Source organism: Convolutriloba macropyga, chromosome 4 (genome assembly GCF_964194025.1).
Source record: "Convolutriloba macropyga chromosome 4, txConMacr16.3, whole genome shotgun sequence".
NCBI lineage: Eukaryota > Metazoa > Xenacoelomorpha > Acoela > Convolutidae > Convolutriloba > Convolutriloba macropyga.
Genome location: NC_134471.1, coordinates 3,127,899 through 3,189,086, shown reverse-complemented (window position 1 = coordinate 3,189,086; position 61,188 = coordinate 3,127,899). Strand labels below are relative to the sequence as shown.

Sequence of the window (61,188 nt, the reverse complement as noted above, 5' to 3'; positions counted from 1 at the left end):
TAACTGGGGACACATAACGTTATAGATTGAAAACCTTGGAAAAAATGGCGCATTTCATCATTTATACTGATCAACATAACTTCAGTTGATATTTAGGATCTTATCCGTTTGTGCCCCCCCCCCCCCAGCTTAGTGGGCGCATATTATTTGCACCCCCCAGACGCACGTGCAATATTTTTACATAATGATTTACTATGTAGGCACGTGCTCTGTAACTGGGGGGCGCATAACGTACTGGGGGGCACAAACGGAAAAGATCCGATATTTAATTGCCAAATTTGTTCTATCAGGAAAGTGTCTAAGAATTCTCTGCAAAAGTAAAAAATTTTCTACAAAAGGGTTCTGATATTCTCTAGGAAAACGACCGGTGGAGTCAGTCATGAGAATTATAACTTTATGCTTTTTTCTATGTCAATTTTTTTTTCCGAATAAGAATGCAACAATGATAGAAACAATGTTGTCTCAGGGTCTTACAATGAAAACGATTTTTTAATGCGAGCTAAAAAGAGAACAAAAACATTACGGCTTTATTACCCTATATTAAACACATACAATAATTTATCAGAAGGATTGGTTCAAAGTAAGCAAATATACATATTTATTCAATATGAATCCTTGTTAAATTACCTGATGACAGTTTGGAATAATTAGCCGATGAAGATAATTTACCACTACCAACACCACCACTCGTAACTCTACTTGCACTATTGATATCTGAACTAGCATAATTACTGCCGCTATAACTATTGTTCAGTTTACTACTCGTCGAATTCTCAATGACTTTGTCGTAAAATTTACTCAGTGTAACCGCACATGAAGTTCCTGGCTGCACAGTACTTGGATTGAGACAATTTAATTTGATTGTATCACAGGCTCCGAGGTCTTTTCCGATTGTCGTCACTCGATCAAGTCTGGCAGGGCTCGGCATCATGTCTGCTTTAGTGCCCACTACTAGAACTGGAACTGAGAGGTACCTAAACACTGACGCGAATAATCGAAACAGCAGGATTATTTCTCGATTCACAGGGGTAGAGGTTGCGCACGGGGAGACTTGGTAATGTAACCAAAAAGTTAACATCATTAACGTTTTTAATGTTATTACATCGAGTAAAAAATAGTATTCGAAATACAAAAATTTTATCAATTTTTGTACCAATTCCCTTTTTCTTATTTGGTTCTGGCATCAAGTTTTAGTTTTTAATAGCCGCGTCAGCAATTCCAGGCGGCTATTATTGCGCTCCCAATTTTTTTTTACTCCGTCTAACAGATTTTTGTTTCATCTTACCCTGCGTCACGCGCTTTTGTTTTTTCACACATTCCCAATCAGGTTTTAACTTTTTACTAATTTTTCAGGCCTCTTCAAACTCGATGGGTATAGTTTGTTCAAATGTTGTTTCGTTCATTTACTCTTATCAACGTATTTGTTACACGCATTTCAACGCTTTGAATTCAACTGTGTTTTGAACAATGTTTTACTCAACTCTTTCTTACCAATTGCAAGCGTAATTTATGTTGCCACTGTCTGGGCTTTATTATTTATCCTTTTGTTCGGAGCCCTATTCTTTAAAAAACCATAAGTATACTAACTAGTCCAAAAACATGAGGGGGCAAATTATTAGCGATCAATTTAGCTTCGATTCAAGATTCGATAACAACGGAAATAACACCCTCCTTGTGGGAGATTCAATCTTGTTCAACATTGATCAAGCTGACGTACCTATTGACGTTCTTTCGATGAGAGGCGGGAGTACCCTGACCTAAATGTGTTGTATCCGTTAATGGAACTCATGATCGTTTTTTTCTACTTGGTGGGAACGATTGAGATGATTGGAGAAAACGCAAGATAAACGGACAGATGGTAAAAAGGCGTGGTCAAACCCCCCAGATTACTGCACAGCAGCTGGTTGAGAATTTATGGAACTATAGTGAAAACAGTGTATACACTTGCAGCATTCTTCCACGGTTAAAGCAAGTGAATGGACGCACTCAACTCGTGCAGGAAATCGGACAAATTAATGAAGAACTGTGTGTAATGGCTCAAGGTCCTTGTTGCCTGTTCAAATATTTTGGACTCTCCTGTTTTTTCCAAAAAATTAATCAAACTGTTGATGGAATACACTGCCGGGCAATAAGCTAGCGGGACTGCAATCTGCCATCAAATTCAAATTATTTAATTATCTAATGTATGCGATTCTTGCCTGGTTATTGTCGCTATTAATAGCCGCGAAGCGATTGCAGCTATTATTGGGGACATCGTGGTTTTTTTACGACTCGAAGAGGAGAAACCTATATTCTACAGGTTTTTTTTAGCAGAGAGCAAGTTTGTTCATGACTTGAATTTGACTTCTTTTTGTTCGAGCATTTACCTCCGTTTCTGATCGTTGACTTCTGTTTTTGAACATTGGACTTTAACAGTAGCTTCGCTTTTAATGTACAATAATTAGGAACTGCTGGTAATGTTAAAGGTGAAGAGGTCATTTTGAGATTTTTGTTCCTCTATAAGTCACCCCCCTAATTATGTAAACTCCACCACAAACTATCTACCCCCCCAACACCTACCTACCGCCCCCGCACCCCCCCCCCCCAACAACCCCAGCACTACCCACCTCCCCAACCTATCTACCCACCCACCCACCTACCTACCAACCACCTACCTACCCCCCACCGCCCCAGCTTACCCCCCCCCCGCCCCAACTTACCCCCCCCCCCCGCCCCAACTTACCCCCTACCCCCAAACTACCCCCCTCCCTTCACCTAACTACCCCCACCTACCCCCCCCACCACCTATCTACCCCCCCAACACCTACCTACCCCCCCCCCCCCCTCCCTTCACCTAGCTACCCCCAACTACACCAGCACTTCACCTAACTACCCCCCCCCCCCCACCAACTACCCCAGGACTGCCCACCTCCCCAACCTATCCACCCCACCCCACCTAGCTCCCCCCTCCCGCACCTGAAAAATTGTTGGCATTTTTAAAACACTTTAATGTGGTTTGTTTGGCAACTTTTGTTTTTTTTTCTGGTCTATTTTGATGTTCTGATATCGGTAAGGTTAGGTTAGAGATTACAATGCACGACGATTCGAGTCGTTTCCGGTATTATACCGGCTATGTTTTTTAATTCGTGGTCTCCATCGATGATTCTTACGACCTGACTTCTTGGAATTGACTTCTGGGAATTGACTTCAGGGACTTCTATTGCTTTGCAGTTTTAATTTGTGTATGTGACTTCATTTCTGCTTTTAGGTCAATTGCGTGACTTACCTCACTCAAAAAATTACTTCTGAATTCACTTATGGAACTTTAAATTTTATGAAAATTTTAGTTAAAGGTCAATAGTGTGCATCTAAGTATTGCCAACCTTATATGCCCTAGTTCTTGAGCATTTGTCTTGAGCTCTTGATTTCGAATATCAATTTTGAAAAAGCTCTCTTAGCGTTTTTTCCCTATAGACCGTATATGTCAAAAACTGACAGTCCGAATCTAACCCAAAAAGTGTAGTGGTCTATTAAAGGACTGGTGGTCGATCTGTCTATCTTATTTCTTTAGTTTTTCAATTCATGGAGGGCCACAAGCGTCTATCGCGGCTATTTTCCGGCAATCTGCCGGCTATGTTTATCATTTCGATTGACCTGTAACGAATAGGAAATTTTCTGTCCTTTTGGTTGGAATGAAGCTTGTCGAAGTACAGTTTAACTGTCTCTAATAACTTATCTCAAGGTTGTTTCTTATGGCTCTATTCGTCTTTGTTCAAGCTAGTCAAAGTACAGTAATCGGTCCTCATTCTTTGGTTTATATAATGAATATATGGGATGCCTAAGCTGCATAAATTTTTTCTGACCGACTGTCTAGCTCTTTTGCGTAATCGGTCCTCATTGTTTGGTTTATGCAATAAATATATAGGATGCCTTGGTTGTATATTTTTTGCGGCCAATTTTATGGCTTTTTTTGATAACCGGTCCACATTTATTGGTTTATATAATGATTATATAGGATGCCTAGAATGCATAAAATATCTTCTGACCATCTTTCCAGCTTTTCTGCGTAACCAGTTCACAATCATTGGTTCATATACTGAATATAGAGAATGCCAAGGTTGCACAAATTTTTCTCATCGGTCCCATTTGTTTAGTTTGCATAATTAACATAGAGAATGCCTACGCAACATAAATTTTTTTCTGACCAATTTTCTAGCTTTTCTGCGTTATCGGTCCACATTCTCTGGTTTATATACTGAATATATAGGATGACTAGGTTGAATAAACTTTTTTCTGACCACCTTTCTGGCTTTTCTGCGTAACTAGTCCACATTCATTGATTCATATACTGAATATATAGGATGCTTAGGTTGCATAGAAATTTTTTCCAACCAAATTTTTTAGTTCTTCTGCGTAATCAGTTCTCTGACCAACTTTTTAGCTTTTCTAGGTAATTGCTGCACATTTATTGGTTTATATAATGAATATATAGGAAGCCTAGGTTGCATAAAATTTCTTTATGACCAATCTTCTAGATTTTCTACGTAATCGGTCCACATTCATTAGTTTATATACCGAATAACTAGAATGCCTAGGTTGCATAAAATTTTCTACTGAGCAATTGTCTACCTTTTCTCCGTAATCATTGGTTTAAATAATGAATATATAGGATGCCTAGGTTGAATAAACTTTTTCTGACAACATTTCTGGCTTTTCTGCGTAACTAGTCCACATTCATTGATTCATATACTGAATATATAGGATGCTTAGGTTGCATAGAAAATTTTTCTGACCAAATTTTTTAGCTCTTCTGTGTAATCAGTTCTCTGACCAATTTTCTAGCTTCGCGTAATCGGACCACATTTACTGGTTTATATAACAAATATATGGGATGCTTACGCGGCATAAAATTTTCTGACCAATTTTCCAGCTTTTCTACGTAACCGGTCTACAATCATTGTTTATATACTGAATAAATAGGATGCCCAGGTTGCATAAAAATTTCTACTGAGCAATTGTCTATCTTTTCTCCGTAATCATTGGTTTAAATAATGAATATATAGGATGCCTACGCTGAATAAAATTTTTGACCAATTTTCTAGCTTTTCTGCGTAATCGGTCTACATTCACTGGTTTATATAATGAATAGATAGGATGCCTAGGTTACCTAAAAATTTTTTTCTGACCAATTTCTTTTTTAGCTTTTCTGCGAAATCGGTCCAAATTCTCGCGTTCATATAAAGAATATATAGGATGCCTAGGTTGCATAATTTTTTTTCTGACCAATTTTCTAGTTTTTCTGCCTAATTGGTCCACATTCCTTGGTTTATATACTAAAAATATAGGATGCCTAGGATGCATTCTTTTCTGACCATTTGTCTAGCTTTTCTTTGTAATCGGTCCACATACATTAGTTTATATAATGAATACATAAGATGCCTAGCTTGCATAAAATTTTTTCTGGCCTTTTTTCTAGCTTTTCTGCGCAATCGGTCCACATTCTCTGGTTTATATAATGAATATAAAAGATGCCTACTCTGCATAAAACTTTTTTCTGACCAATTTTCTAGCTCTTCTACGTAATCGTTCCGCATTCCTTGGTTTATTAATGAATATATGGGATGCCTACGCTGCATAAAATTTTATTGTGACCGATTTTCTAGCTCTTCTGCGTAATCGCTCTCATTCTCTGGTTTATATAATGAGTTTATAGGATGCCATCTTACTAGCTTTACTGCGTAATCAGTCCAACATTATTGGTTCATATACTGAATATATAGGATGCCTAAGTTGCAAAATTTTTTTGTGACCAATTTTCTAGCTTTTCTGCGTAATTGGTCCACATTCATTGGTTTATATACTAAATATACAGGATGCCTAGGATGGATAATTTTTTCTGGCCATTTTTCTAATTTTTCTCTGTAATCGGTCAACATTCATTGCTTTAAATAATGAATACATAGTATGCCTAGCTTGCATAAAACTTTTTTCTGGCCTTTTTTCTAGATTTTCTGCACAATCGCTCCACATTCTCTGGCTTATCTAATTAATATATAGGCGGCCTACGCTGCATAAAACTTTCCCTGACCAATTTTCTAGCTCTTCTGCGTAATCGGCCATCATTCTTTGGTTTATATAAGGAGTATATAGGAAGCCATCTTTCTAGCTTTTCTGCGTAATCAGTCCAACATTATTGGTTCATATACTGAATATATAGGATGCCTAGGTTGCATAAAACTTTTTTGTGACCAATTTTCTAGCTTTTCAGGCGTAATCGGTCCACATTTATTGGTTTATATAAAGAATATATAGGACGCCTAGGTTGTACAAAATTCTATCTGACCATCTTTCTAGCTTTTCTGCGTAATCAGTTCACAATCATTGGTTCAGATACCGAAAATATAGGATGCCTAGGATGCATAGAAATTTTTTTGACCGATTTTCTAGCTCTGCTGCGTAATCGGTCCTCATTCTTTGGTTTTTATAATGAGTATATAGCATGACATCTTTCTAGCTTTTCTGCGCAATCAGTACAACATTATTGGTTCATATACTGAAAATATAGGATGCCTAGGTTGCATAAAATTTTATCTGACCATCTTTCCAGCTTTTCTGCGTAATCAGTTCACAATCATTGGTTCATATACTGAAAATATAGGATGCCTAGGTTGCATAAAGTTTTTTCTGACCAATTTCTTTTAGCTTTTCTTCGTAATCGGTCATCATTTCTTGGTTTATATAACGAATATATAGGACGCTTAGGTGGCATAAATTTTTTTTATGACCAATTTTCTAGCTTTTCTGCTTAATAGGTCCACATGCTCGGGTTAACATAATGAATATATAGGATGCCTAGTTTGCATAAAATTTTTTTGCCCAATTTTCTAGATTTTCTGCGTAATCGGTCCACATTTATTGGTTTACATAATGAATATATAGGATGCCTAGTTTGCACAAAATATTTTCTGACCACTTTTATAGCTTTTCTGTGTAATCGGTCTACGATTGAATGGCCTCAATATACGGAAGTCAAAACTACTGTTGTACAAGGAAAATCAGCAACAATTGTTGAAATAGCCTATCTTTTGGCCGACTAACTTTGTTCGAGCATCAACCAGAAGAAAAGTTCTTCTCCGTGGTAATCTTTACAATACCTTTGCCAATAACACCCAATGCAAAAACTTTCTTCCGTTTCTTGGGTTCTAGCGAAGAAGGTGTAGTTCAATTCATCGTTTTCGACCTTGCTAATTACAATAACGTTGTTCAGATGTATAAGGATCAATCTAAAGGCCCTAAAAACAGTGTGCAATAAACCAGCCAGCCTCTATTGTTGCAAAAGGTAGTCGTGCCAAACTCTCTTGCAAACCCGAGGTTTTTTTTGTATGGGCAGAGGCTTTTTGGAACGTCATTGCCCTCAGCAAGCTTATTCAAAGAAATGGTGTCTTGTATTGCATTGGCAATTGAGAAAGCGACCTCTATACCGTCTGACAATGAACATGGTGTTCTTAGATTTCGTTTTTACAAGCCTTTCGAAAACGAAGACTTTGTTGTTAAAATTGATTCTGAATCTGTTTTCACGATCGAATCAGAGCAATACCTTCTTTTTGGATACAAAAAGAAATATCCGAAAAACTTCTTTTTGGTAATCATTTTTTAAGACTTCAAATTTTCTTTTCTCTGCAGTCGCTTTTTTATGAATTGCATTTGTTGCAGCCGTTCTCACTTGCAGCAGGAAGAAACCAATAAAATTCCGCCTTCACCTCTATTGTTTTGTATGATTAATTATAATTGAAATCAATAGGCATCGTTTTTGCTGAAGCACGTCGTTTTTGCTGTTTCTTAGCTGAAACTTGATTTGAAGAATAATTCGGCTGATTTGTCTGCTCAGGTCAAAACTGCGTCAAAGCATACAATGCTCAACATAACTCAATCATCTGGTGTCATCAATTTGTGCATCGGCTGAGGTGCGAAAACAGCCAACCTCTGTAGCTATGTGAACGAAACTGATAAACTGCAACATTCTGACACTGATGAGTAAATGAAGTGCTCAATGTTTCGCTATACTTCCGTAGTGCCTAAGGAGTCCTTGAAAAAAAGCCGGGCTGTGTTTGCTACAGTTGGCGGAGAGATTTGAAAAATTCCCGCAGAGTCCATTCCCGAAAATGACGATATTGTCAATTTTTTTCTGACGTCCAAGTTCTGCATCGTGCGAATAAATGCAGAAATTCAAGAACTGAGTTTTGTAGTTTTTGAATTGCAATTTTGCTTCATTAAGTTTTTTGGTAGCTTTGGATATTGGTTTCTGAAGAAATTGAAAATGGAGAGTTAATTGCGGTTCAATCAGATCAAATGATTAGATTTATTTTTACCTAAATGTGTTTTACCTTGGTGACACTGAATGTTTAATCTTTGTTTGTTTAATAGTTCACAAACGAAGCCTGTAGCTATAATTGTAGTCGTGTGAGTCTTTTTCAAGAAAAATTTTTGCTTCACCGTTTTGACATCTTTAAGATTATTTTAATATACACGTGACTTTTTGCTCTTCATTTTTTTTCAGTGCAGAGTGATCTGAATTGCTCACAGTTTCAAGCGCCTGAAATTAATTGGTGGCGGCAGTTCACTACTAAGTCAGTTAAAAAGTGCTCCTTTAAACTTAATTAGTACAGTACATTAAAATAAACTCTAATAACATATATTAGGGGCCCCCATAGAACTTATCACCCCCCCCCCCCAAAACCAACCACCGCGACTGCAGCAACAAATAATGGACGCATGTTTTTCGTTCGTGAGCTATTTTTTCTTTATTAGTCGGTTTATGTTGATGTCATTCTTGTGCAATAATTGATAAGCATAATGTTTGGATTTTTTGTACCAAATCTCTATTGAACGGGTCCCGGATAGAGATAATTGTATTCTCATTACTTTGTTTGTCTCAAGGGCAATTTTCAACTCAATGAATTCACTCATATTGTTTGTGAATGTCAAATTTCTTGCCCCAACCACCGATTACTCTTATCAGGTATTCTAAACTTTGTCTCCTATAGTTAATTGTTCTTTAATTTTTGTATAATAAATCTTTTCTTTCATTTAATGGTCCCAGTTAACGCTTTGTCTAAAGATTTGTTCAATTGGTTGATATAGGTCCGCTTTTTACTTCGCTCAATAAACATGTTTAAAATCGATTCATTTCCGATAGTTTTTTGGAAAAGACCGCCTTCACAAACCTTATCTCTCAACTGAACATTTCCCGGCAAAAAAAGACTTTTGCTCGAAATTTTTACTTGGTTGAGAAACCCGCAACTGCGTCTATTGAAATTTCAAGAATGTGGTAACCATTATCACAGTTTTTTCTGATATGTTTTAACAATTAAAAGCAGCCTCGTTTTTGTGCATTACAAAACACGCCGTGTGTGTTTCTTCGGGATTGCGCAGCTTGCCCATTTCTGTTTTGAGATTGAGCAGTTCTCGATTTATCAATTAGGATTCTGGTTGTTTCTCTCATGAAAAGCGCGTACCCTTCAACTCAAAGGTTCAGATATTTTTACCTCTGTTTTTGCAGGCTTTGATTCGGTCGCCAATCGAAATGCTTCAATTTCTTGTTCGATGAGGAAGTTGCTGCGGTACAGTAGTTTGTTCTGTGGTTTGTACCAAACTGAACTTAAATGTTTTGTCTTTAAATAGGTTATGGAGTTTCGTGCTGCTCTCTTGCTATATAACGTTTAAGAGCATTAAACAGTGTAATTATTTAATTAATCAATTTCATGAGGAAATGGGAATATCAGAAAAAATTGTGTATTAATTGCATTGCGGTTTTATCACTTCAATTTATAGAGTATTTCTCTTTGGTTTCGTTCTACTTGACAGTTTACGACAGAAATCTTTTATGAAAGACTAATCCTAATTTTTTTGTCTTAGTTATGCCAATAATTCCGTTTCATATTTGGTTTTCAACCTTACTCTATAGCTTATTTAATTGATGAACTGTATCTTTGGATGAATTCTAAAAACCAAGTTTTATACAGGTTGTTAAAGTATTGTGTGTTCGCTCAGTTTGTTCCAATTCATTAGTGTCTGTAAACAGCTGCATATTTCACTGGTTTTTCTCATGGTTTGAGCAACCTAGTTTCATACAGGGGTTCTCCAGCCTTTTCTTCCTGTTCTTTAAACAACTACACTTTTTACTTATGTGCTTTCACCATTCGTTATCTCTTCACCCCTATAAACCTGCAGCTACCAGCGCAGTTCTCAGGCTCCCTAGCACGGAGCAGCAGGCTGAGTTATGCACAGCCTTGGAGCTTACATTTCGATCACCTTTCAGACAATTTGATGAAATTGTCCTTTTATTTCAATTGCAGCCCGTGGCGTCGTATGTTCCGCATGATGGCAACTGCCTGTCTAGCAGCATCTGTCAGTTCGGACTGGATCACTGCATGTAACGGATCATTATATCGTAAGGGCAATTATATGTCAAGACTTTTACTCTTACCAAGCGTTTTTTATTCCCTTACGATGGTTGCAATAGTTCCACCGAGTATCTATCAAGCTCAATAATGTACACCAATGCCACATGGGGAGGTGATTTAGAAACTCTTACGTTTTGTTTTCTGACTGGCTGGCTGTCAGGTTTTTGTCCGTGACGCCTACCTAGGATGGATTGTCTACAGCAGTCCTTTTTTCAGAATGGGGTTTCAAATTAATTGCTCCTGTAGAATTATTATCAACCTATTGCTGGTCACAATATGAGCATTTTCAGTTATCCTTTGAAGCAAACTTTTTCCATTCAAGAGCAGTTAGTGTCGCATCACTCAAAAAAAATGCGAACACTCCAAGTTCTGCAATTGATCTCAGCCATCCTAGCCCATTGAGCTGAAACCAGTCCAGAATCGAACGCTCAAATCATACAAATATGAAAAAGCAGGACAAGTACTACCAGCAAAACAAAGACGAAATCAACCAACAGCGTCGTCAAAAGTATCGAAGAAACAAAGAAGCAGATAGATCTGATGGGAGTCAGTTGAACTACTATGAGAGAAACAAAGAATCCCTCCTACGACAAAAAAGATTAAAGTATTTTGAAGCAAGAAAAGGAAATAGGGAGAAAGAGAAATTGAACGATAAGAAAACCGACAACAGGAAAAGACAGCGGGACTGGTATAATATAAACAAATCGTCAAAGAATGCAAGGACACGCAAAAAAAAATCAGACTGTTGACGCTCACACGAAATCAGTAAAATTATGTGCTGAAGTCAAACACGAGAAGCAAAAACTTGCTCAAGATGAGGCAAGGGCTTTATAATAGTATCAGCAGAACCAAAAATTGTTTGCGTTCAATGCGAAGATTTCGAATAGAAGAATTTTTATAGAAGATTCTAAAAGCTGCTCTGAAACGCTTCCAGGATTAAGTTGCCAATAAGTACAAACTTCAAAGGGCAAAAAACGCTACTATAAGCAAAAAAGAAAAGATGGCAAGTTCAGGCTCTGCGCAATTGTTACAACGTTGAAAAACATTTCTGAACGATTCTCCTTTGCAATTCATATGTACCAGCTGCGAGCAGCTGTTTTCGTGCATGCAAGTCGTCTTTTTTCACCTTCCCTTGATTACCGTGTCAGCGCTGCAATCAAACTTTAAACCTCCTTTGATATGGAGCGTGGACGACAAGAGATGGATCTGAAAAATATTTGACAGATATTTACGCAATAAACGAATTCCTTTTCATTCTGTTTCGAATGGCGTTGGCTTGAACTTTGAACCTGAGGAGCTTTGTGAGCTCACTCTTATCGAAGAAACAAGCGTTGCTATGCGCTGCCCTTTCGTCAAAATCTATGAGAAACCCGGTGGACATGCCTGCTGCGCTAGTGGTGTTCTGAATGTCCCACATAATTGTGAGAAAACGGTTCAGGAGATTCCCAGAGACATCTCTGACGATTTGCTTCTGTTCAACTTCAAAAGAAAAATGAGTGACAAGAACCATACATTAGCATGTAAGGAAAGGCAAGCAAAGTGTTGAATGCCGCCAGAAAGTTAGTAGTGACAGAGCTAATGAAAATATACGACGTTTCCTTCAAGTAAAATTGGTGCCCTCCTCAAGTTTTGGCCCAGAACGGGTGTCAGGATGAAGAACCTGAAATGACTAGCATTTTTGCATAATATTGAGAAGATCCAATCTCAGTTGACGCTAATCCGGACGATAATGAATTGGCTCACCATGATACCCTTAGTTCTGAAAGAAAATCATAAACATGAAATCAACACGGCCTTTTCGTACGCTACCTGTGAAGAATTCGATCCGCTAACTCTCTACCAGGATGAACATTGCGAAGAAAATTCCTATCCATCGTTGTTTGGCGGTCAACCCAGGGTTTCTGATCATCTCGTTCCTTTAACGTAAGGAGATAACTGTGTTATTGAAATGCGCCATAGAAATCGAATGTTCGCTAGACACGTGGAAAACATTTGTTTCGCAGTTAAAAAGTTACAAAGCCAACAAGTTTTTTCAAAAGCAAATGCTGCCAAGAAGAGTGTTCAAGGCAAACCTCAATGCGCCGGGCAATTAAAAAATGGCGGGGTTTTTGAATTCATTCAAAACTAAAGGCTATGATTTTCTTAAGAATCAACGCCTCAAATCAAATCAAATCCCATTCCAGACAGAACAGCTACGATAGTACGTTTGATCGAATCTATGCGAGCAGATTGGTACGACTGGGACTCCATAATGGTCCTGTTTCTGATAGACATGTCCCACCGGAAAACACTGAACGCCCTCTCATCTCTTGGCTACGTACTCATTTGATAAATGCAGGGCAATCCAATGTGGTTAGGGCCCAATCGGAAGCTCGATTAGTCACCCCATTAATTAGAGCAGGCTTGTTACCATCCATTGCCCGTGAGGCAAATATGCTCACAGCAGTGTACCCTGACAACCACGCCAACTATATGGGTGTGTTTTCGGTGGGTCTCCCAATTACTTCATTCCCCAACTTGGCATTCGTAGCTCTTTACCGCAACTACCAAACTATTGAAGCCTCCAACGATCAGATGGCACGGCAAAGAGGGCTCCAAACCGTAAGAAGCCAATACTATAGGATAAGGGACAGAGTCGATATGGGTGAGGTGTTGATGGTCACGGCGGCGTACGCCAACACTGCTCTTGAGTCTGCAATAGCTGAGATGACAGAAGAATTGCATATTTTGCCCTTCCCGGTGCAGCCCGTTCTAGCGAACGATACCGACAGTTACACGGCAATATTAGACAGGTCTTAGTGACAGTTAGAGACACCAAAAGCCAGGATGGCTAACCCAGGTCCCCAAGCGAATGCGGCAGGCCCTGGCGCAGCAATTCTAGGAGGACGAATGCCCTAGAAACTTTACTATACTTCACTTTACTTCACACAACTTTTACTTTGTTATGTGTTGAGCCTCTCTCCACCGTATTTCGCTAACTTGAAAAAAAATTGTATGGCCTGGGCGCGACAGCTCGGAAAGGCGACGATTTTTCAAAATTTGTTAATGCCCGAAGCTCATTGGCCAGACATACGTCGGATTCTATATCGTCTATTGTATCCTGACATTTAATTCTCAGACGAAGAATTACTCAGCCTATCTTGAAGAAAAACTTAAGCATATTAGAAGTGATCCCGTTGATATTGTTCGTTTTTTGACCAGGAAGTAGGATGGTTTCTTACAGTTCTTCAAACAGAGAACAGCCCAATCGGCCTTGTAACTGATTACTTCGGCAGTATAGAGGCTCAGTAGTGGGGCTCACTACATCTTCACATACGGCTCTTTGTGAAAGATGCGCCTGATATACGCTACAACAATGATGAAGCAGTTGTTGAGTACATTGATAAATGTATTTCGACTTCTTTGACCGTGCCTGCTATCAGTGGTGTAAAATTGTCTCAGCAGGAGGAGAGAATGCCTCAAAAATTTCAACTGCACTCTCACAGACAGAATTGCACCGGGAAATCAAATGCTTATCGTTATGGCTTCCCCAAACATCCGATATCTCAAACTGCCTTTTAAGACCGCTCCCAAAGGAAACAGACTAGAAAACTTCGTGAGTTGCATCAACATATTATACAAGTTGTCAAAGCACTTCCGCGAGGTGCTGCCTGTAAGTACAATTTCAACGATTTCCTGAAACTTTGCGGTTTAACTAATGAACAATATCTCCTAGTATTGAGGAGTGCACTCGATAAACCAACAATCTTCTATGCTAGTAATCCAAATGAAGTTATGTTGAACGCGTACTGTACCTCAATTCTTTTGATGTGGAGGGCAAATATTGAAACAGTATATAATTGGCATTTATGCTGTCATAACATAATATATGTATATAACGGCCTACATGACAACCAAAAAAATATGAGTCAGTTGAGTGAAGAAATGAAACAGTCAAGCGCCGCAGATCCATCAAGTTGTTCGTTTCGCAACTTGCAGAAACTTGGAAAAGCATTTATACAGGGTAATGAGGTCGGAAATCAAGAATTCATTTGCCTGCTTCTTAGGCAAAGTTTTGTGTACACTTCACGTAATGTAGTTTTCATCAAACTGAAAGGAGAGTCGTAGTTTTCGGTTGAAGTCGATGGAATCAATTGAGAGGATGGATGATGGAAATAAAACATTTATGAAACAAATCAACAAATGCTGTAGGTTTTAAGTCCTGAAGCGTTAAAGAATTTGTGTCTATAACTGTCTTCAAGTCACAATATAGAATGCTCTACGGAGAAAAAAGTAAACGGCTCCCTCAAAGTTGAAATTCCTTGGAAGCAAGTGACAGAAAATCTAATAACGAAGATGATAGTGGTCACGTTATTCGACTGAGCGATGGATCAAAGGTTCAGAAAATTAAAAGTCCTAAAAGCTATTGAATTATTTGTTCTGTTGGTTTTGGAATTTTGAAAGATCGGTAGGGTTATTTTTGTGAGCAGTTGCTTCTTTATTACCGATATCGTTCTGATGAGGACTGATGTACTGCGAAATTGCGGCACATTAGAAGTGAGATATAATCAAGTAAAACGTGTAGTTGAGAGAAATCAGAAAAAACTTTGAACCCTTCCAATAAGATATTGAAAGGACACAGCAGTTTCTTCACAATCCGAGTAACGCATTGGAATTGGAAAACGTCGCTGCAACAAGTTTCAGATGTTTAGACGATATAGACGCCTGCTAAGATCTTGACCAAGAACGGAATTTCGCACTACAAAAAGATTCCCAATGTCATGGATGAAGAAAAATTCATTGAGCTTGCCTCACTTTTGAATGTTGAGCAAAAATCTTTTTTGCTTGAAAACATGAGCTATGAACGGAAGCCTCTCAACAAATTACCGGTCAAAAGAATTTACCCAATTCTGTCTGGTGGTGCTGGCACAGGTAAAACCTTTGTTGTTAAGTGTTCATCAATGCCTGTTAAGATTATTCAAATCAACCAAAATAGATCCTCTGAAGCCATGTGTTTGCCTTGGTGCGTTTACAGCTGCAGCAGAAAGAAATGTAGGAGGCGCTACCCTGCATATCCTTTTAGCCAAACCCACTAATTCTGAGCGTGCTCTGGCAATGGTTTTCGAGACCCAGTCCCGGTTGCGCAATCAATATTCACAACTCAGGGTCCTAATTATTGACGAAATATCTTTGGTTGGAAACTATTTTTTACACATAATTGATCAACACTTGAGAAGAATAAAAAATTGTGACGAACCATTTGATGGCGTGACAGAAATATGTTTTGGCGATATTTTTCAATTACACCCTCCCCCGTTAAGTATTCATACATCTTCTCTCAGTCGTCAAGCATCAAAGAACTGCCAGTTAATGATACTCTGTGTTCCGGGTTCAAACTACACGCGTTGACCAAATAATGAGACAGAATGAACAAGATTGGTGTGAAGTAACTAACAGAATGCAAGAAGAACAATTAACTGACGCACATTGGAAACTGTTAGGCAGTTTGAATACAGCACCAGAGGGTTCTTTGCTCCTCTGTTCAATCCAGAAAATGTTGAAGCATGTAATACTGATGCGACTAACTAGTTTCCAGAGCGAAAATAGGAGGCAATCGCCTCAAATCAAATCAAAACCTATTACAGACAGAACAGCTAGGATAGTACGTTTGATCGAGTCTATGCGAGCAGATTGGACACCATAATGGTCCTGTTTTCTGAGAGACGTGTCACACCGGAAAACACTGAACGCCCTCTCATCTCTTGGCTACGTACTCGTTTGTTAAATGCAGGGCAATCCAATGTGGTTAGGGCCCAATCGGAAGCTCGATTAGTCACCCCATTAATTAGAGCAGGCTTGTTACCATCCATTGCCCGTGAGGCAAATATGCTCACAGCAGTGTACCCTGACAACCACGCCAACTATATGGGTGTGTTTTCGGTGGGTCTCCCAATTACTTCATTCCCCAACTTGGCATTCGTAGCTCTTTACCGCAACTACCAAACTATTGAAGCCTCCAACGATCAGATGGCACGGGAAAGAGGGCTCCAAACCGTAAGAAGCCAATACCATAGGATAAGGTACAGAGTCGATATGGGTGAGGTGTTGATGGTCACGGCGGCGTGCGCGAACATTGCTTTTGAATCTGCAATAGCAGAGATGGCAGGGAGAATTGTAGATTTTGCCCTTCCCGGTGCAGCCCGTTCTAGCGAACAATACCAACAGTTACACGGCAGTATTAGACAGGTCTGAATGGCAGTTAGAGACACCATAACCAGGATGGCTAACCCAGGTCCCCAAGCGAATGCGGCAGGCCCTAGCGTAGCAATTCTAGGAGGACTAATGCCCTAGAAACTTCACTATACTTCACTTTACTTCACACTACTTTTACTTTGTTGTGTTGAGCCTCTCTCGACCGTATTTCGCTAATATGAAGAATCGTATGGCCTGGTCGCGACAGCTTGGAAAGGCGACGATTTTTCAAACTTTGTTAATGCCCGAAGCACATTGGCCAGACCTACGTCGGATTCTATATCATCTATTGTATCACGATATTTAATTCTCAGACGAAAAATTACTCAACCTATCTTATGAAGAAAAACTTAAGCATATTAGAAGTGATCCCGTTAATATCAATTGTTTTTTGACCAGTAAGTAGGATGGTTTCTCACAAAAGTTCTTCAATAATGAACAATATCTCCTAGTATTGAAGAGTGCACTCGATAAACCAACAATCTTCTATGCTCGTAATCCAAATGAAGTTATGTTGAACGCGTACTGTACCTCAATTCTTTTGATGTGGAGGGCAAATATTGAAACAGTATATATTTGGCATTTATGCTGTCATAATGTACATAACGGCCTACATGACAACCCAAAAAATGTATGAGTCAGTTGAGTGAAGAAATGAAACAGTCAAGCGCCGCAGATCCAAGTTGTTCGTTTCGCATCTTGCAGAAACTTGGAAACGCATTTGTCCAGGGTAATGAGGTCGGATTTCAAGAATGCATTTGCCTGCTTCTTAGGCAAAATTTTGTGTACACTTCACGTAATTTAGTTTTCATCAAAACCAGCTGAAAGGAGAGTCGTAGTGTTTTAATGAAAACAATTCAGAGGATGGATGATGGAAATAAAACATTTATGAAACAAATCAACAAATGCTGTACGTTTTAAGGCCTGAAGCTTTAAAGAATGTGTGTCTAGCTGTCTTCAAGTCACAATATAGAATGCTCTACAGAGAAAAAAAGTAAACGGCTCCCTCAAAGTTGAAATTCCTTGGAAGCAAGTGACAGAGAATCTAATAACAAAGATGATAGTGGTCACGTTATTCGACTGAGCGATGGATCAAAGGTTCAGAAAATTAAAAGTCCTGAAAGCTATTGAATTATTTGTCCTGTTGGTTTTGGAATTTTTAAAGGATCGGTAGGGTTATTTTTGCGAGCAGTTGCTTCTTTATTACCGAGATCGTTCTGATGGGGTTTGTGATGTACTGCAAAATTGCGGCACATTCGAAGAGAGATATAATCAGGAAAACGCTGTAGTTGAGAGAAATCGGAAAAACTTTGAATCCTTCCAACAAGATTTTGAAAGGACAAGGCAGTTTCTTGACAATCTGAGTAACGCTTTGGAATTGTTAAACGTAAGCATGTAAGGAAAGGCAAGCAAAGTGTTGAATGCCGCCAGAAAGTTAGTAGTGACAGAGCTAATGAAAATATACGACGTTTCCTTCAAGTAAAATTGGTGCCCTCCTCAAGTTTTGGCCCAGAACGGGTGTCAGGATGAAGAACCTGAAATGACTAGCATTATTGCATAATATTTAGAAGATCCAATCTCAGTTGACGCTAATCCGGACGATAATGAATTGGCTCACCATGATACCCTTAGTTCTGAAAGAAAATCATAAACCTGAAATCAACAAGGCCTTTTCGTACGCTACCTGTGAAGAATTCGATCCGCTAACTCTCTACCAGGATGAACATTGCGAAGAAAATTCCTATCCATCGTTGTTTGGCGGTCAACCCAGGGTTTCTGATCATCTCGTTCCTTTAACGTAAAGAGATAACTGTGTTATTGAAATGCGCCACAGAAATCGAATGTTCGCTAGACATGTGGAAAACATTTGTTTCGCAGTCAAAAAGTTGCATTTTCAAAAGCAAATGCTGCCAAGAAGATTGTTCAAGGCAAACCTCAATGCGCCGGGCAATTAAAAAATGGCGGGGTTTTTGAATTTATTCAAACCTAAAGGCTATGATTTTCTTAAGAATCAACGCCTCAAATCAAATCAAATCCCATTCCAGACAGAACAGCTACGATAGTACGTTTGATCGAATCTATGCGAGCAGATTGGTACGGCTGGGACCCCATAATGGTCCTGTTCCTGATAGACATGTCCCACCGGAAAACACTGAACGCCCTCTCATCTCTTGGCTACGTACTTATTTGATAAATGCAGGGCAATCCAATGTGGTTACGGCCCAATCGGAAGCTCGATTAGTCACCCCATTAATTAGAGCAGGCTTGTTACCATCCATTGCCCGTGAGGCAAATATGCTCACAGCAGTGTACCCTGACAACCACGCCAACTATATGGGTGTGTTTTCGGTGGGTCTCCCAATTACTTCATTCCCCAACTTGGCATTCGTAGCTCTTTACCGCAACTACCAAACTATTGAAGCCTCCAACGATCAGATGGCACGGCAAAGAGGGCTCCAAACCGTAAGAAGCCAATACTATAGGATAAGGGACAGAGTCGATATGGGTGAGGTGTTGATGGTCATGGCGGCGTACGCGAACACTGCTCTTGAGTCTGCAATAGCTGAGATGACAGAAGAATTGCATATTTTGCCCTTCCCGGTGCAGCCCGTTCTAGCGAACGATACCGACAGTTACACGGCAATATTAGACAGGTCTTAGTGACAGTTAGAGACACCAAAAGCCAGGATGGCTAACCCAGGTCCCCAAGCGAATGCGGCAGGCCCTGGCGCAGCAATTCTAGGAGGACGAATGCCCTAGAAACTTCACTATACTTCACTTTACTTCACACTACTTTTACTTTGTTATGTGTTGAGCCTCTCTCCACCGTATTTCGCTAACTTGAAAAAAAATTGTATGGCCTGGGCGCGACAGCTCGGAAAGGCGACGATTTTTCAAAATTTGTTAATGCCCGAAGCTCATTGGCCAGACATACGTCGGATTCTATATCGTCTATTGTATCCTGATATTTAATTCTCAGACGAAGAATTACTCTAGCATATTAGAAGTGATCCCGTTAATATTGTTCGTTTTTTGTCCAGGAAGTAGGATGGTTTCTTACGAAAGTTCTTCAAACAGAGAACAGCCCAATCGGCCTTGTAACTGATTACTTCGGCTGTATAGAGGCTCAGTAGTGGGGCTCACTACATCTTCACATACGGCTCTTTGTGAAAGATGCGCCTGATATACGCTACAATGATGAAGCAGTTGTTGAGTACATTGATAAATGTATTTCGACTTCTTTGACCACGCCTGCTATCAGTGGTGTAAAATTGTCTCAGCAGGAGGAGAGAATGCCTCAAATTTCAACTGCACTCTCACAGACAGAATTGCACCGGGAAATCAAATGCTTGTCGTTATGGCTTCCCCAAACCTCCGATATCTCAAACTGCCTTTTAAGACCGCTCCCAAAGAAAACAGACTAGAAAACTTCGTGAGTTGCATCAACATATTATACAAGTTGTCAAAGCACTTCCGCAAGGTGCTGCCTGTAAGTACAATTTCAACGATTTCCTGAAACTTTGCGGTTTAACTAATGAACAATATCTCCTAGTATTGAAGAGTGCACTCGATAAACCAACAATCTTCTATGCTCGTAATCCAAATGAAGTTATGTTGAACGCGTACTGTACCTCAATTCTTTTGATGTGGAGGGGAAATATTGAAACAGTATATATTTGGCATTTATGCTGTCATAATGTACATAACGGCCTACATGACAACCCAAAAAATATGAGTCAGTTGAGTGAAGAAATGAAACAGTCAAGCGCCGCAGATCCATCAAGTTGTTCGTTTCGCAACTTGCAGAAACTTGGAAAAGCATTTATACAGGGTAATGAGGTCGGAAATCAAGAATGCATTTGCCTGCTTCTTAGGCAAAGTTTTGTGTACACTTCACGTAATGTAGTTTTCATCAAACTGAAAGGAGAGTCGTAGTTTTCGGTTGAAATCGATGGAATCAATTGAGAGGATGGATGACGGAAATAAAACATTTATGAAACAAATCAACAAATGCTGTACGTTTTAAGTCCTGAAGCGTTAAAGAATGTGTGTCTATAACTGTCTTCAAGTCACAATATAGAATGCTCTACGGAGAAAAAAGTAAACGGCTCCCTCAAAGTTGAAATTCCTTGGAAGCAAGTGACAGAAAATCTAATAACGAAGATGATAGTGGTCACGTTATTGACTGAGCGATGGATCAAAGGTTCAGAAAATTAAAAGTCCTAAAAGCTATTGAATTATTTGTTCTGTTGGTTTTGGAATTTTGAAAGATCGGTAGGGTTATTTTTGTGAGCAGTTGCTTCTTTATTACCGATATCGTTCTGATGAGGACTGATGTACTGCGAAATTGCGGCACATTAGAAGTGAGATATAATCAAGTAAAACGTGTAGTTGAGAGAAATCAGAAAAAACTTTGAACCCTTCCAATAAGATATTGAAAGGACACAGCAGTTTCTTCACAATCCGAGTAACGCATTGGAATTGGAAAACGTCGCTGCAACAATTTTCAGATGTTTAGACGATATAGACGCCTGCTAAGATCTTGACCAAGAACGGAATTTCGCACTACAACAAGATTCCCAATGTCATGGATGAGGAAAAATTCCTTGAGCTTGCCTCACTTTTGAATGTTGAGCAAAAATCTTTTTTGCTTGAAATCATGAGCTATGAACGGAAGCCTCTAAACAAACTACCGGTCAAAAGAATTTACCCGATTCTGTCTGCTGGTGCTGGCACAGGTAAAACCCTTGTTGTTAAGTGTTCATCAATGCCTGTTAAGATTATTCAAATCAACCAAAATAGATCCTCTGAAGCCATGCGTTTGCCTTGGTGCGTTTACAGCTGCAGCAGAAAGAAATGTAGGAGGCGCTACCCTGCATATCTTTTTAGCCAAACCCACTAATTCTGAGCGTGCTCTGGCAATGGTTTTCGAGACCCAGTCCCGGTTGCGCAATCAATATTCACAACTCAGGGTCCTAATTATTGACGAAATATCTTTGATTGGAAACTATTTTTTACACATAATTGATCAACACTTGAGAAGAATAAAAAATTGTGACGAACCATTTGATGGCGTGACAGAAATATGTTTTGGCGATATTTTTCAATTACACCCTCTCCCGCTAAGTATTCATACATCTTCTCTCAGTCGTCAAGCATCAAAGAACTGCCAGTTAATGATACTCTGTGTTCCGGGTTCAAACTACACGCATTGACCAAATAATGAGACAGAATGAACAAGATTGGTGTGAAGTAACTAACAGACTGCAAGAAGAACAATTAACTGACGCACATTGGAAACTGTTAGGCAGTTTGAATACAGCACCAGAGGGTTCTTTGCTCCTCTGTTCAATCCGGAAAATGTTGAAGCATGTAATGCTGATGCGACTAACCAGTTTCCAGAGCGAAAATATGAGGCAATCGCCTCAAATCAAATCAAAACCTATTACAGACAGAACAGCTAGGATAGTACGTTTGATCGAGCCTATGCGAGCAGATGGGACACCATAATGGTCCTGTTTTCTGAGAGACGTGTCACACCGGAAAACACTGGACGCCCTCTCATCTCTTGGCTACGTACTCGTTTGTTAAATGCAGGGCAATCCAATGTGGTTAAGGCCCTATAGGAAGCTCGATTAGTCACCCCATTAAGCAGAGCAGGCTTGTTATCATCCATTGCCCGTGAGGCAGCTATGCTCACAGCAGTATACCCTGACAACCACGCCAACTATATGGAAGTGTTTTCGGCGGTTCTCCCAATTACTTCATTCCCCAACTTGGCATTCGTAGCTCTTTACCGCAACTACCAAACTTTTGAAGCCTCCAACGATCCGATGGCACGGCAAAGAGGGCTCCAAACCGTAAGAAGCCAATACCATAGGATAAGGTACAGAGTCGATATGGGTGAGGTGTTGATGGTCACGGCGGCGTGCGCGAACATTGCTCTTGAATCTGCAATAGCAGAGATGGCAGGGAGAATTGTAGATTTTGCCCTTCCCGGTGCAGCCCGTTCTAGCGAACAATACCAACAGTTACACGGCAGTATTAGACAGGTCTGAATGGCAGTTAGAGACACCATAACCAGGATGGCTAACCCAGGTCCCCAAGCGAATGCGGCAGGCCCTAGCGTAGCAATTCTAGGAGGACTAATGCCCTAGAAACTTCACTATACTTCACTTTACTTCACACTACTTTTACTTTGTTGTGTTGAGCCTCTCTCAACCGTATTTCGCTAATATGAAAAAGAATTGTATGGCCTGGTCGCGACAGCTTGGAAAGGCGACGATTTTTCAAACTTTGTTAATGCCCGAAGCACATTGACCAGACCCACGTCGGACTCTATATCATCTATTGTATCCCAATATTTAATTCTCAGACGAAAAATTACTCAACCTATCTTATGAAAAAAAGCATATTAGAAGTGATCCCGTTAATATCAATTGTTTTTTGACCAGTAAGTAGGATGGTTTCTCACAAAAGTTCTTCAAACATAGAACAGCCCAATCGGCCTTGTAACTGATTACTTCGGCTGTGTAGAGGCTCAGTAGAGGGGCTCACTACATCTTCACATACTGCTCTTTGTGAAAGATGCGCCTGGTATACGCTACAACAATGATGAAGCAGTTGTTGAGTACATTGATAAATGTATTTCAACTTCTTTGACCATGCCTGCTATCAGTGGTGTAAAATTGTCTCAGCAGGAGGAGAGAATGCCTCAAAAGTTTCAACTGCACTCTCACAGAAAGAACTGCAGCGGGAAGTGGAATGCTTGTCGTTATGGCTTCCCCAAACCTCCGATATCTCAAATTGTTATATTAAGACCGCTCCCAAAGGAAACAGACTAGAAAACTTCGTGAGTTGCATCAACATATTATACAAGTTGTCAAAGCACTTCCGCGAGGTGCTGCCTGTAATTACAATTTCAACGATTTCCTGAAACTTTGCGGTTTAAATAATGAACAATATCTCCTAGTATTGAAGAGTGCACTCGATAAACCAACAATCTTCTATGCTCGTAATCCAAATGAAGTTATGTTGAACGCGTACTGTACCTCAATTCTTTTGATGTGGAGGGCAAATATTGAAACAGTATATATTTGGCATTTATGCTGTCATAATGTACATAACGGCCTACATGACAACCCAAAAAATGTATGAGTCAGTTGAGTGAAGAAATGAAACAGTCAAGCGCCGCAGATCCAAGTTGTTCGTTTCGCATCTTGCAGAAACTTGGAAACGCATTTGTCCAGGGTAATGAGGTCGGATTTCAAGAATGCATTTGCCTGCTTCTTAGGCAAAATTTTGTGTACACTTCACGTAATTTAGTTTTCATCAAAACCAGTTGAAAGGAGAGTCGTAGTTTTCGGTTGAAGTCAATGAAAACAATTCAGAGGATGGATGATGGAAATAAAACATTTATGAAACAAATCAACAAATGCTGTACGTTTTAAGGCCTGAAGCTTTAAAGAATGTGTGTCTAGCTGTCTTCAAGTCACAATATAGAATGCTCCACAGAGAAAAAAAGTAAACGGCTCCCTCAAAGTTGAAATTCCTTGGAAGCAAGTGACAGAGAATCTAATAACAAAGATGGTAGTGGTCACGTTATTCGACTGAGCGATGGATCAAAGGTTCAGAAAATTAAAAGTCCTGAAAGCTATTGAATTATTTGTCCTGTTGGTTTTGGAATTTTCAAAGGATCGGTAGGGTTATTTTTGCGAGCAGTTGCTTCTTTATTACCGAGATCGTTCTGATGGGGTCTGTGATGTACTGCAAAATTGCGGCACATTCGAAGAGAGATATAATCAGGAAAACGCTGTAGTTGAGAGAAATCGGAAAAACTTTGAATCCTTCCAACAAGATATTGAAAGGACAAGGCAGTTTCTTGACAATCCGAGTAACGCTTTGGAATTGTTAAACGTCGCTGCAACAAATTTCAGATGTTTAGACAATTTAGACGCCTGCTAAGATCTTGACCAAGGTCGAAAAATAATTTCGCACTACAAAAAACTTCCCAATCTCATGGATGAAGAAAAATTCCTTGAGCTTGCCTCACTTTTGAATGTTGAGCAAAAATCTTTTTCGCTTGAAATCATGAGCTATGAACGGAAGCGTCTAAACAAATTACCAGTCAAAAGAATTTACCCAATTCTGTGTGGCGGTGCTGGCACAGGTAAAACCCTTGTTGTTAAGTGTTCATCAATGCCTGTGAAGATTATTCAAATCAACCAAAATAGATCCTCTGAAGCCATGTGTTTGCCTTGGTGCGCTTACAGCTGCAGCAGAAAGAAATGTAGGAGGCGTTACCCTGCATATCCTTTTAGCCAAAGTCTGAGCGTGCTCTGGCAATAGGTTTCGAGACCCAGTCCCGGTTGCGCAAACAATATTCACAACTCAGGGTCCTAATTATTGACGAAAAATCTTTGGTTGGAAACTATTTTTTACACATAATCGATCAACACTTGAGAAGAATAAAAAATTGTGACGAACCATTTGATGGCGTGACAAATATGTTTTGGCCATATTTTTCAATTACACACTCCCCCGTTAAGTATTCATACATCTTCTCTCAGTCGTCAAGCATGAAAGAACTGCCAGTTAACGATACTCTGTGGTCCGGGTTCAAACTACACGCGTTGACCAAATAATGAGACAGAATGAACAAGATTGGTTTGAAATAACTAACAGACTGTAAGAAGAACAATTAACTGACGCACATTGGAAACTGTTAGGCAGTTTGAATACAGCACCAGAGGGTTCTTTGCTCCTCTGTTCAATCCGGAAAATGTTGAAGCAAGTAATGCTGATGCGACTAACCAGTTTCCAGAGCAAAAATATGAGGCAATCGCCTCAAATCAAATCAAAACCCATTCCAGACAGAACAGCTAGGATAGTACGTTTGATCGAGTCTATGCGAGCAGATTGGACTCCATAATGGTCCTGTTTTCTGAGAGACATGTCGCACCGGAAAACACTGAACGCCCTCTCATCTCTTGGCTACGTACTCGTTTGTTAAATGCAGGGCAATCCAATGTGGTTAAGGCCCTATCGGAAGCTAGATTAGTCACCCCATTAAGTAGAGCAGGCTTGTTATCATCCATTGCCCGTGAGGCAGCTGTGCTCACAGTAGTATACCCTGACAACCACGCCAACTATATGGGTGTGTTTTCGGCGGGTCTCCCAATTACTTCTTATCCCAACTTGGCATTCGTAGCTCTTTACCGCAACTACCAAACTATTGAAGCCTCCAACGATCAGATGGCACGGCAAAGAGGGCTCCAAACCGTAAGAATCCAATACTATAGGAAAGGGACAGAATCGATATGAGTGATATATCACGGCGGCGTACGCGAACATTGCTCTTGAGTCTGCAATAGCTGAGATGACAGAAGAATTGCATATTTTGCCCTTACCGGTGCAGCCCGTTCTAGCGAACAATACCGACAGTTACACGGCAATATTAGACGGGTCTTAATGGCAGTTAGAGACACCAAAACAAGGATGGCTAACCCAGGTCCCCAAGCGAATGCGGCAGGCCCTGGCGCAGCAATTCTAGGAGGACGAATGCCCTAGAAACTTCACTATATTTCACTTTACTTCACACTACTTTTACTTTGTTGTGTTGAGCCTCTCTCAACCGTATTTCGCTAATATGAAAAAGAATTGTATGGCCTTGTTGCGACAGCTTGGAAAGGCGACAATTTTTCAAACTTTGTTGATGCCCGAAGCTCATTGGCCAGACCTACGTCGGATTCTATATCGTCTATTGTATCCTGATATTTAATTCTCAGACGAAAAATTACTCAACCTATCTTATGAAGAAAAACTTTAGGAGTGATCCCGTTAATATCAATTGTTTTTTGACCAGGAAGTAGGATGGTTTCTTACAGAAGTTCTTCAAACAGAAAACAGCCCAATCGGCCTTGTAACTGATTACTTCGGCTGTGTAGAGGCTCGGTAGTGTTGAGAAGAATAAAAAATTGTGACGAACCATTTGATGGCGTGACAAAAATGTTTTGGCCATATTTTTCAATTACACACTCCCCCGTTAAGTATTCATACATCTTCTCTCAGTCGTCAAGCATCAAAGAACTGCCAGTTAATGATACTCTGTGGTCCGGGTTCAAACTACACGCGTTGACCAAATAATGAGACAGAATGAACAAGATTGGTGTGAAATAACTAACAGACTGCAAGAAGAACAATTAACTGACGCACATTGGAAAATGTTAGGCAGTTTGAATACAGCACCAGAGGGTTCTTTGCTCCTCTGTTCAATCCGGAAAACGTTGAAGCAAGTAATGCTGATGCGACTAACCAGTTTCCAGAGCAAAAATATGAGGCAATCGCCTCAAATCAAATCAAAACCCATTCCAGACAGAACAGCTAGGATAGTACGTTTGATCGAGTCTATGCGAGCAGATTGGACTCCATAATGGTCCTGTTTTCTGAGAGACATGTCACACCGGAAAACACTGAACGCCCTCTCATCTCTTGGCTACGTACTCGTTTGTTAAATGCAGGGCAATCCAATGTGGTTAAGGCCCTATCGGAAGCTAGATTAGTCACCCCATTAAGTAGAGCAGGCTTGTTATCATCCATTGCCCGTGAGGCAGCTGTGCTCACAGCAGTATACCCTGACAACCACGCCAACTATATGGGTGTGTTTTCGGCGGGTCTCCCAATTACTTCTTATCCCAACTTGGCATTCGTAGCTCTTTACCGCAACTACCAAACTATTGAAGCCTCCAACGATCAGATGGCACGGCAAAGAGGGCTCCAAACCGTAAGAATCCAATACTATAGGAAAGGGACAGAATCGATATGAGTGATATATCACGGCGGCGTACGCGAACATTGCTCTTGAGTCTGCAATAGCTGAGATGACAGAAGAATTGCATATTTTGCCCTTACCGGTGCAGCCCGTTCTAGCGAACAATACCGACAGTTACACGGCAATATTAGACGGGTCTTAATGGCAGTTAGAGACACAAAAAAAAGATGGCTAACCCAGGTCCCCAAGCGAATGCGGCAGGCCCTGGCGCAGCAATTCTAGGAGGACGAATGCCCTAGAAACTTCACTATATTTCACTTTACTTCACACTACTTTTACTTTGTTGTGTTGAGCCTCTCTCAACCGTATTTCGCTAATATGAAAAAGAATTGTATGGCCTGGTTGCGACAGCTTGGAAAGGCGACAATTTTTCAAACTTTGTTGATGCCCGAAGCTCATTGGCCAGACCTACGTCGGATTCTATATCGTCTATTGTATCCTGATATTTAATTCTCAGACGAAAAATTACTCAACCTATCTTATGAAGAAAAACTTTAGGAGTGATCCCGTTAATATCAATTGTTTTTTGACCAGGAAGTAGGATGGTTTCTTACAGAAGTTCTTCAAACAGAAAACAGCCCAATCGGCCTTGTAACTGATTACTTCGGCTGTGTAGAGGCTCGGTAGTGTTGAGAAGAATAAAAAATTGTGACGAACCATTTGATGGCATGACAAAAATGTTTTGGCCATATTTTTCAATTACACACTCCCCCGTTAAGTATTCATACATCTTCTCTCAGTCGTCAAGCATCAAAGAACTGCCAGTTAATGATACTCTGTGGTCCGGGTTCAAACTACACGCGTTGACCAAATAATGAGACAGAATGAACAAGATTGGTGTGAAATAACTAACAGACTGCAAGAAGAACAATTAACTGACGCACATTGGAAAATGTTAGGCAGTTTGAATACAGCACCAGAGGGTTCTTTGCTCCTCTGTTCAATCCGGAAAACGTTGAAGCAAGTAATGCTGATGCGACTAACCAGTTTCCAGAGCAAAAATATGAGGCAATCGCCTCAAATCAAATCAAAACCCATTCCAGACAGAACAGCTAGGATAGTACGTTTGATCGAGTCTATGCGAGCAGATTGGACTCCATAATGGTCCTGTTTTCTGAGAGACATGTCACACCGGAAAACACTGAACGCCCTCTCATCTCTTGGCTACGTACTCGTTTGTTAAATGCAGGGCAATCCAATGTGGTTAAGGCCCTATCGGAAGCTCGATTAGTCACCCCATTAATTAGAGCAGGCTTGTTATCATCCATTGCCCGTGAGGCAGCTATGCTCACAGCAGCATACCCTGACAACCACGCCAACTATATGGGTATGTTTTCGGCGGGTCTCCCAATTATTTCTTATCCCAACTTGGCATTCGTAGCTCTTTACCGCAACTACCAAACTATTGAAGCCCCCAACGATCAGATGGCACGGCAAAGAAAGCTCCAAACCATAAGAAGCCACTATAGGAAAGGGACGGAGTCGATATGAGTGATATATCACGGCGGCGTACGCGAACATTGCTCTTGAGTCTGCAATAGCTGGGATGACAGAAGAATTGCATATTTTGCCCTTCCCGGTGCAGCCCGTTCTAGCGAACAATACCGACAGTTACACGGCAATATTAGACAGGTCTTAATGGCAGTTAGAGACACCAAAACCAGGATGGCTAACCCAGGTCCCCAAGCGAATGCGGCAGGCCCTGGCGCAGCAATTCTAGGAGAACGAATGCCCTAGAAACTTCACTATATTTCACTTTACTTCACACTACTTTTACTTTGTTGTGTTGAGCCTCTCTCAACCGTATTTCGCTAATATCAAAAAGAATTGTATGGCCTGGTCGCGACAGCTTGGAAAAGCGACAATTTTTCAAACTTTGTTGATGCCCGAAGCTCATTGGCCAGACCTACGTCGGATTCTATATCGTCTATTGTATCCTGATTTTTAATTCTCAGACGAAAAATTACTCAACCTATCTTATGAAGAAAAACTTAAGCATATTAGGAGTGATCCCGTTAATATCAATTGTTTTTTGACCAGGAAGTAGGATGGTTTCTTACAGAAGTTCTTCAAACAGAAAACAGCCCAATCGGCCTTGCAACTGATTACTTCGGCTGTGTAGAGGCTCAGTAGTGTTGAGAAGAATAAAAAATTGTGACGAACCATTTGATGGCGTGACAAATGTTTTGGCCATATTTTTCAATTACACACTCCCCCGTTAAGTATTCATACATCTTCTCTCAGTCGTCAAGAATCAAAGAACTGCCAGTTAATGATACTCTGTGGTCCGGGTTCAAACTACACGTGTTGACCAAATAATGAGACAGAATGAACACGATTGGTGTGAAATAACTAAGAGACTGCAAGAAAAACAATTAACTGACGCACATTGGAAAATGTTCGGCAGTTTGAATACAGCACCAGATGTTTCTTTGCTCCTCTGTTCAATCCGGAAAATGTTGAAGCAAGTAATGCTGATGCGACTAACCAGTTTCCAGAGCAAAAATATGAGGCAATCGCCTCAAATCAAATCAAAACCCATTCCAGACAGAACAGCTAGGATAGTACGTTTGATCGAGTCTATGCGAGCAGATTGGACTCCATAATGGTCCTGTTTTCTGAGAGACATGTCACACCGGAAAACCCTGAACGCCCTCTCATCTCTTGGCTACGTACTCGTTTGTTAAATGAAGGGCAATCCAATGTGGTTAAGGCCCTATCGGAAGCTCGATTAGTCACCCCATTAAGTAGAGCAGGCTTGTTATCATCCATTGCCCGTGAGGCAGCTATGCTCACAGCAGCATACCCTGACAACCACGCCAACTATATGGATGTGTTTTCGGCGGGTCTCCCAATTACTTCTTATCCCAACTTGGCATTCGTAGCTCTTTACCGCAACTACCAAACTATTGAAGCCTCCAACGATCAGATGGCACGGCAAAGAGGGCTCCAAACCGTAAGAAGCCAATACTGGCGCAGGCCCTGGCGCAGCAATTCTAGGAGGACGAATGCCCTAGAAACTTCACTATATTTCACTTTATTTCACACTACTTTTACTTTGTTGTGTTGAGCCTCTCTCAACCGTATTTCGCTAATATGAAAAAGAATTGTATGGCCTGGTCGCGACAGCTTGGAAAGGCGACAATTTTTCAAAATTTGTTGATGCCCGAAGCTCATTGGCCAGACCTACGTCGGATTCTATATCGTCTATTGTATCCTGATATTTAATTCTCAGACGAAAAATTACTCAACCTATCTTATGAAGAAAAACTTAAGCATATTAGGAGTGATCCCGTTAATATCAATTGTTTTTTGACCAGGAAGTAGGATGGTTTCTTACAGAAGTTCTTCAAACAGAAAACAGCCCAATCGGCCTTGTAACTGATTACTTCGGCTGTGTAGAGGCTCAGTAGAGGGGCTCACTACATCTTCACATACGGCTCTTTGTGAAAGACGCGCCTGATATACGCTACAACAATGATGAAGCAGTTGTTGAGTACATTGATAAATGTATTTCGACTTCTTTGACCATGCCTGCTATCAGTGGTGTAAAATTGTCTCAGCAGGAGGAGAGAATGCCTCAAAAGTTTCAACTGCCCTCTCACAGAAAGAACTGCAGCGGGAAATCGAATGCTTGTCGTTATGGCTTCCTCAAACCTCCGATATCTCGAACTGTTATATTAAGACCGCTCCCAAAGGAAACAGACTAGAAAACTTCGTGAGTTGCATCTACATATTATACAATTTGTCAAAGCACTTCCGCGAGGTGCTGCCTGTAAGTGCAATTTCAACGATTTCCTGAAACTTTGCGGTTTAACTAATGAACAATATCTCCTAGTTTTGCGGAGTACACTCGATAAACCAACAATCTTCTATGCTCGTCATCCAAATGAAGTTATGTTGAACGCGTACTGTACCTCAATTCTTTTGATGTGGAGGGCAAATATTGAAAAAGTATATATTTGGCATTTATGCTGTCATAATGTATATAACGGCCTACATGACAACCCAAAAAAGGTATGAGTCACTTGAGTGAAGAAATGAAACAGTCAAGCGCCGCAGATCCAAGTTGTTCATTTCGCATCATGCGGAAACTTGGAAACGCATTTGTCCAGGGTAATGAGGTCGGATTTCAAGAATGCATTTGCCTGCTTCTTAGGCAAAGTTTTGTGTACACTTCACGTAATGTAGTTTTCATCAAAATGAAAGGAGAGTCGTAGTTTTCGGTTGAAGTCGACGGAATCAATTGAGAGGATGGATGATGGAAATAAAACATTTATGAAACAAATCAACAAATGCTGTACGTTTTAAGGCCTGAAGCTTTAAAGAATGTGTGTCTAACTGTCTTCAAGTCACAATATAGAATGCTCTACGGAGAAAAAAGTAAACGGCTCCCTCAAAGTTGAAATTCCTTGGAAGCAAGTGACAGAAAATCTAATAACGAAGATGATAGTGGTCACGTTATTCGACTGAGCGATTGATCAAAGGTTCAGAAAATTAAAAGTCCTAAAAGCTATTGAATTATTTGTTCTGTTGGTTTTGGAATTTTGAAAGATCGGTAGGGTCATTTTTGTGAGCAGTTGCTTCTTTATTACCGATATCGTTCTGATGGGGTCTGTGATGTACTGCAAAATTGCGGCAATAGAGATATAATCAGGTAAACGCTGTAGTTGAGAGAAATCGGAAAAACTTTGAATCCTTCCAACAAGATATTGAAAGGACAAGGCAGTTTCTTGACAATCCGAGTAACGCTTTGGAATTGTTAAACGTCGCTGCAACAAATTTCAGATGTTTAGACAATTTAGACGCCTGCTAAGATCTTGACCAAGGTCGAAAAATAATTTCGCACTACGAAAAGCTTCCCAATGTCATGGATGAAGAAAAATTCCTTGAGCTTGCCTCAATTTTGAATGTTGAGCAAAAATCTTTTTTGCTTGAAATCAAGAGCTATGAACGGAAGCGTCTAAACAAATTACCGGTCAAAAGAATTTACCCGATTCTGTCTGGTGGTGCTGGCACAGGTAAAACCCTTGTTGTTAAGTGTTCATCAATGCCTGTTAAGATTATTCAAATCAACCAAAAAAGATCCTCTGAAGCCATGTGTTTGCCTGGGCGCGTTTACAGCTGCAGCAGAAAGAAATGTAGGAGGCGCTACCCTGCATATCCTTTTAGCCAAACCCACTAATTCTGAGCGTGCTCTGGCAATGGTTTTCGCGACCCAGTCCCGGTTGCGCCAACAATATTCACAACTCAGGGTCCTAATTATTGACGAAATATCTTTGGTTGGAAACTACTTTTTACACATAATTGATCAACACTTAAGAATAAAAAATTGTGACGAACCATTGCGTGACAGAACCAATGCTGACATTTCTAAGACGAATTGGTTGAGTAAGCTAATGAATTACTGTAGTTATTAAATTTCATAAACAACCTATTACAAACGACAACACATGTCAATGCGGTCTTTATCTAAAACCAATTACAAATTAATTCCTATATTTACGTTGCTGGTGAAATCTTTAGCTTTCACCTACCGATTGATTGTAAATTTTCGGTAAATCTTTGACTGATGCCCTTCTACTATAGCATTGCGTGTCAAATTAGCGTTATTTGGTTCTTCCGATCTGTTGGCACTAAATGTGTAATAAATCCATCTTTTCGGGTCAAGTTTTTATCCAAGTTATAGCTACTAGATTCAATTGATCTTCCTGTTCTTCTAAGAATTTCGAGTGAAGAAATGAAACAGTCAAGCGCCGCAGATCCAAGTTGTTCGTTTCGCATCATGCGGAAACTTGGAAACGCATTTGTCCAGGGTAATGAGGTCGGATTTCAAGAATGCATTTGCCTGCTTCTTAGGCAAAGTTTTGTGTACACTTCACGTAATGTAGTTTTCATCAAAATGAAAGGAGAGTCGTAGTTTTCGGTTGAAGTCGACGGAATCAATTGAGAGGATGGATGATGGAAATAAAACATTTATGAAACAAATCAACAAATGCTGTACGTTTTAAGGCCTGAAGCTTTAAAGAATGTGTGTCTAACTGTCTTCAAGTCACAATATAGAATGCTCTACGGAGAAAAAAGTAAACGGCTCCCTCAAAGTTGAAATTCCTTGGAAGCAAGTGACAGAAAATCTAATAACGAAGATGATAGTGGTCACGTTATTCGACTGAGCGATTGATCAAAGGTTCAGAAAATTAAAAGTCCTAAAAGCTATTGAATTATTTGTTCTGTTGGTTTTGGAATTTTGAAAGATCGGTAGGGTCTTTTTTGTGAGCAGTTGCTTCTTTATTACCGATATCGTTCTGATGGGGTCTGTGATGTACTGCAAAATTGCGGCAATAGAGATATAATCAGGTAAACGCTGTAGTTGAGAGAAATCGGAAAAACTTTGAATCCTTCCAACAAGATATTGAAAGGACAAGGCAGTTTCTTGACAATCCGAGTAACGCTTTGGAATTGTTAAACGTCGCTGCAACAAATTTCAGATGTTTAGACAATTTAGACGCCTGCTAAGATCTTGACCAAGGTCGAAAAATAATTTCGCACTACGAAAAGCTTCCCAATGTCATGGATGAAGAAAAATTCCTTGAGCTTGCCTCAATTTTGAATGTTGAGCAAAAATCTTTTTTGCTTGAAATCAAGAGCTATGAACGGAAGCGTCTAAACAAATTACCGGTCAAAAGAATTTACCCGATTCTGTCTGGTGGTGCTGGCACAGGTAAAACCCTTGTTGTTAAGTGTTCATCAATGCCTGTTAAGATTATTCAAATCAACCAAAAAAGATCCTCTGAAGCCATGTGTTTGCCTGGGCGCGTTTACAGCTGCAGCAGAAAGAAATGTAGGAGGCGCTACCCTGCATATCCTTTTAGCCAAACCCACTAATTCTGAGCGTGCTCTGGCAATGGTTTTCGCGACCCAGTCCCGGTTGCGCCAACAATATTCACAACTCAGGGTCCTAATTATTGACGAAATATCTTTGGTTGGAAACTACTTTTTACACATAATTGATCAACACTTAAGAATAAAAAATTGTGACGAACCATTGCGTGACAGAACCAATGCTGACATTTCTAAGACGAATTGGTTGAGTAAGCTAATGAATTACTGTAGTTATTAAATTTCATAAACAACCTATTACAAACGACAACACATGTCAATGCGGTCTTTATCTAAAACCAATTACAAATTAATTCCTATATTTACGTTGCTGGTGAAATCTTTAGCTTTCACCTACCGATTGATTGTAAATTTTCGGTAAATCTTTGACTGATGCCCTTCTACTATAGCATTGCGTGTCAAATTAGCGTTATTTGGTTCTTCCGATCTGTTGGCACTAAATGTGTAATAAATCCATCTTTTCGGGTCAAGTTTTTATCCAAGTTATAGCTACTAGATTCAATTGATCTTCCTGTTCTTCTAAGAATTTCGATGCTATTAATTTTGAAGTTTCTTCAAAGAAAACAACTTTTTTCGTTGTTCTTCTACCCTGGCAGTCCTCGAAATTCTGAGAAAATGTTTCAGGTATTAACTTAACCTTCAGAATAGTTAAAGTGTACTGAAGCCTGTAACTTCTTTTTTGTATCCAATTTTGTACCTTGCAACAACAGCAAAAAGCTCTGCTATCTTTCAATTTTTCGAATGAGAATCTCTACTGATCACAATTTGCTAACCTTTCAACCAAAATAGAGGCCAGCAGAATCTATCGCGGCTATATTCCACTTTAAATACTTACAATGAAATTTTTAGAAAAAACTGTTTGACGCAATACCCTTTAAAACCTCCGATATCTCAAACTGTTATATTAAGACCGCTCCCAAAGGAAACAGACTAGAAAACTTCGTGAGTTGCATCTACATATTATACAAGTTGTCAAAGCACTTCCGCAAGGTGCTGCCTGTAAGTACAATTTCAACGATTTCCTGAAACTTTGCGGTTTAACTAATGAACAATATCTCCTAGTATTGAAGAGTGCACTCGATAAACCAACAATCTTCTATGCTCGTAATCCAAAAGAAGTTATGTTGAACGCGTACTGTACCTCCATTCTTTTGATGTGGAGGGCAAATATTGAAAAAGTATATATTTGGCATTTATGCTGTCATAATGTATATAACGGCCTACATGACAACACAAAAAAGGTATGAGTCACTTGAGTGAAGAAATGAAACAGTCAAGCGCCGCAGATCCAAGTTGTTCGTTTCGCATCATGCGGAAACTTGGAAACGCATTTGTCCAGGGCAATGAGGTCGGATTTCAAGAATGCATTTGCCTGCTTCTTAGGCAGTTTTGTGTACACTTCACGTAATGTAGTTTTCATCAAACTGAAAGGAGAGTCGTAGTTTTCGGTTGAAGTCGATGGAATCAATTGAGAGGATGGATGATGGAAATAAAACATTTATGAAACAAATCAACAAATGCTGTACGTTTTAAGGCCTGAAGCTTTAAAGAATGTGTGTCTAACTGTCTTCAAGTCACAATATAGAATGCTCTACGGAGAAAAAAGTAAACGGCTCCCTCAAAGTTGAAATTCCTTGGAAGCAAGTGACAGAAAATCTAATAACGAAGATGATAGTGGTCACGTTATTCGACTGAGCGATGGATCAAAGGTTCAGAAAATTAAAAGTCCTAAAAGCTATTGAATTATTTGTTCTGTTGGTTTTGGAAAAACCCTTGTTGTTAAGTGTTCATCAATGCCTGTTAAGATTAATCAAATCAACCAAAATAGATCCTCTGAAGCCATGTGTTTGCCTTGGTGCGTTTACAGCTGCAGCAGAAAGAAATGTAGGAGGCGCTACCCTGCATATCCTTTTAGCCAAACCCACTAATTCTGAGCGTGCTCTGGCAATGGTTTTCGCGACCCAGTCCCGGTTGCGCCAACAATATTCACAACTCAGGGTCCTAATTATTGACGAAAAATCTTTGGTTGGAAACTACTTTTTACACATAATTGATCAACACTTAAGAATAAAAAATTGTGACGAACCATTGCGTGACAGAACCAATGCTGACATTTCTAAGACGAATTGGTTGAGTAAGCTAATGAATTACTGTAGTTATTAAATTTCATAAACAACCTACTACAAACGACAACACATGTCAATGCGGTCTTTATCTAAAATCAATTACAAATTAATTCCTATATTTACGTTGCTGGTGAAATCTTTAGCTTTCACCTACCGATTGATTGTAAATTTTCGGTAAATCTTTGACTGATGCCCTTCTACTATAGCATTGCGTGTCAAATTAGCGTTTTTTGGTTCTTCCGATCTGTTGGCACTAAATGTGTAATAAATCCATCTTTTCGGTTCAAGTTTTTATCCAAGTTATAGCTACTAGATTCAATTGATCTTCCTGTTCTTCTAAGAATTTCGATGCTATTAATTTTGAAGTTTCTTCAAAGAAAACAACTTTTTTCGGTGTTCTTCTACCCTGGCAGTCCTCGAAATTCTGAGAAAATGTTTCAGGTATTAACTTAACCTTCAGAATAGTTAAAGTGTACTGAAGCCTGTAACTTCTTTTTTGTATCCAATTTTGTACCTTGCAACAACAGCAAAAAGCTCTGCTATCTTTCAATTTTTCGAATGAGAATCTCTACTGATCACAATTTGCTAACCTTTCAACCAAAATAGAGGCCAGCAGAATCTATCGCGGCTATATTCCACTTTAAATACTTACAATGAAATTTTTAGAAAAAACTGTTTGACGCAATACCCTTTAAAAGTCCTCATATGAAATAGGAAAACAAGAGTCAGTTTTGTCAACAGTGAAGCGTCCACACATAGGAAAACACACACACAATTCTTCCCAGCTATCTTTGAAGGGGAAAACACACGAACAATTCTTCCCAGCTATCTTTGATTGACTCTCAAACAAATTTTGTAGCAATTATATTAGTCCTGCGGACTTGTGATTTTTCGCTTAATTACATGTAATTTTTAGCCATACCGTTTTGTGGTCTGACCATTTTAATTTTTGTCCTGAAAACATGATAAAGAAGTAAAACCCGGAGGTCATTATGTTGCTGAGCACATCTCAGAGATCTGCTGGTCTATAAGTGCAAAATTCATCGAAGCTACGAAGAAGATATAAAATTATAAAAACATAACCGACTAACGTCAGACGAATTGCTCTCAAACGACCGGTTGGCGTCGTCAGTAGCTAGCCGCGGTTTAGGGAGGCTAGCTTTCGCTTAATTGGAGGGGCGTGATGTGAGGTGCACGGGAGGCAACGGTGGGAGGGGTAGGGGTGAAGTGAGAGGGCTGATGTGAGGTGGGGGTGGGGTCAACTTCTAAGAACCGCCCTTCACGCCGTAAGTATAAGTCTCCAAAACAGTTTGTGCATCCCATACTTGAAGACTAGTGAGTTGAAAGGCTCTAAGAGCACTTAATACCCCTGCTCGCTACCTGTTTATCCCGTTTTCGAGGACGAAAAAAAGTCAAATGGGGCAGACGAAAAATCGTCAAGCGAAAATTCGCATAAGAACCGACCACAGGACTAATATAATTGCTATAAACTTCGTTTGCGAGCAATTAATGAAGGACACCGACTCACGCTCCAAACCCCCACTCCCACTTTAATAGCCCTAATATACAATAATTTTTTAACAAACGAGTTCATGTTGAATCTGGGCAGAGGCATAAAATTGCAATGCATCCAATTTTTCCACACAACCGCAGATAACAAAAATGCTTTTGTGCACAGATTGCTTTGATCATAACTGGAAACTGCTTTGACCATCTCTGGAAAACCCTGCGATTGCTGTTAATGCTCTTGAAAACCTATTATCGGGGTTTCAGCTTCTTCGTATCAAATTAGAAATCAGAGGCTGCACGGGCTGTCGAAAAACTTAAGGCTGCCTTAAGTTTTCCATTAACATTAGATGCCACTAAAATTGCTGGCCTTATGAATTTGGACAATAAACTATGCTATTAGCCAAGCAAAAATTCGCAAAAATCGTTTACATTTCTACGGATGTAAATATTTCTTTTGCAAAACCATTTTCAATAAAAACCAATAAACGGAAAAGATTATTTTTCATTTTTGGACAGTCATAAACTTGACTGAAAAAAAATGTTGCCAAAGAAAATATGAACAAAATCAAAGAAGACAAAAAAGACGAAAAAGTAAGAAAGACTTATAATAAACCAACAATAAAAATTTAAACAAAACTCGTGCTAAATTTTAAAACTCCGACAGGACTTCCGAAAAATTTGGGCTGATCAGTAAAAAAAACTAGAGCAATCTATGAAACCACAAATAAAACGCAACAAGGTGAGTCGTGGTTTACTAACCAAAACGTCAAGCTCAGACGTTTCTGCCAAAAAAGTACTTCGAGATCTGAATAAGGCAGCGTACATAAACATAACCAAATAACGTCGGTTGAGTTGCTCTCAAACCACTGGGGAGGGAGGTGAATTTATTGATCTGCAATACGACAATAGCCCCATCATTCTTCTTGGAGAAATACCAAGTTTTTCGGAGATTTAACTCAATTAGCCAATATTAATTGTAACGGATATCGCCCAGGACTTGATAAGTTAACCTGTCAGTCCTGTAGTCTGTGTAGCCTCTCATTATGCTCTCGTAGGATATCGGACCACCTGGGTTCTCCTGGTCTCTGTAGACTAACTCTTCATTCCACTTGAGCAGATTGCGAAGAGACTTCTTGTTGGTCAAATCATGCACGAACATCACTCCGTGGAAGCTGCGAAAGAAACGAAGAATACAGACATTGACAAAAAAGAACAATAACTCATAAAAATAAGATGGCGATATTTTATTCATTATACTCCTGTTGTAAAGCAATGCGAATGTGCAGTCAATTTAAGGTTTGGCTGTTAAATTCTATAAAAAGAACCAAAAAACTAATGCATAATACCATAATTTTTACGATAATCGTTCCAAAAAAGCTACTCAAGTCAGTGCAGAATCTCAAAAGTTACAAATTAGTCCGAAAAGGCGCAACATCAGCGGACGTACTAGATTTACTGTAATGGAGTCAAGAATAAATAACAAAGATGTAGACTGTCGTTCGATTAAGTAACTGACTTTTGGTAGAAAATGTGCCTGCTGGTTTTGTGTTGTAGAGATCCCCCTATGTCGAAGAACTCTATGATCACTGGCTTCTGTTGTTCACTGCTCTCTTGATGTAGATCACTGCCCTCTTTGTAAAAGTGCAGCTTCACCTAACAAATTACACTACGTCACTTCACAATATCACATTGGCACATTCAGAGGATTGCAGAAAAAAAATTGTATTAGCTGTTCAAAACATTTCTCCCAGACAGAGCCTCGCCGTGGCATATATAATGAACGCATAAATTACATAAAATAATTTGACAATTTCTTTACAAAAAGTTAATTCCCGTTACGCCACTCAGGAAGGAAACAGTACCATGATTCAATTTTCTCGCACACATTTTCGTAATGGAACTGGAAATTTGGAAAAATTTACTTCTTAATCTATTTCCTTAAAGTATTTCCTTTATGAAGGGCAGAGTGTTGAGGACAATTTGTCCCGTTGTCTGTCCCCTCCGAGTCTCTTTATAGATTGATGTTTGTTAAAGTTTGTTTATATTGAGTACTTGGAGAAATTAATTCTTTCAGGGAAAATTGTCTGCGATAATATATTTTAAAGACATGTTAAACCAAAAGCCTTCATTTCAGTGAAGATCTTTATGCGGGGACTAATAAAGGATATCAATAATTCTATGTTGGCACTAAGGCTTTCGATTCTGCATGCATTATGCATTCGTTTCAATAGCTAACACTGGCGAAAATATATCTGAAGTCCGTACTTCAACTGAAGCCCCAATTGTCCATGTAGGGTTAGTCAGCACAGATCCATGACACAGAATGTGGACCAGACTACTTTTGCCCACTCCGCTGTCTCCCAACACTAGAATTCGAAGACAGTCGTAACTGCTGAGAGAAGCTGCAGTCCCTGAGGACGAGGAGCCAATGTGAGCACTAGACCTCAGCATAGCAAAACCCTATTGAACTTCAAAAGAGTAAATCTAAATCCATATAACTTTCTGAAATTCAGGACTCGACGATTATCGATTTTTCAACTTGAGCGCACGGAATGCGAATTGATAAGGTGATAATGTAAAGACTTGGATCTTCGAAAATTTGGCATTGCGTTTGCTATGTTTCGCCCACTCTTAAAAACTTTTGTATTAAAATGTGAGAGACGGTCGGTAAAACGACGATATCTAGGCAAAAACGCCACAAACCCACATTTTGGTCGCTTTTTCTTCTATTCGGTATCTTGTTTTAGAACACCTGGATACGGACGTTTTTTTGCAAAGCCAGAAGCACTCATGGCTTGCAACGTTTTTTGGACAAAAGAATAGGAAGAAACGTTTCACGGTCAAAAACGACAATGTCGGCAGTGTCGTTTTTGACCGTGAAAATAGTCTTTTTTTCCTACTTTTTCCGTCAAAAATTTCAGTAGTTTGGCTTTTCGAAAAATGCATATTAAAGACTAAACAAATAAGAAATGATTTCTGCAACCTATTTGAAGTATTTTTTGATTATTGAGTTCAAGAGAATTTTTGTGTACGGCCTGTGATGCTTGTTATATTTCTAATTGTACTTTTTAGTACATTTTAATCGCATTTCCGAACTTATGCTAGTAGTTTTTTTTATTAATTAGTCTTTCCGATGATCTTTACATTAAAAATTCCTTGATGTTTACCGAAAAAATTCGAGACTAATTATTTAGGTTGACTTTCAAAAGTAGATGTTTTGTGAGCCATTTGACCAAAGCCATCTTGTCTCCGGATGTTAACAAGTGAATGTAACTGGAACGAAAAAAAATATATCAGATAGAGAATTTTTGTGCGGATTTTACGAAAACTTTTGCTTATAATTTCCGTTCTAAATGCATTATACGTATTTTCTTTGAGGAATACCAAAACCTAAATCCCACTAAGTATATGTCACGCTCATATTTCGTCCCTCAAAGTTATATGGTGTTTTCCCTAAATAAAGTCCTAAACATCCTTAAATAATTGCTACAATTTGGTTCAAATTTAAAAAGTTCCAAAGGCCATAATTGACCCGTATTTCCATCAAATACGGTAACCTTTAATTTTTTCCGTTTACTGAAAACAACCACAAAAATGACATTACTGGCAAGCCTATGATTAGAGAGTCTTAATATTTACCTTTTTAGGTTCTTTGAAGTTGAATTTGTAAAAATGGCAAATACTGTAATTATGCTGATACTAATACGAAATGTACTTGTACCTAATCAACATCAAGAAACGTAAAAAAGCCGGATATTGCCCAACTTGAAGACCAGTAAATATTTAAGAAGGACCAATACAACTCGAGGTACAAAACTGCGTATCAACAATCACCAGAACACCGGAGAACCAACCCGATAATCAGTTACAAACTTGTCTTGAAACTATCTTGGGTTATTGTAAAACTCCCTATTCTAACTCTGAATAATCATTTATTGAAACGGGCGAAATATTTTAAATGTTGAACTGGATTCTAAGTTAGAAATAGAAACTGAAGACATTTAATTATAGCAGTCAAAAACTATTAAAACACAAGGCACCTAATGGATAACATCACGCATTCGAACCACTCAAATGACGGCTATTATCAGCTGATTGTATTGAAATTATATACGCTAAAAATGCACTACGAAACAAACAAAATAAGTCCTTGTAAAATGGCGATAATTCTAGTTAATTACTCTGAATATTAACTCTTTAACGATGAAATAATGACCTTCAAAAGTCAGTGCGAAACAGTAGAACTTCTAAAATGGCTCTAAATCAATTACTTAGCCTAATTTTTTTCGGTTTTTGAACGATTTGGATTGATGACCGATCTCGAAAAAAAACTGTCAAAAAAGTTTCCCGATTTGCGTTTTTGACGACGGTTGCTGTTCGCAGATTTTGGTGCAAAGTATTCGAGATACAGTTTGTTATTGACTATTAAAAACGCCCGGAAATCAACGTGGAATATAAATCGAAGCAGAGAAAGAGTGTTTCTTGTCATTATTTAAAAAATCTGCAGCTCAATTTATTTAGCCGTTGGAGGTAGTAGCCTTTAAGAATTCATTATGGAGCTTCAAATGGTTTCATCAGAGCATTTTTACATATGCTGATTTTATCCTAGCATTTGGAGCGAAAAAGAAAATTTTGAGGTAGTTCTCAGAATTGTAGTTAAATTGCCGCCAATTGATTTAAATAATATATAAGAGTATAAGAGTAAGAAACATCAAAAACGCTCGTGAAAAACAGAAGTTGGTCGAGGGTGAGGCGTTGCTGCGTGGATTCCTAGCGTCCAACACATTGGCGTCAAAAAGAAGAGATTAAATTACTTAATGAGTGTTCTTCGAGTCCTTGTGGGTTGAATTGATAAGGCCAACAGTAAAAGCACCACATTGCCCAAATAAGAACTTGGGATCATTTGCTCACTAATTAATATCTCAGACATCTTATATAACATCTCATATATTCATGATGAACGTGAAAAACCAGTTACAATTTTAACTGATATTTTTAAAGCGTTTAACTCAATATACGGTCAAATGTTCAAAGGAAATTAAGTGTTTACGGATTTTTAGTTAACGCTGTAAAGTGTTTTAGTCATATCTTGCTGACAGAAGGCAATGTGTGGAACTAGAGGCCGTTTTTCAGAATGGACAATCATCGAGCACGGTGTTCCATCAACTGTTTTGTGCTCTCTCATGTTCCTGCTCTACATCAATGACGTCAAGGAAAATAGGACAAGGAAATTTTGAAGTAATTCATTGTCGATAATACATGTTTTAGTTACTCAAAATATTGACAATTCATCCACACAACGGATAAACCCATAGATAAATGAAAGCCAAATGAGAAAACTGAAATGAGATATCTTTTAATGAAATCTTACATTTTACCAGCAGAACTGTTAATCAATCGAGTGTTTCGAAGTTTAGCGATTTTTTGAGGAAATGCATTTCGTACAGATAACTTTCTCCTGGGGGTAATAATCTAGTCAGAAAAAATTGCAGAAAAGAACCACCGACCACATTAAAACCAAGCAACCATTCTTAAAAGAAACATTCTGAAATGAAGTAAAATTTCTCTTGAAATACGGTGTGTAAAATCACAAAACAAATTTTAAAATGTCAAAACAGCATCTGCTTCAACAATTTAAATTTAAATCTTTCGAAAAACACATTAGCTAGTTCAGAAGTTACTTTTTATGTTCAACACAATTACAACAATTGCCGGAAACTTCAAGAGCAATTAATCAAAATTATAACATTAGGAAATTCCGTAGATCCTAAATTTTACGAAAAAAAATCATTTTAAGCTTAATAATGACTGTAAATACCACCGAAAAAACAGTAAACCTTCAAAAGGAAGTAATGAGCCCCAATTTGAAACAAAATTTCTTCCCAACTTATGTAGAATCATCAAATTTGAAACAGATCAGCACCAAAAATTAATCGCGCATATAAAAAAAACAAGCTGTTGTAAAACAATGTTTGTTGCTATTGTTCTCAGAGCAAAAATTCCAGTAGAAAAAAAAATTGCTTGCTCTCAGCGCTCAGTCAATGTATAAATATAAATTTCAACCAGTTTATCCATTTGATGACTTACAAAGGTCATATAATGAATGCCTTTCAGCAAATAAAACTATCTCTCATCAAACTACCCACAAATTTCATTAATTACAAAAGGGGACAAAGTGACAAAACCAAGGCAACCGTTCGAAAACCCTTTATCTAAGTACAAAAACAACACCTGTCAACAAAACAAACTACAGGGATCAAGTTTTATTATATTATTATACTTAATTTGCATCCAAATTTTACTGTAAAGAAACTTTGTTTTCTACATTTAACATCTAATTTCTGCATAGATGTCTTCGTTGATCTTTTTAGCAAAAACTTGAGAAAAATGAACAGTATATCAGTTGTTCTTTTGATCAACTACCCAATTTACCTAACCTCATCTAGACCAATAAATGACCAAAACATTTTAAGTACGAAAAGCTGCAATAACTTCTTTTATATCCAAACAAACAATTGTCTAAAGACATGATTAATGACAGCCCCGGATTTCCAATAATAAATAAAGCAGCGACAAAAAAGTTCTCGACCTATATATTAATTTTCAGACATGACCAATCAAGATGACGCTGCAGAAACATCAATATTATCCTTTCTTCCTATTTCGATTTTGTTGATTAATAAAAAGGCATTGTTCCCAGTTTTCGTCCCTTTGAAATTAAATCAGCTGCGAAAAATATTTATATCGATAACACAAATATCAAAACAAAGATAGCTGATCACATTTTCTATCAAAAAACTTATGTGCGTATTGTAATTTGTCGAATCTGAGTAACGAACAAGAAGGAAGTCCCGAAATACTCGAGAGAACTGTTTTGAAAGTTAATTTAACACAGGGCAAAGAAAAAATTTTAACGTCTATGTTTTTCAACTATTAAGGCCATCATTTGCATACAATTTTGAATTTCTTTAGTTTTCAAAACCAACCAAAAACAAACTTCATATAGAATCTCTGTCAAAAATTATTATAGCTGCGAAGCTGTAAGCTGAGCGTAGCTATATTGCGGTGCTCTTGGTTTTTTGTTTCGTCGTCTGACGCTCCATTTTCGTTTTACATTTGTTCTAGAACATTCTGTCTCGTCACTACCTAAATGCTAGAACATTCTGTCTCGTCACTGCCTAAATGGTTTTCTCGCGCTTGATTTCACGCTTTCTGTGTGACCTAAATTGCGGTTATTCCGAAGTTATCTGTTGCTAAAACAAAGTTGATTGTAAGAAAACAAATTGTGTGTTCCGACAGCCGAGTGGTTAAGGCGACTGGCTGTTAATCCGGAGATCACCGGTTCAAGCACCCAAAGACAACCTCCCTTGAATTAAACTTAAGTTTTATAGGCGGCGGCGATAACTATTATCAACTCACTTCTGTATCTTTTTCCATCTGTAATTTACGGCACGCAAGTCTATTTCGCAGCTATTCAGGCAATCTGCCGGCTATGTTGATAAATAATCAAGAGTCACCAGATAGTAGAACTTAAAAGTGTATTTAACTGTTCCAAGTCCCCTTTTGTGTGTGCGGGGGGGGGCTATATATTCAAATGGGTTTTTTGTTCAGACAATTTTGGCCAATCGATATATTCATCGTAGAGAAATGTGAGTGGTATCAGTAAAAATCTCGTCAAGCGTAGAGTTCGGATTTTAAACGATTTTTTTAGTTCCGTGTTTTTCGAGGAGTTATCGGGGTTTAAAAGTTTTTCTGTGAACACGTGATGCTTGGCATTTTGTTTACTTTTTTGTTCAAATTGATTTTTTTCTAAAAACTATCAATTAGTAATACATTTTATGCTACAAATGAAACAGTCTTGTATTTCTAACAGACGAAAAGCCAAATAAGTGTAGTTTTCGTCTCATAGGGAAGTTCACAAAAAAATCTTTCTATTTGAGAGCTGATATGTTAAAAACCGTTTCATATTTTCTTTCTTTTTTTCAAAACACACAGAGAATAGTCATTTTCTGATCCAGATTCTGTTCACGACAAACCTCATTTACAGTGAAAGGATGTCCAATGAACAAACAAACCGTTTTTAAGGAATCGCTCATTTTTTATGACTCGAGTTTCCGTAATTGTTATTGAAATTCTGATTTTGTTTTTGAGATTTTAATTAAATTTTGTAATCATATGACATAGACTCGTTGACTAAAAGAGCAATAGGCTTGCTAAGGAGAAGTAAGCGAACGTATGTAGTAATTTGAGTGGACAGCTAATGGCTGTTTTTTAACATTAACCGATCTTAAACTTTTTCTGTGGACTCTAAATCAATCTCACTATTGACAGGACCCCCCTCCTTTCTACTGCAACCAAAACTAATCAGATTAGCGATTTTATCATCTAACTATTGTCTTTATGACTTGGATGCCCCGACTTTGCATCTATTTTTTAAATTTGGGCTTTTCATTTTGGATACTTTTGAAAACTTTCAAATTATCTTATTATTGCCATATCTCATCGGCATAGACAAGACTTTCAATAGATCATAGATAAAGTTTGCAGAGAAAAACGTATGGTTTTACAGGCTTAGACACTATTGATTTTTTTGGTTTCGCCTGTATTTGTCATTTTCATAGTCAAATCACTTATTGTGATAACTACTTGATGATTCAAGAATGACACAAACTAGTGCCATCTAATCGACGCATAACTTGTTATAAGTTATTATTTTTTGATTTCCGTTAGAAGCTATTCAATTTAATGGCTTTGACACTACGGGTTCTCAAAAATGCTGTGGTTTTATTAATTTGTTCATATTTGTAGATTTTTTGGATTCATAGTGTTACAAAAAAATTCCATTGTTGATAAATCATTTGAAAATTGAAAAGTTTTCAATGAAAAGTTCATTGTTTAATGGCTTCGACACTTCCAAATTATTTTTCAATCTGCTCTTTGTTTTTGCCTGTTTTTTATTTTTAATGTAGTCGTAAAGAGCTCAGAGGTCTCATAAGCCTCTAATTGAGTGTTCAACGAATGAATGTACTCAATGCAGTAAGTTTATAGCAAATAGCCTTAGAGTTTGATATTTGTTTTCAAGCGTTTTTTTAAACTTTTCAGTTTTTGTTGTTATATTTGTCAACTTGTATCTAATTCTCATCAACGAGAGGCTTCATCCACTTCTCTGTAGTTCGAATTTTAAAGTGGCTATTGATATTACGTCGTAACTGATGTTTTGTTTTTTAAACAAAATGCATTTTCATAAAAATTTTGTTAGTGGTCAATATTTGTGTTCCTTTTTCTCTTCTTTAGTCAGATTCAGGTCATAACCGATCCCAATGATTTCAAAATGAGGTCCAAGTGAACATACTTAACCTTTCAGAACTTTTAACTGAAACATTTTAATTAACATTTAAAAAAAAAACAATATTCAGATAACAGCGAACGATTTTGATGGCCTCAATAATTTGTTTTTCGCAAATTGTTTGTCTTTTTTTATTAATTTCTCTTCATCTTTAGTCCATTTCTGTGGCTCAGGCTAACCACCGACAAATTCTATTGGTTTCTTAATGACTTTCTAATAAATTCATCAAAAATTTATTTGTTAAAAGCTAATGGTTTTTAAGACGTTTGTAAATATTTGGTTTAAAATGTACTGGTTAATTGAATTTCGCCTCATTATTGCTTCGTTTTGTCAACTTGTTACCTAGTTTCAATAATATAAAGTCCCATTTGCTTTGTAGTAACAAACATAAACCGACAAATTGCTCTTGAAAATTGCTCTTGAACGACAGGCGAGGCAATGTAATTCATGGTCTAGATCAATTTTGCTTTATGGGTGCAAAAAACTGACCTCACCTGGATTCGAACCACTGACCTCTCAATCCATGGCCACCTGCACTAACCACTGCGCTATGAGCCACTAAATTTTGCTATGCTGCAACCGATTTTATATTAGCAACTTTGGAGCACTAGAGAACACTCAAGAATGATGAACGAAAGCGTGAAAAGGTCACTCGAGAAGTCAAAGAATGTTCTAGAAGAAAAGAAATAAATTTGTGTAGTTAAGGTTTTTCTGATTGTATTTTGACGTTTTTACTAGGTGCTTTTAAGTCTAGGAGTTGAATTTTTGCCTTACAAAAATGTTCTTTCTTCCTTATTTTGTTTATTTTTTTTCTCCCGTAGTCTTATAATGGTGAGATCTCGCGAGCGTTGTAATGAGGCATGGCATGTAATTCATTTAGTAGTATGTGTAACGAATTTTTTAAAACTCAAAGATCTACACATTTGATTATCTCTTCATTTGATTGACAGTTATGTCAAAAATGTAGACGAGCACGGGTCGGAACATCATGTGCGAACGCACATTAACGAGCCGCCTTGTTTGTTAAAAATAGGCAAGAATTTAGAAACAAAAAATTGTTTTCTGAGTTGGCGCTACTTGTTTTCTCTGGTCTAATTTGTCGAAATTAAAATCAATGTGAGACAAAGTAAATTTCACGGTAATCATAGATTTGAAATCGAGATCAAAACGAAAAAATGATTTAAAAGCTAGATATCATATTAGATTTGTAAATTACAGATTGTAAAATTGTTCAACAGAATAAACAGTAGTATGTGGTTCATTTTTAAACAAATTGATATAGGAAATGATATCACTCAAACGTTTCAACTCAACATCAGATGTCAACCTCATTGGCACGAAATAGTAACAATTAAACATGAGGAGTTCAGCCTTTCTACTGGTCGCTTTCTGGTTAAAATTATCTCTCATCGTCCAAATCCGATTCGCTAAAGCTTCTTCACATGAAGGTATTGAAAAGTTGATCACTCTTTGAATCGCGTGAACTTTCTCGAAAATTGTGATTAAGTTCTCATTTCCATATTGCAAAGTATTATCAGGAGCTGTAACTGCTTCATCGTTTATTATCACAACATTGCATCTATCGGAAAGAGCAGAAAAGTGACTCGCGATTTGATGAGCATCAGAAATGGAAACATTACTCGGAAGAACCGAAGACCTGAAACAAAAAATTAACAAAGTAAATGCAATGTTAAAATGTCACGGGACCTCTTCTGTTTCACCACCCACGGCTGTTAGACACCTACCCTAGTTTAAAATTCCCATCTATAATATACCACATGTGGCGTCGTCTCCTAGTTAGCTTCTTTGTGGCATGCCGGTCTTGCTAAAGTTTCTTGAATTATTTATTACACGGTTTTAGCAAAGATTTTCAAAAATGCGGGACCAATTAACACTACGAAATCTGTTTCGTCATTTGACTGAATTTATTGCACCCGTTTATCCCCACTGTTACTAACCAGGGCAAAAGTGTGGTTAAGGTTATGGAATTATTCCAGTCACCTCCGGTCTTAGCCTGTTTTGAAGACAAAAATAAATAGCCAGATGAAAAAAAAACGTTACGACAAAAAGTGCGAACTACGAAAAATGGCATTAAAAAGACAAGCAGGATTAATTCAACCGCTACAAACTTTGTTTGAGAGCAATTTAACGTGATTAGAGAAATTTTAACAAATGTTAAATATCTTCCTATACTTTGATTACTTCCCAAAAGGTAAACGGCTATATTTTATCGCATTGACGCAACCAACTTTTCGGCCTCCAAACTCTCTTCGTGAACAAACCGCAAACATCTTTGATTTTTTTTAAGAAGCTATAATGTACTAATTTTTTTGACAAGCTATAATTTATTAACTTTTTTGACAAGCTATATTTTTTTTGGCAAGCTATTATTTAAATTTAAAAGACTCACGTAATGCACATGGACGTGAAAAACTCCTCCAGCATGTGAACGTCTTTGTCCGAACTGCAGAAAATGGCTACATTACACTCGGTGCACTGAATAACTTCCTTCATGTAATCATACCAATGCTTGGTCATACCGTCAACCATGTACATTATATGCCTTGTAGGTGACACGAGACAAGCATTGCGCGGCTCTGTTATCAAACTCTGACTTAAAATGCTTTCTGCTTTATCCGAAACCTCAAAATTTGACATATTAATTAACTGTTTGTTAAATTTCCGACAAAATATGAGAATTTGTGCGTAAGAAATCACAAATTTGGCTGGGCTGCTACAGATCACACGATACGGGATCTCTTTATGTATGCCAGTCAAACTTGACAAAAGATATAACAAATCGAAGGCAAAGATATATGCCTAAGACCTGTCTGTGCTATAAGTCTCAATTTAAAATAGTTGGGGGGCTGAAAAGTTCAATTAATTAAATAGATAGTTTAAATGAACAAGCTTACACTGAGTAGGATTAAACCGGGTTGAGCTGTTACTTGATTGTGTTGTTGTTAAATGAGTGCGTCGTTGAAACTTCTTCCAGTCGATTTCTCACAAGTATGTTCTGTTGGAAAATTTACTAAGTTGGAAATCTTTAATAAAATCTCTGTTTAAATTTAGGAATTTATTTTGCAAGAAAAATGAAGCAGTTGTCTGCTGCTGGTCGTTGGCTCTGTTATTTGTCTCTCTAATTTTATTCCGTCCCACTTCGCTGAGAGAAACAATTAATTCCTCTCAGCTCCGTTTGGGCCGATAGGGAGCGAATCACAAACTCACGTTCATAGTGAGGTGCTTCTTAATTTTCCTATTGGCCGAGAAGGCAAGAGAATTAACTCTTTTTTATCTCACGGAGGAATTATTGAAACTCCAAAAAATAATAAAAATCTAAAAAGCTGAGAGCATCAATTATTGATTTCGTAGGCGCCTGTTTTCTGCTTTTCCCCTCTTCTAAAACCGCAACAATTATGGTTTTCTTGGGGGCTTTTTATGAGACTCTATTGTCTTTTCCCCTGAAGCAATCTGCTTCATCTTTATTGAACTTGGGGGGAAAGATCTGCATTGCAACTGTCAAAAGCAGAAGTAATTTAAATCAAAAGAAACTGTGGTTTTACAGGCTGCCTACGTTCAACAACGTACATTTTCTATCCTGGATATAAGCGAGGAGATCCAGGCCTAAAGTTGTGTTATTTAAATAAGTCGAACTGAGTTGATTAAATACTTGTGTACTGGTAGTCTTAACAAGCGTTAGTTCGTTTAGCGCGCGGCGAAAGAATGGTTAATTAGCGCCTAAATACGTTCGCTCTAATGCGGGATTAATTATCCGTTCATTTGTAACGGCTCTCGTAATACTACAGCTCACCCCGATTTTTAAGATAGAAATGCAAATGATTAAAAGAAAGAAATATACTGCATTGTATATGATTTTATTGCGCTTGGGACATATGAATGAGTTACTACAAGTTCAGACAGTTTATAAAATTAATCGCAAAGGGCGATAATGGTATACTATAAAATTGATCGCAAAGGGCGATAGGTACAAAAGATTTACAAAGGGCGGTGGCCATATCAGTTGAAAAATTCTGGTGGAAGGATGACTGGGCTCGTTACAGGACTGTCACCGTCGTCCAGTATATCAACCACTTCCACAACTTCTTCAGTTTGTATAGTCAGTTCCACAGGTGATGATGCCGCCATTTCCACAGGTGTTTTGTCTGTTTTCCTTGTGGCTTTTAGTTGGCGTCTTTCTTCTCGCTTAATTTTCCGAGTTTTCTTGTCTTTCATTTTTCTTAATTCGCGATTGAGCTCTTTAATCTTTTGCACTAACTTCTTATTTTCAATTCCGAGCTTTTGATTCGCTGATGTGATTTCTAGATGTTTTTGGGCGTACACCTTATTTAATTGTTTTAGATTGCTGTCTTCAGTCTTCTGGAGTTGTTTGGTAATTACATACTGACGTCTCCAGTAGTCATCGCTGGTAGTTTTTTCTTTTTCATTGCTCTCCATTTTAAGGTTCTCAAATTTTATTTGCAATTCCTGCAATTCCGTTTCTTTTATGAAGAGCTCTTGCTTGAAGCGGTTGTTTTCTGTGATAAGACTTTCCTTCGATGTTTCGTTACAATGGTCTTCTGCTGAGGGGAATGCGGTTATAGCATCATAAGGGACGTTTATGTAGACATCCAGCTGGTGATTCCTTACGTTATACGTTTTTGTTTCTGGATCTCTGTTCTTTATTCTCCACGTGTTGGATTCGCTGCTTAAGCTAAAATGTTTTACGAGAGGCAATTCGTCTGATTTCACGAAGCAATCCTCATTCGTGACATCGTTTCTAACTTTCACCCGTTCTAATGTTGTGGTATTTCAGATGGTTGAGAAATCTCGGGTTCTCAGGATTTATGTCTAACTCTCTGCTTCGTTGTACGCTCAAGCAGTAGTGTTTGTTTTTCCTATCTTCATCAGATAAGAGGTCATCAATGTTGACTAGTTTTCGGATCTTTTCCGCGTGGTTACTTTTTATAGTTTGTGAGGGGCATCTTTTGCGGTTTATTTTCCAGTTAACTTCAGGGTCGTATTGGTTAGAAGTTGATGGAGTGTCCAGTTGTGGTTTAATGGGTGCAAATGGAGGAGTTGATGTTTTGCTTGGATGGCCAGTTCTCCTAATTTGATTTGGGTGTGCTGCAGATTGTTCGTGGGGAGTGTAAATTGTTCGTGTAGAGGACATGTTGACAGTCTGATTTTGATTAGTTGTGGTGATCACACTCTTAAGTGCTGCTTGGCTGTTCATTGTGATGTGTGGGATCTAAAAGTATTTTTGATTATTTTTCCTGTGTCTTAATTATCACACATTATGGCCTCTTTTCAAGTTTGCAACTGTATTGCTAATATTAAAAAGTATTGTATTGTAAAAATGTTTTTTGTAATGTTTTGTTGCTAACTGCTTTACTTAAAAATTATAATGCTAAATGCATTTGTTATTAAAGTTTGGTATAAAAGTTTTTGTTTTGCTAAATGCAAAGTTAAATTTAATAAAGGAGGGGGGGCAATAATAAAAAAATTTTTATACTTATGCCAGGCGGGCAGCCCTGGCACAAGTACGTCTCTCTCCGCTGCCCGGAGGTGTGAGTCTTGGGGCGTGCGTCACACTAACACGGCTGCAACGACCCGTGCAGCTGGGGAGACAACCTTGCTGAGTTGAAAGAAAGAAATTTTCCAGGTCATATTTGGAATTTTCAATTATCGTGTTAGTGTTCTGAATTATTTAGGTTCAAAAGCCAGGGGGCAGGCTGGAGAAAGCTGAGGTAACCCCTTCCCGAGGAAAAGTTAAAAGAGAGAAAAAAAGATCGTTTGTACTTGAGTTGTTTTTGGTTTACTAGACAACGTCGTCTAAACAATTTTTGCAAATGGGACATTTTGTCTGCTTATTTATGCATACGCGACAGAAGCGGTGTTCGTCATGTTGGGAAAAATGTGGGTGTTTTGTTACTCCTAATTCCGTTTTCATTTTTTTGCATAAATTGCATTGGAAATAGGATGTGATCAGGACGGGAAGACATGGTCGAAGACAGATGGGACATTTAGGGTTTGTGTATCTTTTAAAAAGTGCCTTTCTGCAAGGAATACATACATAGTGAGGATTTTCTTTGGGGAATTGCTTGTGTAGTTTTTCTACAATAACGGTTTTTCGTGAACATATGGGGCAGATAATGTCCTTATGGGGATAGAGCCAACGGAAACTGTCGAATAGGGATTTTGAGAGACCCATGGAGTAACTGTTCTCTTATTTTCCTTAGACAAAAACAGGAAAACCTTTGAGAAACTGCAGTAGGATGAGATTAATGAGGAACGATATGGCAAGCAAGGTAATTAGGATTAGGATAAATATTTTTGTGGATAGGTCTAGATTGGTCATTTTCAGTATCTGGAGAAAATTTGGCCAATTGCGGAAAGGAGGTAGTGATTAATAAGAAGGGATATTGCCAATGCGCATAAGAGAACAAATAGAAAAATAAACAATATTATGGGGTGCATTTAGTCAATTCAATGAGTAGTGTAGAACTAGGGTGAAGGAGGTGACTTGCTCCTGGTAAACACTGAATGGAATTAGGGATATTGAGTGGATTACAAATAAAACTAGGGAAAGAAGTAAAATTTTGGAAGTTCTTGGACGCATTATGTAATTATTTTTTCGCAACGAGGGCATAATTTATAGTCTTCTACGCAAAACTTACAAAAGTTGACGGGCTTGTGATCACTGTGATGAAACGTTTTTGCAACAGAATATTGAAATCTTGTTTGTTTGCAAATATCACATTGAAACCAGTTAAAGATTGAAAAGATAACATTAAATTTAGAGCATTTTGGACAAAAATCATAGCCCATATCTTTTATAACATATTGGTAACAGAGCAGACACATTACGTGGGGTAGTTCGTTAGGGGGGTTTTCGTGTAATTTCTTGAAAACAATTGTTTCGCGTCTGCAGCATAAACAAATTAATGAGACCGGTTTGGATTCTATAGTATTGGTTTCTTTGTCAATTGTATTCATTTTTGGAAGATTGTTATTGGAGGGGATTATGGGACTGGTATGGTTGGAGGATTTGGTTGTTGATTATTTTGGGATTTTATTGTTTGGTCCATTACTAATATAACTATTAACATCAAAAAATTGAAAGGAATACTTACAACAACGAGGAAAACGGTTAAAACGAAGGAGAAGGCTGCTGCAATAATCATGAGGGCCATTAATAAAAAATCAAGTACCTTGGGGATAAACATTTTGGATAATTTGTGAAGGTAGTTTTGAATCAAGGATTTTACCACGGGTTGTTTGGGTCAATTGTTTGTTTGCATAAGGGGCATTTAGTAGTTGTGAAGGTCATACACTGCAAACAAATTGATTGTTTTGGTTGAAAATCTCTGAAGTGACTGTGGCAGGTGGATAACTTTTTGACTTCTTGACAAGAATCACACTGGAAATAATGGCAATGACTGATTGTATAAATGGGAGTTACGCAAATGGGGCATTTAGGTTGGTTCCAATATTTAAATAATTCATTTCTACAAGGAATGCAAGCAAAATGGGGGGGCTGACAATTTGGGTTTTTGTGCAATTTTTTGAATTGACGGCAAGGGAGATAACAAACAGGGCATTCAACTTTAGGGGTTGTATCAATTTGAGGTTGCTGAGACGATATTTTCAGAATGTTTCCCATTATAAGGACAACTCAGAAAGATCCGGGTATACGAGTTCTAATCCATGGTGTTCAAGTTCGTTGGGTATAGTTACATTTAAATCTGCAATAGCAAAAAAGAAATTCCAGTGTTTCTCGTTTGGATAAATGTAATAATGATTAATGGTACCGGTGCTTAAAAACATGTAAGTTATCTTGATACATGCTTTATACTGTGTGAAACAAATATTGAACCATCTTTCTACTTTAACAATTTTAATTTTTTCCTTACCAATAAACAAAATCATTTTAGTTTTAACAATTTGGAAAGAAATGAGGGGAAAAGAACAAATTGATCAGAAAAAACAGGATAGAAAAAAATGAAGAAGAGGAAAGGAGAGGAAAAAAAAATTTTTGTGGAGAGCAAGTTATGTAAAACAAATTACTTTACTGAAGAGCGCCCAAGTTGACTGGGAAGTGCTCTTCGATATCGATGAGTGCGAGAAAGAATTCCCAGTGCATCATTCCCATGGTGACTCGAGTAGAACCCTCACATCCACGTTCGTAGTCAGTATGATGTATGAATATACAGGGCTTTATTTCTGCAGTGGGAGTTTCAATGAATGATCTCTCGAGGGATTCTACTTTGACTAGTCGCTCACCAAAGTGGAACAGCATTATAGGAGATCTAAATTAAAAGGGATTTTGGAACCATTTAAAGCTTGGGATATATTTATGAAGAATGTCCAATAGGGGGAAGATGGTGTTAAGATGATGGTTCCATCAGTCCAAGTGTTTAAATATTCGAAATGGAGTATTAGTTGTGGTATAACTCTGTTACTTTTTGTTGTCACAAATGATTTTTCAAAAAAATTGAATTTGTATAAGGCAATTTTGGTATGAGAATATCATTGCTGTTTTTTAATTGTTAATTGTTTCCAATTCTTTAGTAATGAAATCGTTTTGAGAAGAATCACTTTTCGGCAATTCAAAATAAAGATTGTGAGGTACACAGTTTGGGTTTTCTAGAATAAAGAGGAAAAATTTCCAATGAACTGAAAGAGGATTAATACTTATTAAACAAATTTTTTCACTTTGGATTTCTTTGAGCGTTACTAGCATAGTAGGTACAGGAGTTGGGTATGCATCAAAAGATCGTTGAATTTTTTCTAACTCTACAAATTTATTGTTAACTGCAAATATCATAGTTTAGAATGATACCTAAGCAATGTAGATTGGATGTTGTACTTGAAATACAGAGTTCTCTTTGAATGCTAGAAAAATGGTGAATTCGGCGAACTGAGGATGAGTAATGAAAATAGTTAAAAGTCTGTAAATATTTGTCATGGGTTTTTTTGCGAAAGTCATTATACTTATAGCGGAAACATAGTATACGGCTAATAGCTCAAAATTTTGGTTTCCGATTCTGATTTGTAAGTTTCTATTAGTTAAATGAATCATGTTGCTGATCTAGTTCATTTGGCAAACTATTAGGATCAAATTGTGCTAAATACACGAAATAATTCCAATACAATGAATGAGGGGTTAAAATCACACTATCGTTTTCCCAAGTGTCCCAAAACTCAAAATTTATAACGATTTGAGGGAAAATGTCTCCGTGATTTTCTTCAAAAGTTTTCTTTATTTGATAAATTGTAACGAGTCTATCTTGAAACAAAAAGTACATTAATGGAAGCGTTTTAGTTGTTAATTAACTTATTGTTCTTCATTTCAAAACTATGTATAAAAGTATGTAAATGTAAAAAAGGATAAAAAAGGGTGTGTCAATTATTTCTGAAAAGAGGATTATTGACAACGATTGATATTTATAGATAATATATCAATCGGATTCACTGAAGCAAAATCGGAGTAGGGGAAGAGTGCAGGCAATAGTTAGATAGACATAGTTGCGATTACATAGTTGAAAATGGATTATAAGAAATAAAAAGCAAGAAAGGAATCCACACATGTCTCTTACAGGAAAAGTCAAAGTCTAATAATATTTTTCTTCAGACGCTTTGAAACAATTTTGTATTCGACTCCAATGTTTACAAAAGTAATTATGTCATCAATCAGGGCTCTTAACAATGAGAAGTATTGAAAATTTGAATGCGGTACGTCCAAGTCTATAATGTCACTGAAGTAGAAAGATGCAACTCTAATAGTTACAGTAGTTTTTAAATCGGAAATACTTGATGATAATATTTGTCCGGTGTATTGTCCAAATCGAATGAATAAAGCGTTAGGCTGTTTTATGAATTTGGGTTGCATAGCATAGCATCCTTGAGGTGTATCTAAACAAGATATTAATTAACTTATAGAGTCTAATACAAATAATTTTTTTTATTTGAGACAAATTATTTTTTTATGAAAAAGATGATTTTTTTTATTTACAGCTTTAAGGAGGTGCCACCACACTTCGAATGGTTGCATCATTTTGTGGTTGTGGTTGATGTGACGCCAGATTTGGGTATTCTACTTTATTATTTTCTGTATGACAATGCTCGTCAATTTTATTTTCTCTTGGTTGATCCTCAACGCATTTGTAAGTTTTTTCTATTGTGCTGTAAGGTTGATAATTACTAAGCGGTAAAAAATGATTGTTGTTCTGTGGGGCCGACGGTTTGGTTTCGTTAGAGAATACCGGTGTAAAGAACGATAAGATACAAAGATTATATGTTGCTCCTAATAGAATTTTCCAAAAACCCATTGTTTTGTTGGATATTTTGTGGATTTCGAACGCTCTTATGATTGTTACGATTACATCAGTTAAGAATTTTATGCACAAGAAACAAGCAAAATAAACTCCAATTTTTTCCAGATAAAAAGTGATGATTCCAAAAGTGCCTTTGAACTGGTCTGTAAAAAATGTAGGTGAAAGAAGAGAATCTAGATAAATTTGTCTGTTAATTCCCATTGCCGACGCATAGATATCTTTTTGAGAATAGTCTATGCTTCTTCCTTCTAGAACTTCTCTTGAAATTTTGGTCAAAACAGATTTTGAAGCTTCCGAATGCAAGATATTGTCCCAAAACGATTTAAGTTGATTTGGTGTGTAAATTCCGGCACGTTGCGATTCGTAACCGGTAAATTTTGGAATAGAACTAATAACTCTTGAAGAGAATATTTTTGGCGGTTGTAAAGGAACAGGTGCTGGCATCAAATGGTACCATGAATTTTCATTATCAATATCTAATTGGTAGGCGTTTTTGTAGCCTCCAACACAATCTACTTCGTTTGCAAAAGGGTAGGTTTGTCGAGTAATTGGGTCGACGAACATTGTCCTACCATCATAATGAATAGGAATCTTATCATAACACTGTTCAAGAACCTGAAGTGGTGAGTTTCGTTTTGGACAGTGGTACAGCCAGCCTATGCTACCATCTGTGTCTAAGAACATCGAGCGGTTGCCGGTTAACATGTATCCAGCTAAACGATTATTTTGGATAGCCTGCATAAGTATCATTTGTTTTTGAGTTCGATCAAGTTCGCATTGTTCTATGACCAAACCTTTCCATGCTTGTTTTATTTGCATGTAATTGTGATATATGACAAAATCCATTTTTACCGCAAGGTTAAGATCATAGTCTAACTTGTCTTTGTCTAAGTGTTCCCATGCAACAAAACCATTGTCGGATGTTCGGATCTGTTCATCTGAAGGCTTCCTATTAAACCCATTTACACTTAGGCTATTGTCAGGTTCAACACGAAGTTTATGAAAAAATTGTTGAGTTTTTGTTTTATAAGGTTTGCCAGTCTTCATATTAAATCCGCCTTTATAAGAAACATATAAAGAATCTAAATTTGTTCTGTAAATAAACTCAGGTTTTCCACACACCTTTTCTTTTTCATCAATTACTCTAATTTTTATGTCCATTTCGGCAGGAGAATACGTTCCTGGTCCTTCATAGGGCGTCTCCGGTTTTTCATCACTCACTATGAAATACTTTACGTTACCAAATTCGTTTTCATGTTTTAGCATTTTTGCGTTTTGTGAAAATCTTTTAGTAACTATACAATTTTCCGGTGCCTCCCAATTGTATGCAAAGGGGTCGAGTGATGTCGAATGACAACCTCCTTCTGAGAGGGCACAAGGAAGTTTTAGTCCTTGACTGTTATAGACAGTTCTGTCATTAAGATCAATATCGAGTACAGTTTCTTGCATCAGGGTTTCAAAAGAGAAGTGTTTAATTTGACCACGATTATCACAAGATGTTGATGATTCACCTTCAAGATCAACTCCCTGGTTTTTATAGGAGACAGTTTTTATTCCATGTTTTATGTCAATTTCCATGTCATCATCGTCAAATTCGGTAACAGTAATTTTTCCAGTTTTATTAGCATTTAGGCATTGTTCGGGTGAAACAATAATATCGTATGTTATTATTGGAGCGTTGTGTACAATTGATGAATGAGAAAACATACCACAATTATAACGAATGAGCATTGCAGTGACTTTGCACATAAGGGCTTTAACAAAAGTCCGATAAGACCGTTGATAGAGTGTTACATGTGTATCAACCATCTGAATGTTTTCGGGTGTAATTTTGCAAGGAGAGACTTGTGTTAAAGCATGCATTTTATTTTCTTTCATTTTAGAACAGTCATAATGAATGACCCTAAGTTTGTTAGATACGTCATTAATATCCTCAGTAGCGTTAATAACTATAGAAAGAGTACAAAAGTAGAAAAGACTTATAAGTAAATAAGAAAAATAGAGTTTTTCAAAACAAGGATATCTTTTCATCCTGTTTTATTAGCGCTTCAAGTCGGGAATTAAGGCTATGAGTTGTAGTAATAGGCACTACCAGTGAATGTTGACTGCATTTATTGCTACCTAAAACAAAGTTAAGTAAATCCGGCTTGATAGCGTGATGGCGGCTTGGCCGAGCGACTAGAAGTTCGCCTATTATTATTATTTCCTAAAGTTTGTAAATTAGAAGGTCCTTGTTCCGATGTATTAGGGCGGAGAGGACTTAAATTAGGGTCTAGAGGTATTCTAGAATTGTGCTGTGGGCAAGGAGTTGAACTTCTTGTTCGACTACCGCTAGGCAGATGTGTTTGGACTGGAGGTGGGTTGTCACGACCACCTGAACTTGCTTCGTTGAATTCAGAATCGAAATTGGTAGGTGTTCGGTCAGGGTCGAAGTTCTGCACAGGGGAGTCTCTTCGTATGAAATTATCCACGGGGAAATATTCGGTGTTAGTGGGGCTTTGGAAGGAGAAATTAGTCAAGGGACTATTGAGTTTATTCATCTGACTTGTCATTAGATTATTATAAAATGTGTCACAATTATTTTTATCTATACCATAATCTAGGGTTAACTCTGGTATAGTTTCAGTAGCTGGGTAGTACTCGACTAGGTGATTTCTATGAGCGACCTTCCTGGTGGCCGGGTTGCTATCTAAAGTTAATTCATAGTTAACATTGGTTAGTTTTTTTTCTGCAGTAAAAGGTCCTGATCTTAGTTCATGTAGTTTTTTTTGACTTTCCTAACTCAATTTGATGGTTTTCCATTAGAACTTTTTGTCCAACCTCAAGTGGCTTGCCTAATTTGTGTTTGTTTCTATGTTTATGTGCGCGGTTATTGTTTTCTAAGCTCTTTTTATAAGCGTTATTGTATAATTGTTTGAATTGGTTTTCTCGCATAAGCAACGAATTGTTAATTGTTGGTTTTAGAAGTTTGTCAATTTCGGTGTTTTTTGAAGTTTGCAAGGTATGCCTGTGAAGAGGCAGGTCTTTGCAAAACTCGGAAGAGCATGTGAGTTGTGAATTTTGTAGGAGTCCTAACTTAAGTGACAGAGGTATCTGTGGTTTCTGTCCGAACACATTTCAAAAGGTGAGATTCCAGTACTAGCATTTGGAACCGTGTTATGAGAAAAAGCAAATTTTGGTGCCAGTTCGTCCCATTTACCTCGAGCTTGTTCTAGAAAAATTCGGAAATGTGCTCCTAGATGTTTGTTTTGGATCTGGACTTTACCATTAGTCCAAGGCGCATAAGCAGTTCGAGGTGCGGGTGTTATACCTAATTCATGAATGTAACTCGCAAAATCTTGGTTCATGAATGCCGAACCCTTATCATAAACAAGTTTTTGTGGTATTCCAAAAGACAAGATGAACTTTTCTAAAGCTTTTATGGTGTCTACTGCGTCTGTGGAGCGTACAGGGTATACTTGAATGA

The 61,188-nt window shown here is 38.1% G+C and overlaps 2 protein-coding genes across 2 annotated transcripts; both read right to left on the bottom strand.

Moving 5' to 3' along the window:
- Window positions 1-519: 519 nt before the first annotated feature.
- Window positions 520-40,537, bottom strand: LOC142338209 (rab-like protein 3). The gene is made up of 4 exons (XM_075387855.1): window positions 40,305-40,537; window positions 39,556-39,692; window positions 39,050-39,211; window positions 520-974 (listed from the first exon to the last, which is right to left on the bottom strand). The coding sequence occupies exons 1-4, from the start codon at window positions 40,488-40,490 to the stop codon at window positions 599-601; spliced, it is 861 nt and encodes a 286-aa protein (XP_075243970.1). The 5' UTR covers window positions 40,491-40,537; the 3' UTR covers window positions 520-598.
- A 7,963-nt stretch (window positions 40,538-48,500) lies between these two features.
- On the bottom strand, window positions 48,501-50,097 carry LOC142338208 (uncharacterized). The gene is made up of 2 exons (XM_075387854.1): window positions 49,796-50,097; window positions 48,501-49,042 (listed from the first exon to the last, which is right to left on the bottom strand). The coding sequence occupies exons 1-2, from the start codon at window positions 50,041-50,043 to the stop codon at window positions 48,598-48,600; spliced, it is 693 nt and encodes a 230-aa protein (XP_075243969.1). The 5' UTR covers window positions 50,044-50,097; the 3' UTR covers window positions 48,501-48,597.
- Window positions 50,098-61,188: the final 11,091 nt, after the last annotated feature.

What these genes read in the sequence shown, in the direction of transcription:
- LOC142338209 (XM_075387855.1), bottom strand. Translation starts at nt 40,490, where the DNA reads ATGCTGAGGTCTAGTGCTCACATTGGCTCCTCGTCCTCAGGGACTGCA. An exon ending in CAATTGGGGCTTCAGTTGAA is followed by an intron (nt 39,693 to 40,304) that starts GTACGGACTTCA and finishes GTAATTTGTTAG; the next exon opens with GTGAAGCTGCACTTTTACAA. An exon ending in ACAGACTACAGGACTGACAG is followed by an intron (nt 975 to 39,049) that starts GTTAACTTATCA and finishes GTCAGTGTTTAG; the next exon opens with GTACCTCTCAGTTCCAGTTC.
- LOC142338208 (XM_075387854.1), bottom strand. Translation starts at nt 50,043, where the DNA reads ATGTCAAATTTTGAGGTTTCGGATAAAGCAGAAAGCATTTTAAGTCAG. An exon ending in TTCACGTCCATGTGCATTAC is followed by an intron (nt 49,043 to 49,795) that starts GTGAGTCTTTTA and finishes TTTTTGTTTCAG; the next exon opens with GTCTTCGGTTCTTCCGAGTA.